The 70,432-nt window shown below is 33.6% G+C and overlaps 5 protein-coding genes across 8 annotated transcripts; 1 reads left to right on the forward strand and 4 right to left on the reverse strand.

Annotated features, from left to right (window-relative positions):
• The first annotated feature begins 20,327 nt into the window (after window positions 1–20,327).
• Window positions 20,328–23,231, forward strand: LOC122306515 (receptor-like protein 7). The gene has a single exon (XM_043118942.1). The coding sequence runs from the start codon at window positions 20,328–20,330 to the stop codon at window positions 23,229–23,231; it is 2,904 nt and encodes a 967-aa protein (XP_042974876.1).
• Window positions 23,232–26,624: 3,393 nt separating this feature from the next.
• Window positions 26,625–31,796, reverse strand: LOC122308417. The gene is made up of 3 exons (XM_043121733.1): window positions 31,116–31,796; window positions 28,660–28,844; window positions 26,625–27,300 (listed from the first exon to the last, which is right to left on the reverse strand). Exons 1-3 carry the CDS (start codon window positions 31,651–31,653, stop codon window positions 26,779–26,781), a joined length of 1,245 nt encoding a protein of 414 aa, XP_042977667.1. The 5' UTR covers window positions 31,654–31,796; the 3' UTR covers window positions 26,625–26,778.
• Window positions 31,797–33,244: 1,448 nt separating this feature from the next.
• On the reverse strand, window positions 33,245–40,777 carry LOC122308418 (putative clathrin assembly protein At5g35200). Of its 4 annotated transcripts, none has more exons than XM_043121737.1 (16): window positions 40,438–40,777; window positions 39,795–39,917; window positions 39,637–39,706; window positions 39,385–39,482; window positions 37,813–37,954; window positions 37,620–37,720; window positions 36,784–36,867; window positions 36,528–36,578; window positions 36,386–36,451; window positions 36,237–36,302; window positions 36,057–36,137; window positions 35,875–35,952; window positions 35,124–35,276; window positions 34,846–34,921; window positions 34,256–34,368; window positions 33,245–33,935 (listed from the first exon to the last, which is right to left on the reverse strand). In XM_043121737.1, the coding sequence occupies exons 2-16, from the start codon at window positions 39,891–39,893 to the stop codon at window positions 33,567–33,569; spliced, it is 1,647 nt and encodes a 548-aa protein (XP_042977671.1). In that variant the 5' UTR covers window positions 39,894–39,917; window positions 40,438–40,777; the 3' UTR covers window positions 33,245–33,566. The 4 variants fall into 4 exon arrangements, with proteins under 4 accessions (XP_042977671.1, XP_042977670.1, XP_042977669.1 ...); XM_043121736.1 differs by having other exon boundaries at window positions 39,795–39,925; window positions 40,438–40,776; XM_043121735.1 differs by having other exon boundaries at window positions 40,432–40,776.
• A 2,349-nt stretch (window positions 40,778–43,126) lies between these two features.
• LOC122308420 (heptahelical transmembrane protein 1-like) lies at window positions 43,127–46,176 on the reverse strand. Its single transcript, XM_043121738.1, has 5 exons — window positions 46,030–46,176; window positions 45,342–45,918; window positions 45,079–45,171; window positions 44,169–44,223; window positions 43,127–44,047 (listed from the first exon to the last, which is right to left on the reverse strand). Exons 2-5 carry the CDS (start codon window positions 45,638–45,640, stop codon window positions 43,367–43,369), a joined length of 1,128 nt encoding a protein of 375 aa, XP_042977672.1. The 5' UTR covers window positions 45,641–45,918; window positions 46,030–46,176; the 3' UTR covers window positions 43,127–43,366.
• A 2,144-nt stretch (window positions 46,177–48,320) lies between these two features.
• LOC122308421 (probable sucrose-phosphate synthase 1) lies at window positions 48,321–55,940 on the reverse strand. The gene is made up of 14 exons (XM_043121740.1): window positions 55,591–55,940; window positions 55,396–55,485; window positions 54,164–54,405; window positions 53,805–53,868; window positions 52,980–53,678; window positions 52,344–52,460; window positions 52,048–52,179; window positions 51,749–51,925; window positions 51,276–51,329; window positions 51,124–51,186; window positions 50,057–51,016; window positions 49,727–49,854; window positions 48,696–48,967; window positions 48,321–48,458 (listed from the first exon to the last, which is right to left on the reverse strand). The coding sequence occupies exons 1-14, from the start codon at window positions 55,771–55,773 to the stop codon at window positions 48,439–48,441; spliced, it is 3,201 nt and encodes a 1,066-aa protein (XP_042977674.1). The 5' UTR covers window positions 55,774–55,940; the 3' UTR covers window positions 48,321–48,438.
• Window positions 55,941–70,432: the final 14,492 nt, after the last annotated feature.

The raw sequence follows: 70,432 nt of genomic DNA on the forward strand, positions 1-70,432 counted from the left end.
ACAAGAGGGAGGTGAATTGAGTTGTATTTAAAAAAATAACAATTATAAATCAAATACACAACATAAAATATAAACAAAATACGAAACAGTAATAAATATAAAGAGTAAGGGTAAGAGAGAAGCAAACTCAGTATGTTAACGAAGTTCGGCCCCACTGCCTACGTCCTCACCTCAAGTTATCCCTTGAGAATCCTCAAATTCACTATTCAACCTCCTTCAGGTGGAGATAGAAACCTATTACACTTTTGAACAACACCACTACAAAATATCCGTGTAGAACACCCTCTACACTTGCAATCACCTATACGTGGTAATTTAACTATTCCCTGTGTAGAACACTTTCTACACACACAAGGGTTATACACACCCTTTTACTGATACAATAGCTGATAGTGAGTAGGTTATCAGAAAACACTACTCAATAAGTGAAATAAGAACAATACAGCGCAAATTATATTTCTCTCAAAATGAACAAGGATTAAGGCTCAATGCTTAGAGAAGAGTTAATAAAAGTTTTGAATGAATGTTGTATGCTCTGGATGTTGTAAATATGAAGCTCTCAAATGATCTATTTATAGGCATATGAGACTTCATATTCAAATTTAAAAAGATTCACATGTTAAAGACAACATCATTCACTTTTTCAAAAAATTCAAATAAAAGGTTCTTTTTTAATTGTCAAAAACAATATCATTCATTTTTCAAATATTTCAAACCTAATTTTTTACTTTTTGCATATGACAAAAAGAGCACACTTTACTTTTCAAATTTTTCAAACAAAATCATCTACCTTTTGCATAAGTCAAAAAAAGCATCAATCACTTTTGAAAATATTCAAATAAAACATGCATATGTGAAAGATGACAATCAATCAACTTTAATATTTTCAAAGTTCAACAATTTAATCAAGGTATGCACATGTGAAAGATGACAATCAATCATTTTTCAAAATTTTCAAATTTAATTTTCAAAATATTCATGCACATGTGAAAAATGTATTTTAATGCTTTATGATAAAATATTAATTTTGAGTCTTAATCCTAATTTTGAATTTTTAAGAGATTTACAACATTACTCTATAATGTTAATGTGAACTTATTCCCTTCTTGCTCATACTTGTTTTCTTGATGTGCTTGACTCCATTGTGTAAACAACTTGAGCTTGAGACTCCTTTATTCTTTGAATTCATTTGTTATCATCAAAATCTATGTATAGATATATAATTACACAAAACTTGAAATCTTGGGTTCAACAAAATTGATGAAGAAAAAGTTGAAAAGATTGAAGAGGAAGACGATGAGAATGCAAAATCCGGTACCTCAATAAGGTGATAAAGAGTCCTGTTACAGAAAATGGAAAGAAGAAAAAGTGAAACTCACAAATAAAAGAGAAGCTAGATTCTGTAGAGGAAGAAATTTGTAATGGCAATCGATTAAGCACTGATGATTTGACTAAGTCTAATGGATTTCAACATAATAGAAGCAGATGAAAAAGCAAATATAAGAAAAGAAATCGAGGAGGTCATCAGATATGCATAGCAATGAGTCGTTGTTTTAGAAGACGGCATGAACGACAAGGAGAAGATGGGGACAGAGGCTAGGTTTTGATGTAGATGTGAAAGTGAAAGTTAAATAGGCGGGTTCCAAATGACAGCCCGACGTCCATTGGATCCGAAAGAAGTCGAGACCGACTTTTAATGTGAATCGATTTTTTTGGGTTGGGTTTAATCGGATTGGACGGGTTGTTCGGCCTAGCGGGCTTTTTGCACAGGCCTAATACACATGACACTATAACAAAAAATAAAATTTTGAGACGAAATATTTTAGAACAAAATGAAAATCATCCCAAAATTTTGTGTCGATTATTTATGTAAATTTTTAATCCTTTTTTTTCTTTTTTGCACTCTTATATTGAGCAGACACCTCATCATTTTAATTTGTTTTATTGACCTATCTATCCTAACACGTTACATCCTAAAAAGTCATTTCATTATATTATCTTTATTACTATAAAAAATTTGAAAAAAACACACTCAAATTTTTTATATTACGATTTTTTTTAAAAAGACTGGAGACGAAAAGTTTCCAATTCCTACAATTTATGTAAATTCAATAGAGGAAAAAATAACTTTTCATCCTGCAGTAGTAAATAATTTCCAATGATATATCTTCTTGCTTTACCACCACTTTTCATCAAACTAAGTTGCATTAAATATATATTAAAAAAATATGATCATTATATATATGTCAAAAATCTTGTTTGGGCCCACACAAGAACTTTAATAGAATTTTCCATTCCTTTTTCCAAGGATACTACTTTGGAAAAGTTTCTTGAATGGGCCGTAATTGGATTTGCTCTGATTATAAATTATTCCTTGTGAGAGAGATTTTTAAAACTGACTTATTTGGTAATCTTCCTGTGTTATTTCTTCCATCTATAAGTATTAAATTATTGAAAAAAAAAACCGATCAAAATTAAAAAGATTGTTAATATTATATATGAACGCTTTGACAGATATCAGATTTTGTTTCTTATCTGAAGTCGTAAGTTTCCGTTCTTTCCCGCGACATATTATGAAGTTTTCCAAGTATTTTCCTCTTCTTGTAGCAAGGCAGGTTAATGATAATTTTCTTGTTTAATTTTTTGGTCTTGGAAGACACATTATTGTTCATTATTCCAAGTCTCCCATGATCTCTTTAAAAGCGTGTTGAATTGAGTCTTTTTCTCTTCTTATGTAATGATGGCAGGAGCAATATTTGAGGAGCATTATATATATATATATAGGATTTCCCTTGCTTTGCGAAGTAGAAGTAATGTCATTAACTATCAACGATCCGTACCCTTGTTTAATTTTAAAAAATTCTACACTCACCGGCAAATGGGTCCCGATTATTTTATTTTTTATTGTTTACATAATAATTAAAGAAGTATTTTTTAATGATATTGTGATTTTTTTAAAATATTTAAAAATATAAAAAAAATGAAAAATAAAATAAAATAAAATTTTGTTCTTCTCAAACGGTGGATGAAGCACGGCTCTTCAATTTTTCGGTGAGATCACTTCATATCATGAAATGTATGCATGTATGCATGCCCAAATGTATAGTCTTTTATCTTTTCAGTTAGGATATATAGTCTAGTAGGGGAATTATATATATAAAAAGAGATTTTGATATCACGATTAGAATTAAAAAGATTTTTAAAATGATCGAACGTGTTTGACTAATATCGAAGTTTGTTCCTTGTCGTGAGTTGTAAGTTTCCTTTCTTTTCCGCAACATGAAGTTATCAGTTTCCAAGTCGTTCCGTCTTCTTGTCCACAGACTGTTGATAATTTCGTCGTTTATTTGGTCTTTGGAAGAGATATTGAAATCTCTTTGTTAGTTATTGCAAGTCTCCCATGATATATATCTTAAAAAACGCGTTCAAGACTTTTCCTCTTCTTATGCAATGATGGCAGGTGGCCATGGAGGAGCAAGTGGAATTCAAAAGATGCTTTGCATGTATTTTCCTTTTTACATTTTTATAGCCTGCTTTTCAAAGACTTGGGGCATTGGGTCACTTCACCAGAACATCTAAAGAGGAATTAATGTATTACTAGCAAAGTCATATTTCAATTTGTTAAGAACGTGACTGCCAAAACAAGAGTTCTCTATCATCTCGCACTAGGGTTGTAATCGATCGCGCCAAATTAAGAGTCTTTAATTAGATTGTCAAGCTCAATTGGATCCAAAAAATGCAAGTTTAATCCCGAAATTTTTATCATATTTTTTTTTAAACTCAATCTTGTACCCAAAACAAAGTCGGGCTCGATTCTAAAATGAAATATATATATTATAAATAAAAAACTGTCTCTTTTTATTTATTTTTATTTTATTATTTATATTTATTTTATAGATGAACATGAAGAGAGCACCGTATCTAAACCCGAATCACCATCCTAAGTCAGGAATAATTTCTTACTTCCATTATGCGAGTTTAGGTATTAATAATAGAATTTGTGTGGAAAGCCATGCATGGTCAAAACTAGGCAAATGCACTTTTTTTTATTTTTTTTTTCTTCTTTTTCTTTAATTATTTTTTTATACATTTTTAAATATTTTAAAAAAATAGAAAAAAAATTTACCAATTCATTAATATTCACTTTCTTAATAAAATTTTCAATTTCTTGTCTTTTTCTTTTTTTCAAGATATAAATTATTCCTTGCGGGATAAAAAAAGATTTAAAAACTTCCTTTTCTTTTTTTCAAGATATAAATTATTCCTTGCGGGATAAAAAAAAAAGATTTAAAAACTTACTTACGTGGTAATGATCTTGTAAGAAGATGCTTTTTCCATCCACCAGTATTAAATTGTTGAGAAAAAATCAAGATAATTAAATTAAAAATTAAAATGTACGTGTTGATTGATATCAGTAGTAAGTTTTCTTTCTTTTTCACAACAAATTAATTAAGAAGTTTCAGACTTATTGTTAATTAAAATAGAAAAAGGGTTCATCTTTCATACTTTTATCTATAAAGATTGAGTCATCTTCTTCTATGAAGGGTGAGATTGAATCTCTGTTTAGGTAAAAAGTACTATCTCTTGAACGTTTGTCTAAAGAAAGTATTAACAGTAATGAAGACTAGACCAATCACAAAAAGAAATAGTATACTGGTGAAGTTCCAAATGCATTATTTTGATTTATGATGTCATGCTTGATATTGTGACATCTTCGAATATATTCGATCATGGATGTAAGTTTTTTTATAAATGAATGATCACAATTTTTCTTAAAAAAAATTATTTTCCTTGACTCGCGTCATCTTGAATTGCAACGCAAACTATTGAATTCAAGGAATTACAAGTCAAAACAACTTTATAATCTTATATTGACCTAATAGTTTGTAACCATCTTAAAAAATATTTTAGGGTAACTGAACTAGCTTCACTTTTATCTTATTTCAATTTTAAATTCTACTTGGGTGAGGAATAATGATAACCATTTTTATTATTTTTTTACAATTATGTGTTAAAATAAAGATATTTATGAAAAATGATATTATTTTTATAAAGTATTTTATAAAAATATTTCGAATTTAAGATATAGTGGCTCAAACCCATTAAAATATAAAATTTCAGAAACTGACCCAACGTAAATAAACAAGAATTAGGCATAACGAGTAAAAAGTGAAATCGGAAAGGAAGAAATAATAAAGAGAAAAAAACTCCCTCACCTTATGAAATTCAAAAACAGCACCGAATTCACACCCAACTTCCTCCCATGCTTAAAAATAAAATATGAAAAAAAAAAAGGACACGCCAAGTATGGGGTTTTGGGTGGTAAAGAGTGGTTGCTCTATAGTAAATCCTCATCATCGAATCAAATCAAGACAGTTTTTAAATTCCCGAGCTTAATTCAACTCAAAAAATATAAGTACCAGATTTTTATCATATTATTATTCAAACTCAATCTTGTATCGAAAACAAAGTCAAGCTCGATCCAAAACGAGATATACTATAGATAAAAGTAATTATAATATTTAACTATGTAAGACTATATATATGTTACTAGCATTTTATATAATATATCCATTACAAATTTACAATTATATCTAACTAATAATTATAGTAATGTTGTAGTTGACTTGTAATGTATGTTTCGGATTAAAGTTGTAATATTTGTTATTAATGAATGAATTATGTTTTATAAAATTAAAAAAAAAGTAATTGTAGTAATTATAATAGTATTAGGCTGAATGTGTGGATGATAAAATGGTCATGATTAAGAGAGTAATGAATAATATTATTAATCTTAAATTTGTATTTAATCCTCAGTTTTATTTAATCTTGTAAGAAGCGTAACATGTAAATTAAGTACTTGACATTCCCACGTGTCGTTAATATTTTTTTTTTTTTAATGTTTTGAAACACACGTCGTTAATTTTGAGTGACCGACCGGAAGTAATGGTTTGGGATTAGGAAAATCCCTGCAAATGGTTGTGGTATGAGATACAGAGAATATTCTTTTAATAAATAATTGTAATTTTGTTAATCATGTAGTTCCTTATAAGATTAAGATGCAACTAGTACTCTTTATTATTGTTTAAGACAGATGTTGTTCTTTTTTTATTTTTTTTTAATGTTTGGTGTGGTACGTACTAGAGACAGTTTTCTATTTGTTTTGTTACTGGAGATCAAGAGCTCTTTATTTTGTTGTGTTAAAGGTTGTGAAAAATGATTGCGTCTATGATTACAATATTTATTATTACACTGATTTTATTATAGATCGAGGGTAAGATTTTTTTTTTTTTTACAATCTTCCTGTAGATAAGTGCTAAAATCATAAAAAAAAATTATAAAATTAAACTTATAAATTGATATAATTTTATATAATATGTTAGATCTATTTTACAATAAAAATAACTTTATAATCTAATATATCGTGTCAAGATATGTTAGTTTGTAGATTGATTTTTATAGAATTTTGTTGTAGCTAGTTAAAATATTTTTCAATTAATATATTTTGATATTTTGTCATAGATCATCGTAAAAATTATTGATACTATTTTGTTTATATATATATATATATATATATATATATATATATATATAAACTCAAAAGAAACGTTGGAATGTCATTGTTAATTAATTAATACAAGTCTCCCATTATCTCTTCTAAAACACATTATTGTTATAAAACTTAATAAAAAGGAGAGAGGGTGTCAAGAGATTGAGAGAGAGCGAGAGAGGTTAACTTATTGATCTATTATCAAAACATATATTTTTTAAAAAATTCAACGATATATATAGGCGTACAAAAGGGACTATGCTAGCTCACTATGCTAGCACTATGCACTATGCATTTGACGACTAGATAAATGTGGTCATACAATTAAAGATAGTTTATAACACTTCCCCTTTGGATGACCATATTTAAAGAATATGCCTCGTTAAAACCTTGCCAAGGAAAAACCCTGTGGGAAAAAAACCAATGGCGAAAGAAAAAGAGTACATTATTCATATGTATCGCCAAGTGCTTTAGGATTGCCTCATTAAAACCTTGCAAAGGAAAACCCAGTGGGATAAAACCTTAGCGAAGGAAAAAGAGTACAATCAGCACAAGTCTTCAAGACATTACTTCCCCTGAAAAGTGTATGATAACATGTCTTCAAACCTCCGCATTCCAATGTTCTGCATAATCTTCTTAAATGTTGCAGTTGGTAATGCTTTAGTGAATAAATCTGCCAGATTTTTACTTGACCGTACCTTCTTGATATCAATTTCAACTTTCTTCTCATGAATTGCAATGATCTTTTTGTGTGTATCTGAAAGATAACTCGCATTTGTACATCCAACTAAATGTGGACCTCATTTTTAATAAAAACGGTGGCCAGCCTTTTAAGATCAGACAAGCACCGCAGATTTTCAACTCCTCTGTAGGTGTCAAGCGTGCTTTCAGGTACTGCAGCTGTCAGGCGTGCTGTTAGGTGCTGCAGCTGTCAGGCGCCTCAGCTGTCAGGCGCCACAGAGCTATGAAGCTATATTCCATCTCTTTTCTCTTGCTTCACGAGAGATGTTGTATCATAATTTTCTCTATAAAAGAGATATTCAGCTCATCTTCATTCGCATCTCATCTTCTTCACTTTTCTGTAATCATACTGCAATTTTACTCTGCAATCTCTTTCTGCATTCTTATCCTGCAATCTCTCTCTACATTTTTACTCTGCAATGGCTCAGCGATCTTCTCATGGCCAATATATGAGGTACTCTGCACCTCGTTCATCAGCTGTTCCTGCTTCTACCACAGGTGCTATCATGCAATGTAATGATCTGACTCATAGGTCAGATAATGAAGCTATCTATGAGCTTGTGAGTCTCGGTACCCGATACTCATCATCCATTGTCGCATTTTCTCAGCGACTGCAATCCAGAACTTGTGGAGTTGACTATCTCCACGAGAATATTGCTATACTTCAGCGACTTCTTCTGAAGTCCAACATAAAGATAGAATCAATAAAGAAAGAGAATAGGAATTTAAAATCTTTGCTTAAATCTTCTTTTCGATTGCCCACCGCTTTAGATAGGGATGACATGCAGATTCTTGAAGAACAAGAGCATTTGAAGAATGAGGCAAAGTGCCTTAAATTTCTGTAATTCTTGCTTCAAGATAATAAAATAATATTTCATAAATATTCATATTTGTGTTTCTATCTTCTGGTAGATGTTCTTGTGCTTCATTTTATTTCTTCTTTAATAATGCACACTTCTTATCAAACCTATAATATGAATCTGAAATACTAATTGTATTTAAAAGATGGTATTTCATGACTAATAACATCATCCATCTTCCCCTTGAAGCCGTAAGGGTTTCAAATTTATATTTCAAATATGTGCAGTTTCATGAGCTCTTCTGGAGCCTCAATGACATTTAAATCATATATATAAACTGCAATAATAGCTTTTTTTCGTTTGGATTGCTTTAGATTATATAAGGATCTCTGAAACTTGATTAGAAGCTTCAGACATTTTCTATCCTTCAGGGATTTTCATATATATATCATGATCCAATGATCCATATAAATATGCAGTTAATCATGCATATCCAAACTCTCGGTAACTTTCAAGCTAATAAAAATCTCAATATGATTTCAACCATTTTAAAATCATATCAATATTGTTTCTTCGAGAAACTAACTTGTGATTTCTATATCACATTTTCATATTAAAAGTTTCAGACTTTTTTATATCATGTATATAAATATCCACTGGTATTTAACAAAAATCACCTCTTTAGGTGTTTGGACTTCAAGTCCATATTTATCACATTTTACTGAGTGATATCAATTCTGCAGGAATTGAGAAACTGACTCGTGATTTATATATCACATTTTTATTTCCTTTCTATAAATACTCACTGACATTCAACAAGCATCACCTCTTTAGGTGTTTGGACTATAAGTCCCGATGCATCATATTTTACTAGTGAATCAATTCTGTAGGAATTATTTCTTTCGAATATTGGCCAATATTTTACGTCGGTATTCTTCGACGGTTCTTGATTCACTTGCTACATATGTCAATTGCCATCTCATATGGAAATACGTTGTCAACAACGATTTTATTTCTATTCATAATTTCTCCATTATTCATGAAATGTAACGAGATCTCGTTATTTTCAGGTACCTGTCCCTCTTCAAGGGAAGACATTTTCATGATAAACCTCTTCAGGAGGCACTCTTCAGGAGATTTGTACTCTTCAAGAGTTTATATAGGAGAATTTTATACAGAAAATCTGGATGGACTTTATTGCTTGTTTCGTGGGTATGGCCTCTTCAGGAGCACCAATTATTTGTGTCTTTCTCTTTTTTGAGATGCTCTATCTTTTGTATCAATAAGTCTCACATGCCTTTAGACATGTCTTATGTTCATTAGACTGCTGAATTTCTTAATTGTCCTTCAGGGACTTCAATCCTCGCTGGGATTTTAGCAGCTCGAATATGAGACATTTTTATCTTATTGCATCCATAATTTAATTATCATATGAACTTCTGGTTCACATATGATAATCAAGATAACGTCGAATTATTTCATCTTATTTGCTTCTGGCAAATTTTTCTTTCCACTTCTGATGGTAAGACTTTATAGTAAAAGAATCTTCTGGTTCTTTCATGGATGTCCATATGAAAATCATTCGACTTATCGTAATTCATTTTAGATTATCAAGATAATCATGAAAAGATACAAATATTTTGAATCATATCACTTTTTGATGCATCATAATATTTGATTCAATAATTGTATAATATCATCTCAAAGAGAAAGCTTATAGCTTTTCCAATACGAGCTTCTGGCCCGAAAAGATATTCATTATCACGTCCAATCTCTCAGTTTCTTTAAATGAAACGCATCATTCTTTTCACTTCAGGAAATAGAATGATATAAATTCATTATCATTCACTTCAGGGAATGATATAGATCTAGTAAGACGTGACTAATGATTTTTATCAAAAGCTCATTATTTTACTTAGTCACTAAAAGACCAGATATAAATTTAGAATATATTGTGAACGTTTGCATTTCATATTGCTACTTCAAGAGCACATTCGATACGTTCATTCAAATATATATTCTTTCCACAATTTCAATTATGCAACTTCAAGTGCATAAATCATAATGAGCTTTTGGTACGAGTATCAATCATTTAAACTATGAGATGCTCAAAAGCTATTATTTTAGGGCGATCCTTCAGGGATGCTCCATTTCTATTCTCAGATAAATCATATCATCAATAAATAAAACTTGTATCTAAACTATGTAAATAAACATAGAGTTTATTAAGTAATAATAATGAATATAATCATAAATATTCATCTCAACAATAATATATTAAAAACTTACTTAAGTTCAGAATCATTAGAACCATACACACGCAGCGTACTGAATGATTCCTCACAGCCCCTTTTCCTTGTTGATCAGTCTGTCTCCATGCTTTCTATCTTAATACAAAATTTTATTTATAAACAAATAATCAAATAAGATAAAGAAAGCATATAGCAGGCTGCAGGAGTGTAGGCAGGCAGCAACCATCATAGGGCCAAAAAATCCACCCACCAACCTATTATATTTATTTTATTTTATTATAAAGATAGTTAGTCAGTTGCATGCTTTGAATTTGATCATAGTTCTATTTTTGTCATGTGCTCAGCAACCAAAAAAAATGAGAGAGATGTTGGTTCACATGCTCAAATTGCATGCATGGACCAAGCACTAGCACCAAAGCCACTTCCCTGGACAATGACAAAATGGTTGGTAAAGTGGGGTCATCTCCAGCAACCAGCATGCAACTCTTCTCCATTCTTTTTCTTTTCGGACCCGCAGTCTGTGGTCATGCAAGAGAACTTCCTATATTTTAAGATAATGTCTTCGATAATAAAAGTAGTTGGACAGCTTGCATCAATCTAGAACAACAACTTGCCACTCCCATGGGACCTACTTGTCCTCTTCATCTATCTTTCTTTTTACAAAAACCAAACGCTTTCCTAACTTTGAATTTTATTTTATTTTATTTTTTTTTAATAACAAGGGTTCCTGTCCCTTGCTCTCTCTTTCATTATTTTATTTTATGTTTTATTTTTAAAATATTGCCAACAAGCCCCACGCTTTTGACTTTTTGTTTTTTTTTTCTTTGAAATTACTTCCCTTTGCGATAGATTTACTATTGTGCTCCCTTCGGACATCATCAGGCTTAGATCTTGGCAGGTTCTTTATCGACCACACGATAGGGAACAACACCACGCAGCAGCAAACCATATCGACCAGCAAGAACACCTGCTTCCAGGTGACCCAATCCTGCGTGAACGGCCCTTTCTCGTTGATAGCGACTTGAGCGATGTTTGCCACGACCTGAAGCGGGATCACAATCGAAAACTCTACTAAAGCCACTAGGTACATCAGTATTACCCACTACAAAGCCATCTCTCTCTCTCTCTCTCTAGATATTCTTCTACTTCTGCAGATGAGCCCCGGCCTTCGGTCTTGCTTTTGGGTTTGGGTTTAGCTTAGGACAGAGTAGTTGGCGAGGAGACACGTGATGCGGTCCAGCATAACCGGTGCATCTGGAAAGAAGAACTGGACGGGCCAAGATGGTTCGGAGCTGGGTCTCCGTGGTCGAGTAGCCGGAGATGGCATAGATGCTAGATCTGTCGGTTTGATCCTTAATCTTTGAAATCAACGACCAAGATCGGCTCATGCTCATCCTCCCGTTTCTCGTTCACGGTCTCGCAGATATAAATCGTGGATCTCTCTAGACAGAGATCTAAGAATCGAAGGTCACCATTAAGTGCACGAACTTTTGAAAATCTAAGAGTATGCCGATGGCTTGCAGGTGTTTGGTGTGGCATACGCACCACTACAATAGTATTCCAGCTGGCCAAAGAGAGATGAGTGCTGGAGTAGGTAGAGTTGGCCTGGTAGGTGGCTTGGTAGGCTGTGGAAAAATGCATCGTGCTGATAACGTGTTATAAAACTTAATAAAAAGGAGAGAGAGTGTCAAGAGATTAAGAGAGAGCGAGAGAGGTTAACTTATTGATCTATTATCAAAACATATATTTCTTAAAGAATTCAACGATATATATAGGCGTACAAAGGGGAATATACTAGCTCACTATGCTCGTACTATGCACTATGCATTTAATGACTAGATAAATGTGGTCATACAATTAAAGATAGTTTATAACAGTTATGAAATTTCCAAGTCTCCCATTATTTTTGTCTTTCGGCCGCAATCCATTGCATTACGAGGTGAACTATGGACCACAAGTTTTGCCTGCATTCCATCCTCTAATGGACCCACGCGCAGTGAGCTATCGGACGTCGATTAGTGATTAGTCTAATCTCGTCCGCTGACCTTCGTACGTCCTTCCAACACTTGTTCTACTCTTTGCCGTATCCCCCCTAAATCACTATATTTCTAAAATGGCACTGTGCATTTTTATTTTTTATGTTATTTATTTATGAATAGGTCCTGCCATTAATAAAATAATAATAATAATAATAATAATAGGACCTAGAATAGTTTATATTGAGTAATTTGTGATATTGAAGAACATGGTCTTAGTATACTGTATTTCTGATTTTCAAAGGGAAAAAAAAATGAACACATTTCAACCACAATATCTGAGTTTAATCTCCTATTTCTATACTCAAGTCACTAAACTGAAACTTAGATGATCATTTGTGTACCTGAAATATTTAAGGTTGTCGAGCTTTCTAATCTAATCAATATATATGCTCCTAGAGGGATAACAGAAGCAACGTGATTATGCCCGGAGAAAAAATTCCCTTACACTACCAAATACTTAAAAAGATAAATCTATTTATAAGCTTATTTAATGACACCAAAGTTCCAAACACACCGTTGATATTGAAGCCTATATACTACTACATTAGTTTACATGTAAATAAAAAACAAAAAAATAAAAATAAAAATTTGGAGTGCTGCACATGATCCACCACTTTTCATCAAATTAAGTTGCATTGAATATATATTAAAAAATATGATCATTATATATATGTCAAAAACCCACACAAGAACTTCAATAGAATTTTCCATTCCTTTTTTCAAGGATACTACTTTGGAAAAGTTTCTTGAATGTAATTAGATTTGCTCTGATTATAAATTATTCCTTGTGAGAGAGAGATTTCTAAAACTGACTTATTTGGTAATCATCCTGTGTTATTTCTTCTATCTACAAGTATTAAAATATTGAAAAAAAAAAGGATCAAAATTAAAAAGATTTTTAATATTATATATGAACGCTTTGACAGATATCAGATTTTGTTTCTTATCTGAAGTTGTAAGTTTCCTTTCTTTCCCACGACATATTATGAAGTTTTCCAAGTATTTTCCTCTTCTCGTAGCAAGGCTGGTTAATGATAATTTTCTTATTTAATTTTTTGGTCTTGGAAGAGACATTATTGTTCATTATTCCAAGTCTCCCATGATCTCTTTAAAAGCGCGTTGAATTGAGTCTTTTCCTCTTCTTATGTAATGGGGGCAGGAGCAATATTTGAGGAGCATTATATATATATATATATATATATATATATATAGGATTTCACTTGCTTTGTGAAGTAGAAGTAATGTCTTTAAGTATCAACAAACCATATCCTTGTTTAATTTTGAAAAATTCTACACTCACCGACAAATGGGTCCCGATACTTTTATTTTTTATTTTTATTTAATAATTAAAAAAATATTTTTAAATAATGTTGTGATTTTTTAAAAATATTTAAGAATATAAAATAATAAAAAATAAAATAAAATAAAATTTTGTTCTTCTTGAGACCAAGCTCGTGCTACACTCTTTAATTTTTCCGTGAGATCACTTCATATCATGAAATGTATATATGTATGCATGCCCAAATATATAGTCTTTTATCTTTTCAGTTAGGATAGTCTAGTAGGAGAATTATATATATAAAAAGAGATTTTGATATCACGATTGGAATTAAAAAGATTTTTAAAATGATCGAACGTGTTTGACTGATATCAAAGTTTGTTCCTTGTCGTGAGTGGTAAGTTTCCTTTCTTTTCCGCAACAAGTTATCAAGTTTCCAAAGTCTTTCCTCTTCTTGTCCGCAGACTGTTGATAATTTTGTCGTTTATTTGGTCTTGAAAGAGACATTAAAATCTCTTTGTTGGTTATTGCAAGTCTCCCATGAGATATATCTTAAAAAACGCGTTAAAGTCTTTTTCTCTTCTTTTGCAATAATGACGGGTGGCCATGGAGGAGCAAGTGGAATTCAAAAGATGCTTTGCACGTATTTTCCATTTTACTTTTTTATAAGCTGCTTTTCAAAGTCTTGGGCATTGGGTCACTTCACTAGAACATCTAAAGAGGAATTAATGTATTGCTAGCAAGGACAATACTTTATCTATAGAAGGTGGCCATCGAATGCGGCCACCGATTGTATTTTTATTTTTTTAATATATATTTTTTTATTTAGTGATTAAGAAAATATTTTTAAATAATATTGTGATTTTTATTTATTTTTAAAAAATATTTAAATATATTAAAAATATATATATAAAAAATGAAAAAAAAAAGAAATCTTGTTTTGCCTTTTCGGTGGCCACATTCGGTGGCATTCTTCTGTGGACGTGGCAACGTCCTTATTTCTTTCGATTTTTGCCTTTAATTTTTTTTTATCGGTGGCCACATTGCCACCTTCTGTAGATAAAGTATTATCCAAGAAATAAAGCAAAAAGTTCGATCTCTCTGCAAAGCCTCTCAAAATGAGAAACTTGCCGAGCCAAGCCGAGCTAGCCGAGCTTAGGTTGAGTTCAACGACGAGATGTTCCACAAAAAGAAACGAAGTTTGTAGATTATCAGAAGTTCTACAGCTATTGTGATAGGAACCAAACATTTCATTTTGTAGTGATAAATAAGAGACTCATATTACAAAAGATTTGTAAGAAACTTATTTATATTAATCTTCAAATCGTAGAATTGATTTGTTCTGGATTTGTTCTGTCTCTCTAGTATTAAACCAAGGGCCCCAAATCTGTTTTTGGCCTAAGTGCCTCCTCTTCCTCCTCCTCCTCTCTCTCATTTCCCTCCTCCCTCCATCCACCTACCATGTCTATCAAGGTGGTTCTTTTTGTTTAATTTTAATTGCTTCCTAATTCAAGATTGAAAAATATATATCTATAACTTTTTGGCAACTTCTGAGAGACAGTCATGGCACAAGCAAACTGCTAGGCCACAAATCATTCAGAGGAAAGTAACAATTTTGTGAAAATCACAGCGTGTGGTCCTCACACCCCCCACATCTATGTGTGATCCTCATGCGCCTCTCACATCTATGGGTGGTCATCATGCACGACTCCTTCCAGCAGCTCTTCTTGCCACACTCGCCAGATCACCGGACTCGCCACTACCAGATCTTTTATATCTAACTTCTATGGATGAAAAGAGACAAGCGTATTTCCTTCACATGCCGTCATAGTTTTTGAAGTCTATCAAAGTTGGTCCAAACTATAATCCGTCTTTTTTGTATCTATTTTACTACTTTACTTTTTTATTTCCTTATTATTAATTAAAATAGAAAAAGAGTTCATCTTTCAGACTTTTTTCTTTAAAGGTTGAGTCATCTCCTTTTATGAAAGGTGAGGTTGAGTATCTGTTTAGGTAAAGAGTACTATCTCTTGAACGTTTGTCTAAAAAAAGTATCAACAATAATGAAGATTAGACCAATCACAAAAGGAAATAGTATACTGGTGAAGCTCCAAATGCATTATTTTGATTTATGATGTCATGCTTAATATTGTGACATCTTTGAATGTATTTGATTATGGATGTAAGTTTTTTTTATGAATAAATGATCACAATTTTCCTTAAAAAAAATTATTTTCCTTGACTCGCGTCATCTTGAATTGCAACACCTAATTAGAAACTATTGAATTCAAGGAATTACAAGTCAAAACAACTTTATAATCTTATATTGACCTAATAGTTTTTAACCATCTTAAAAAATATCTTAGGGTAACTGAACTAGCTTCACTTTATCTTATTTCAATTTTAAATTCTACTTGGGTGAGGAATAATAATAACCATTTTTATTATTTTTTTACAATTATGTGTTAAAATAAAGATATTTATGAAAAATGATATTATTTTTATAAATTATTTTATAAAAATATTTCGAATTTAAGATATAGTTGTATAAGAATTATAAAACATTATTGTAGTGTACCGTTTTCTTTTGTGAAGTTTTCATCATTGGTTTGCACCAAAATCTAGAACGAAATCTTTTAATATGGAGAGGAAGGGAAAGAAGTTATCGGTAAGATCTCTGTTTTATTTCTTTTATGTTATTTATTTATGAATACGTCCTGCCATTAATAATAATAATAATAATAATAATAATAATAATAATAATAATAATAATAATAATGGGAACTAGAATAGTTTATCTCAATTTATGATCAATCTCTTGTCTCTTGCACGTTGATTATCTCAATTTCTTTAGATACATTCCAAATTGGCTCTTTATCCTTATTCAACTAACTTATTTGAACCTTTCGGAGAATGCATTTAGCGATATTTCTGGCCTCACCAAATTAGCATGTTCTACTAATACTCTTCCACATTTATAAATTTTATTTTCGAGTTCTCTCAACTTAACAAAGTTTCCGTATTTCTTATGAAACTAGAAAAAATTAGTGAAGCTAGATCTATCCATAACAATCTTCAAGGCAAAATACCCAATTAATATGTGTAATGCAAGTAAAGAAGCAATAATATTTTCTCTCAACTTTCTCACAAGCTTTGAAGATTCTTGAGATGTTCTAACATTTACTAATTTTAAAAATATTAGACCTTAGTGTTAAGATATAAAATAAATAATAAAATCTACATCTTTCCATTAACATAAGTTTTTGGAAGTAGTAATGATTTCACATGGTATCAAAGAAATCACCACTAATCCCAAAAACTTAAGCTAATGAGAAGATGTAGATTTTATTATCTTAACACTTGAAAACAATAGGTTTCAAGTATTACTCGGTTCCTCCAATTCTACCATCTATTTGATATTTATTTCTCTCTCTACTTCATCAAAAGTGTTAAAGGATTCTCTGACTTATTCTTCCATATCCAAATCTACAAAGGTTACACCTTGACATTAACAAGCTTAAAGGATTGCTTCCAATTCATCCAATTCTACCATCTATATGGAATATATATATATATATATATATATATATATATATATATATATATATATATATATATATTATAACAAGTTTATCACGGGCTTTGGGAATTTTGAGATGTTCTACAATGATCATTCTCGATTCCTCTAGTTTTATCATCTATTTGGTGTTTATATCTTTCTAACATCTTTTACACGAAATTTGAAAATTCAGGAGACAATTCTTCCCAAACCTAATCTACAAGAGTTTGACTTGAGAATAATAGCTTGCAAAGACCTCTCTCTCCCAATTCCATCACCATCTATTTGACTACACATTCTCATTTTTTCCAACAATACTCTCTTCGGTCATATTCCATTATGAATGTTGGAGACCTCGACAGAAATAGAATTATTGGGCCTTTATCAAAACAAGTTGTTTGCAAAAATATCCCACAACTAACCCAAATTACTTTCTTGACAACTTGTTCAACAATCTTCTCATAGGTCCCCCACTGCATTGAAATCAATTTGAGACAATTTCCAAACAATTCATTTGATGGTAATCTAGGTGTTAGGGACAAAATTGACTGGGTCCAACCTATTAAAAATCTATTCCTAATAATAAAAGAAAAGATAAAATCAAGAGATAAGACAATAAAAAGATAAGGCAAGAAAAAGATAAACTAAAAGCAATTGACTTGGACTCTTAATAGGAGAAGGTTTTGATGTAGAAGCACCCATTGCTCCCTTTAAAAGGCCTAATAAGAGGAGTATGATAATTCCTTATAAAGTCCAGGATGAGTTTGTTCTTAAATCATGTGAGACTACTCAATACGCCCCCTCACGTGTGGGCCGGTATTTGCGGTACCATCATCGTAGATAGGTCGCAGGAGCTCATCATTGATCATAGGTTAGTCTGCTCTGATACCATGTAGAAGCACCCATTTCTCCCTTTAAAAGGCCTAATAAGAGGAGTATGATAACTCCTTATAAAGTCCAGGATGAGTTTGTTCTTAAATCATGTGAGACTACTCAATATTTGAAAGGTAAATTGTACTCAATCACTCTAAGAAAATAGTTCTCTATATAAGAAGGAGATCTCCATAAATCTGAAAAACTCTAGACAAGCTATCTACGTACAAACTCACCACAAATTTGTTTCTCGCTTTATTAATTTTTATTTGATTATATTTATATTTAATTTTTGAATGAACGTAAAGAGAATTCTATCAAAGACCGAATCACGCCAAGAATAATTCCTTATTATAGCTGCGGAGAGAGAGAGACACCAAGCTTTTTGCTTTGTTTCTTTCGGGTTTTCACCTTTAACTTTGACTTTTCAGATTGAAAAGAGAGAAATGGCCGTTCTACGATTCCTTTCTGAGTGTGGCCGACAATTTAATTGTTGTGACTTTTGACAATTGGTGTGTGAACTTGGGATCTTTGAATAGGAATTCTTACAGCTCCACGTGAACAACGACATTTTAAGACAAAAAAATGTAATGGCTCAAATCCATTAAAATATAAAATTTCAGAAACTAACCCAACGCAAATAAACAAGAATTAGGCATAACGAGTAAAAAGCGAAACCGGAAAGGTAATCAAAGAGAGAAAAACTCCCTCGCCTTTTGAAATTAAAAAACAGAGCCGAATTCACCCCCAACTTCCTCCCATGTTAAAAATGTTGGCCACCTACAAAAAAGCACAGCCACTCATCTTAGGCATTAACACTAGGATTTGTGTGGAAGGCCATGCATTGCCGAAACTATGCCGATAGGTCGATGTACTTCCAACGTTGGGATCAGCCGCGGATGTGGTTTCATAATAGGACTTGTTATTGGATAAGGGGTGACGGCAAAGCATGATTGGTTTAATTAATTTGTAAAGACTTTAGGATAGAATTAAGTGGCAACAATTAACTCGAGAATGGATAATTATATATGCATGGTACTATATTTAAGCCCAAACATTAAAAATGGTTTGCAAAATCTAAAGATTGTTTTTAAAAAAAGGAGAAATTTAAAATGAATAACAATAAATAAATCTTTTAAAACCTTAAAAAATATCTATAAATTACGAAAATAAAAAAGTTAAAATACTAAAGATTAAAAAAAATGAAAGATTATTAGAAAGGGGAAAGAAAAATCTATCCCTCGCTTTCACTTGTTCCAACAAAAGGAAAAACCTCCTCAAATAAAGTGTGGCTTAGGCCGTTAATATTCAATTTCTTAACTATTAAGTAAAAATAAATAAATAAAAAAACAATTGGTCACTTCTATTAGTTCAACTAGCATTTTTTTTTCAAAAATAAAAAAACGAAAGATTAGAAAGGGAAAAGATTTATCCCTCACCTCCACTTGCTCCAACAAGGAAAAATCTCTCCAAATAAAGTGGCTGAAGCTGTTATTATACGTGAACTTGTGACCGTAAGTGGCAAAGAGATTATATTTTGAATTTAACTAGTTTAGTAAATTGTCTATTTCTCTGCAAACCAAGAAGTGAGTACATCCAAACTATATATATTAGCTTTTTGTTTTCCAGTTTGGCTCTCACGTCCACAACAATTTTATTAATACAATTTTTAATTCATTTTTCACGGATACTACTTTGGAAATGTTGATCTTCATTTATGGGTACTTGTCTTTTTTTTGGTATAAATTATTCCTTGTTGGAAAAAAAATAATTTTAAACTGACTTGTGCTGTAATTATTCCATCCACAGGTATTAAATTCTGTAATTATTCCATCCACAGGTATTAAATTGTTGAGAAAAAAAAAAAAAAGACAACCAATGAGGAACACATATAAAAGCAAGTCTTCTCCAAGTCTCCTCCTCTTCTAAAAGAAACGTTGGAATATCATTGTTAATTAATTAATGCAAGTCTCCCATATGGTCTCTACCATCTAAAACGCATTATCAACTTTCCAAGTCTTCTCCTCTTCTAAAACGTGTTGATCGATATCAAACTATGTTCCTTGACATCAGTCGTAAGTTTCCTTTTTTTTTTTTACAACAAATTAATTATGAAGTTTCCTACCCATTCCACTAGCATCTTTGCTTGAGCACTACTTACTATATAAAGAAGGGCTCTTCGCTTCTTCTTCTCTCAGTATCTCAACACTATAAACCATTATTAGTCTAAAACCATGCCTACATGTTTGCGCTTTCTCTTCTCTGATCTCTTAGTGTTGTTCCTTCTTTTACTCACGGCCTCTTTGTCTTCTCCGCAGCCACTTTGTCATCAAGATGAGAGCTTAGCTCTTATGCAATTCAAGGATAGCTTTATCATAGACAATGATACTTGTATGACTTGGTCTAGCTATCCCAAGACTGCATCATGGAGTGTAGAAGCAAAGGGTGGTAGATCAGATTGTTGTTCATGGGAGGGGGTTGAGTGCAACCACCACACAGGTCATGTTATTGGCCTTGACCTTAGTGCCAGCTGTCTCAATGGTTCTATCAACTCCAACAGCAGCCTCTTCCGCCTTTCTCATCTTCGGAGCCTTAATCTTGCTTACAATAACTTCAATTACTCTAAAATCCCATCTACAGTTGGCAATCTTTCAAGGCTAACATATCTTAATTTCAGTGAGTCTTATGTTTCAGGAAAAGTACCTTTCGAAGTTTCATACCTCTCCAAGTTGTCATCGCTGGATTTTTCATCCAATTATGATTTAGTTATTGGAAGTCTAACAAGGTTAGTCCAAAACCTAACCCGCCTCGAAGAGATTCTTCTTAGTTACGTCAACATATCGTCCAGAGTACCTAAGAGCTTGGCAAATTTGTCTTCCTTGAGGACTCTAGAGCTAGAAGGTTGTGGATTGTATGGGGAGTTCCCAATTCAAATTTTTCAGCTACCAGAACTACAGAACCTTGATATAAGATCCAATGAAAATCTCACTGGTCAGTTGCCTGAATTTCATTCCAGCACTGTCCTTCAAACTTTGCAACTTTCTCAGACAAGTTTCTCTGCTAAACTACCGACTTCAATTGGAAACCTTAATTCCTTAGAGGGCTTATGTATTGATTATTGCAATTTCTCTGGATCCATCCCAAACTCCATCTGGAACCTTACCCAACTCACTAATCTGCACCTCTCAGGGAACTCGTTCGACGATTTGTCATGCCTCACCAAAGCCAATTCTAATGACACTCTTCCACACTTACAATATTTACATTTGTCTTCTCTCAACTTAACAAAGTTCCCAAATTTCCTACGAAACCAGAACAAACTTGAGACGCTAATTCTATCACAAAACAATATTCATGGTATAATACCCAAATGGGTGTTTAATGCAAGTAAAGAAAGCCTTCAAGGTTTATTTCTTTATAACAACTTTCTCACCGGCTTTGAAAATTCTCAAGATGTTCTTCACTTGCCAAATCTACAAGAAGTGGACCTCACAAATAACAGGCTACAAGGAACATTCTCGATTTCTCTGGTTGCACCATCTATTCGAAGTTTATATCTTTCTAACAACTTTCTCACCGGCTTTGAAAATTCTCGAGATGTTCTTCACTTGCCAAATCTACAAGAAGTGGACCTCACAAATAACAGGCTACAAGGAACATTCTCGATTTCTCTGGTTGCACCATCTATTCGAAGTTTATATCTTTCTAACAACTTTCTCACCGGCTTTGAAAATTCTCGAAATGTTCTTCACTTGCCAAATCTACATGATTTGGACCTCACAAATAACAGGCTACAAGAAACATTCTTGATTTCTCTGGTTGCACCATCTATTCGAGGTTTATATCTTTCTAACAACTTTCTCACCGGCTTTGAAAATTCTCGAGATGTTCTTCGCTTGCCAAATCTACAACACTTGGACCTTGAGAATAACAGACTCCGTGGATTCCTCCCGATTCCACCACCATCTATCAGAAGTTATCGAGTCAGGAATAATTCTTTTACAGGAGAAGTCTCACCATTGTTTTGCAATCTAAGTTCACTTTATGTGCTTGATTTTTCCTATAACAATTTGAGCGGCCAGCTGCATCCATGTTTCTGCAAGTTAAGTCAGACTTTGAAAGTACTCGCACTACGAGGCAATAACATCGGTGGAACCATCCCAGATGAATGGGCAAAGAGGTGCAGCTTAAGTATGATCGACTTGAGTCAAAACCAATTCCAAGGTCAGCTCCCAAGATCATTGGACAATTGTAAGGAGTTACGGTATCTTGATGTTGGTAACAATAAGATTCATGATACCTTTCCCTTATGGTTAGAAACTCTTCCTGTGCTGCAGATTTTAATTCTTCGCTCTAATGGATTTTACGGTGCAATAAGAAATATCCAAATCAATTGTACATTCTCCAACTTGCATATTATCGATCTATCCCACAACAATTTCTCTGGAGATTTGCCCGCAGAATGCTTCCAACAATGGAATGCCATGAAATTATTTGGAGCAAAAGAGTTGCAATACTTGGACTATTCTATTATCAGTTACTCGATTACACTAACAACTAGAAGCATAGAGTTGAAGTATGAGAGGATCCAAGATGAACTCAAAGTCATTGATTTATCATGCAACAGATTTGAAGGAGGAATTCCAGAAGTAGTGGGAAATCTAAAAGGACTTCACATTCTCAATTTCTCCAACAATGCTCTCTTCGGTCATATCCCATCATCGTTGGCAAACTTGACAAATCTAGAATCATTGGATCTTTCTCAAAATAATTTAATTGGAGAAATACCCCTACAACTCGCCCAACTCACTTTCCTGGCATTTTTTAAAGTGTTCAACAATCGTCTCACAGGTCCCATACCACATGGAAATCAATTTGATACGTTTCCGAACAGTTCATTCAATGGTAACCTAGGATTGTGTGGAAAACCGTTGTCAAAAGCATGTGGGGACTCACTGCCTACACCTGATCCAACGTTAATGTTTGAAGGAAATCAAGATGGAGTGTCTCCATTTGAATTTGGGTGGAAAGTAGTTGCTATCGGGTACGGGTGTGGATTTGTAGTAGGAATTGTTATTGGACAATGGGTGATTGCAAGGAAGCAAGATTGGTTTGTAAATACCTTTAGAAAGAAGTAGCAACAAACTCGAGAATGAATAATTAATATATTTAATATCTATATATATATATATATATATATGTGTGTGTGTGTGTGTATGCTGGTCTATGTTGTATTGTGGTTTTTATGTTCTTCATATTTTTGATGCCTAGGTTTGGGTTTTATTGATTTATCTATAACCCCCAGGTGTCCAATTTGTAACTACGGTTTTCCTCCGCCACAAGTGAGGGTTATCAATAAATTTGGAGTATAATCCTCTTCTTAAAAAAAAAATAAAAATGTATGCTAGCTTCTAAGATTGTTGTATATGCCCGTCGATGGGCACAATGGCCAAATAGAATAACTTAATGTCAATTGTTATAATAATTATCGAAATACAGTTCTAAATGTGATAATTTGATATATGTGTGTCTGTTTGTGAGAGAGATAGAGACAGAGACCATAATTCATTTATAAAATTAATTCATTTATATCATCAAAGAATGTCTCGTAATTAATGATGAAAAAGTATTGGTATTTAAGCCTATTTTTATAACTGTAACAAGTCCCACGACAAATAATATATTCACATGTCAAACTTGCAAGTAGCAAACTTCATATTAAAGTGTATTTAGAGATAAGAACCATAAACATCATCTTAGCTTGTTAACAAGTTCCATAGCCCACTAATCATACAACTTTTTTCATATTCATTTTGCTACTACAGAAACCTAATTCATGGTTCTCTACCATCACCAAGAATGGTAAGCCATTCAGAAATCATTTGGAACTTGTGTCCCAAGTTCTCTTTTATGAACAAGTTCGCCCTCTTCAGAAATCTCTAGAATGATGAGTTTTGATGTTCACATCTTACCAACTATAATTGATTAAAAAAAAAAAATTATACTTGTTTAACCAATTATGCAAACCTCATGAGGATGGCCTGTAATTTTGAAATAATATTTAAGTACTACAATTTACATGTATCCTTTCAAGCATTTCGACCCTCTTATTATAATGTGCAGAGAGCATGATCATTGAGAAAAACGCCATAATCGGGAAGAATGTTGTTATTGCAAACTCAGAGGTAGGATTGTTTACACCATTTAGAGTTGGTGATCAGGTGGACTCCAGGGATAATACTCTAGTTGTAACTCTTCATCCTAAATCAATGATCTTATGATAATGTAGCTTTTTCGAGCTTGCACTTTGTTTCTGTTTATGATGTGGAATTGCATGCCATATAAGAGGCTGATATATCTTCTGGAGAGGTTTAAACACTTTTAGTTGTTTTTGTTATATAACAAACTGTCTACATTCCATTGGCCATCAATTAGTGATTAGTCTATACTCGTGTGCTGACCTTTGGACCTGCGTCCAACATTTGTTCTACTCTCTTCTTTGCCATATCCCCGGCCCCTATATTTGGCTATATTTCTAAAAGGGCTCTCTGCGTTTTTATTTCTTTATGTTATTTATTTATTTATTATTTCTAAAATAGTATATTTCTAATGAATGCTCCTAGAGGGGTAATAGAAGCAACGTGATTAAGTTTGCAAAAAGATTTTAATTCTTCGCTCTAATAGATTTTACGGTGCAATAAAAAATATCCAAATCAATTGTACATTCTCCAACTTGCATATTATTGATCTATCCCACAACAATTTCTCTAGAGATTTGCCCGCAGAATACTTCCAATAGTGGAACGCCATGAAATTATTTGGTGCAAATGAGTTGCAATACTTGGATTACAATTCTTTGATTAGTTACTCGATTACACTAACAACCAGAGGCATAGAGTTGAAGTATGAGAGAATCCAAGATGAACTCATAGTCATTGATTTATCATGCAACAGATTTGAAGGTGAAATTCCAAAAGTAGTGGGAAATCTAAAAGGACTACACATCCTCAATTTCTCCAACAATGCTCTCTTTGGTTGTATCCCATCATCGTTGGCCAACTTGACAGATCTATAATCATTGGATCTTTCTCAAAATAAGTTGGTTGGGGAAATACCCCCACAACTCGCCCAACTCACTTTCCTGGCATTGATTAATGTGTTCAACAATTGTCTCAAAGGTCGCATACCACATGAAAATCAATTTGAGATATTTCTGAATAGTTCATTTAATGGTAACCCAGGATTGTGTGGAAGGCCATTGTCAAAAGCATGTGGAGATTCACTGCCTACACCTGATCCAACATTAACATTTGAAGGAAACCAAGATTTAGTGTCTCCATTTGAATTTGGGTGGAAATTAGTTGCGATCGGGTACGAGTGTGGATTTGTAATAGAAATTGTTATTGGATAATGGGTGATCACAAGGAAGCAAGATTGGTTTGTAAATACCTTTAGAAAGAAGTAGCAAGAAACTCAAGAATGAATAATTAATATATTTAATATGTAGATATATATATATATATATATATATATATATATATATGTCCGGATGTCTATTTTCAAGAATGTCAATCAAACAGATTTGGTTACAGGTTTGGTATTTCTTGTTCTTTTTTATGTATTGTTGAGAACTTTTAGGTATCTCTAATTAGCTCAAATACCTCAGTTTGGCTATTTTTCTTTTGAATATGTAACCCCCAGGTGTCAAGATGTAACCACAGTATTCCTCCGCCATAAACGAGGGCTATCAAATATTCGAGATACCATCATCTTCTCAAAAATTTAAAATATAATAATAATCATCAAATTACAGTTCTAGATGTGATAGTTTTATATATGTGTGTGTTTGAGAGAGAGAGACCTTAATTCATTTATAAAATTAATTTCATAACTGATGTTTATCATTTCATGAAAACTAGATGGTGATAATTTTAGCAAAAACCTATTTTCAAGCATGGTTTTTTGCACATCCAATATATCATCAAAGAATGTCTCATAATGATGAAAAGCTAATGGTATTTAAGCTTCTTCTTTTTTATAACTATAACAAGTCCCACAACAAATAATATATTCACACGTCAAACTTGCCAGTAGCAATTGTCATATTTAAAGTTTATTACGAGATAAGAACCATAAACAAGGCCATGTATGCTACATCATGTTCTTTCCACACGTTCAGCACTAGGCTACTCGCACCCTCCCACGTGTCACATCCACGACTGGGTGGGATGGCGTTTTAACCCCTCACCCTACCTCTACCCGTCAAATGAGCCAGCAAGATGCACACCCCACATTTCGGCCACAACTCAAAGTCATTTTAACAATTTTGTTCTTTTTTGTTTGTTTCACAGTTCTATGCACATGCAAACTAACAACAATGCAGCATGCGAAAGAAACAGGAATCATGAAGAAGTTTAGAACTTGACAACATCAATATTTAATTTATAATTTGGAACAGTCTCAATAACTCATTCACTCATTCAAGCGAAGTATAGAGTAAACCCAACGGCACAAAGTTTAAAGAACCTAAATATGGTCACTTCACAATAAATGGTTTTATAAATGAAGAATTGATTACCAACTTAACAAAGAACTTTACGATATTGATTGAAATTCATAAGTACAGACCCCCAAAGAAAAAGAAAATCAGAAGCTTTACAATAAATAAGGAACGAAATAAACTCTCTAATCGAAATCATCAACAGTAAGCCAGTCATTTGACTCCTCACCTTCTGAATCTTTATCTCGAGAATTTGATTTGCTTGCCTTTTGCTGGCCGCCACCAACCTGAGACTCTGGACTTCCCTTTAGTTGAACCCAATCATTGCATCCACCAGGTGAAGAAACCTTGGTTTCCTCAGCTAAGTTAAGACCTGATAGTCTATTAGAGAGATCATTATCATCATCCTCCAGATCACTAAATGAAATGTCATCCTCTTGTACAAGTTTTTTCTGGGCACAAACCGAAGTGCCTGTATTAATATGTTCTGCTTCCAACCACTTTTCAGTATTCTGTTCACCATCCATTTCTACTGCTGCACTTATAATCTCAGTTGAAACCTTCTCCTCAGATAGCATATTCTTGCCTTGTGGCTCACTGACCAGCTCGTTGCCATCTTGAGACAAATTATGAGTCTTTGTCTTGTCATTCTCCATCTGTGCATTCTTTTGTAGCTTCTGCAAAAGTACATCTCTCACCTCTACAATCTACAAAGATGAAACACATTTTAAGAAAGATGCATTCGTTTAAAAACATGAAAACTATGAAAACCAAGCATTCCTAAAAATGTAAATGAGAAATGAATACAATATTTTTATTTTATTTTTACTTCGCAGTTGAAAAGTAAATAAACATTCTTCAATAGCTTTCCAAAATCTTTTCTATGGAATATAATATCATCACTTTACATGGGATGCCCATAGACCAGTGTTTCTGGACAATACAAAAGTAAAACATTTTGAAAGTGAAGTTTTTCTTTAACTTCTTGCAAGTGCAAACTGTTTTTAAACAAAAAAAAAAAAGAGGCTAAGATGGAAGCCAAATATTGGGTAATAGTAGCTCTAAAAGTAGCAACTCATCTCATTCAGAGCAATACAGAAGTATGAAGGATGAAAAGTTTAAAGGCCAGTTCAAAGGAAACAGAAAGAATTATCACATATAAACAAGAAAAGGTGGCTATGGAGCCTTTTGATGTCTAGAAAAGACAAAAACATAGCAGATCTCTACTAAAATGTACAGAGTTTACTAGAATCTCAAACATATATAATTGTCGAGCATAATGGCACGTCAACAATCCCGGTAGTAACATAGCTGCTTCATTTCATTAAAAATTAGCGTACTCTGATTTCCCATGCTAGTTGGGCATACCAAGGCTTTCCACATTTTACGCTTTGGGTTATTGATTTCCACAACTTATGATTTTGGATTAGTGACAGGATGCTATATATTTGGAAGACATGCAATGAAGGCAACCCCCCAAGGGAAAGAAAAGGGGATTTAGACTTTAGAGACACTGAGAGAGAGTAGAAAAGAAAACCAATATAACAGCACTGGGTTGCATGATAATGGCTCATAACAGGTCATGCACACCGTGGGCCAATTTTTTCAGTGGTATGACAGTCACAACAGGCAATGCACCCTACAGGAGTATTAGCATCATTTGTAGCTAAAGCTAATACATGCATAAGACATATTCACAATCATATAGAAGATGCATATAACCCAACCCAAGAGAAGATGCCAGTCCTACTTGAGAACTTAAAACGTATTACCTTCTCTTTGGAAGAAGAAGAACTAATTTCTTAGCTGGCATATTGGTATAGCATGATGCAGGACAATATATTAAGAAAACGTCATAGTAAAAAGCAGAAATAACTGCACCTAAGTGGCATGGTGTTGAGCTGAAAGGTCGGATAAACAGTCCATGAGGTCATTTCCAGACCAAGAGCGGGAAGTGCTAGATGATTATTTGGTCAATCTACCTATTGTTTTGCCCATATTAAATTAATGCATGCGAACACAATTGAAAAGGAACAACAGACAATATAAGAGAACAAAAAGCTTGCCTTAGATGTTGACAGAAGCTCAAAATCATGTTCACTCAATCTTGGCAGCAATAATATGAAATAAACCATCCAAAATTGTTGTTCAGTCATACATGTCTGAAGTTTAGCTCTAAGAGAAGCCAAATTCTGGGCCAACCTCTCAACGGTAGAAGCATGTTCTCTCTGAGCATCAGACATGTTGAAATCTGCAACAAAATAAGTAAAACAGATTATGTTTACCATGAATCTCCATTGGTTTGTTCCATCATATATAACTGGAAAAACCCACTAGTTGTGGCAGTGCTCCCATTACATAAGAGATTCATGAAACTAAGGATTCATATGCAATATGCTAAAGATCCTCCAATGACCTATTAATGCATGATATTCTGCTTTCATTGACACAAATTTTTCATATTCTGCTTTCATTGACACATTTTTCATCAGCAATTAGCAAGTTTTCAATTGTTAGACCTTGCTGCATCAATAGGGCTGTAACAGGCATTCTTTGGCGTAGCTGAGTAGACTGGTGACCTTCTATCCAATATCCATGAAGAGGAGAATGTGTCATCTTGTTAATTGGTTCCATAGCCCACTAATCGTACAACTTTTTTCAGATTCATTTTGCTACTACAGAATCCCTTGAGGTTGGCTCAAGTGGTAAAGGCCTTGGGCTTGGTGGCATGCTCCCCCTAGGTCTAAGGTTCAAATCCCCTTGGGTGCAAACAATCTCTAAGGGCCATCAAACTGAGGGATTTTCCCCTTGAACTACCCAAGGTGCACTTGCAGGAAACCCCTTGCCAAGGGCCTATGCACCCCCGGGATTAGTCAGGACGCTGTTTCTGGACACCCGGTGCCAATCAAAGAAAAAACTTTGCTACTACAGAAACCTAGTTCATGGTTCTCTACCATCACCAAGAATGGTAAGCCATTCAGAAATCGTTTGGAACTTGTTTCAGTATTTGACTTAAATTTTGTATTTTCATTCAACTTTTGGAGGCAAAGTGGAGCCAGCATGGGGCCCTCCCAAGTTGGAGTTAGAACTTAAAGAGTTCAGGATTCCCCTAAATCAGGACCAACCTCGGGAGTAAACCCAAGATGCACAACCCATGTAGCTGATAATCTAAGGAAATTAGGGGAATCAAATCAGGATGTCTAGGCATAAATCTCATCAAACCTATCAATTGAACATTAGGACGTACCCTTATGGTTGCTCCTAAAAAAACTTTTTATTTTTATTTTTTTTACAAGTAAGAAGAATTTATTAATCCGCATAATTAGGCAAAGCCCAAGTACGCAGGAAGTATATAAGAGAAAAACCTAATTACAAGCTAAGCGCAAAAACAGCATAAAAGTCATTAAAGCTAATCCCATTCAATACAATGCCGAAGCCCAAAGTAACAATCTATGAAAGAAAAAATCTCTAAACCCTCCCATTGAACGTTCCCCCTATTATCAAAACAACAATCATTTCTCTCATTCCAAGTACACCACATTAGGCATAAAGGCACCATCTTCCAAACATGCGCAATTTGACGGTTGCCACCGAATTCCTTTCCAACATGACAATAAATCTGCCACCCTCCTTGGCATTACCCATGCAATATCAAGCCTAGTAAAAATTTCATCCCATAAACCCTTAACCACATCACAGTGAAGAAGAAGGTGGTCCACCGATGCTCCATTTCTTTTACACATAAAACACCAATCCATTATAATAATACCACACTTTTCTCAGCTTGTCGATGGTCAGAGTTTTCCCATGGGAAGCCAGCCAACCAAAGAAAGCAACCTTGAGAGGTACTTTGCTTCCCCAAATGCTCTTCCAAGGGAAATCAATTGAAGAATGAGTCGACATAACCTTATAAAAGGATCTGACCGAAAAATTCTTCTTCCCTGAATGAATCCAAATCAACCTATCCTCCCCTCCCCTCCAGCCTTTAAATTCAGTGCATATAACACGCTGTAAAATTCAGTGATCTCCCCCACCTCCCAATCCTGAACAGCTCTAATAAACCTCACAGACCACTCAAGAAAACCAGTAGAAATTTCCATATAATCAGCCACAGAGGCATCCTTATCCAATTCAATCCTAAAAAGACAAGGGAAGCATTCTTCAAAGCAACATCCCACAACATATATCATGCCAAAATCTGATACGTGTTACCCTTCCCACCTCAAATCTGAAATTTCTGAAAAGAACTTTTAATGTAGCGCGGACCTTAACGTCTTAAACCTAGCTTGGTCTTGACTAGTTTACTTGAAGTACTCTTTTTATCGGTATTTTTTTTCTTTTTTTAAAGATCGGAAGTTTACTTGAATTACTGACAATATATTAATAATCAGAATCAAAGCTGGAAAATTGTATGCATACAAGGAACGATCAACAATTCCAATCAAACTGAAAACAAAAAACAATAATTAAAACGTTTAAAACATTAGAATAAAAATGAATAGAAAGCTTAAATAAGCCTTACCGTTATCGAGTGGTAAAGGAAAGTCGGTCCATAGCTCGGGGCGCGTCGAAATCTCGCTCACAAAATCAAGGACTTCATCGGTGACCCCAGGTACACCATCATCAATACGATCTTCTTCGTTCTCTTTCGAAGCTTCATCATCCTTGAATTCGTTTTCCTCGAGCTGCAACAAGTTCGAAGCGAGCCTCGAGAACTCACTCATCGCTTTGTTACTGGACAGAAGCGAGAAGCCGCTCCTAAAGCTCCCGCCGATTTCGACGAGATCGTTCCGGATCCCGATGAGCGCGTGCGATTGCGATGACGACGAAGGATCGGAATAATCACTAGCGGCAGGAATGGCAGTGGTCGGAGAAGAAGGTGGTGGTGCCAGGTACTCGGCAACACCGCGAAATCGACGGCCGAGGGTTTGGCCGAGAACGGAAAGGTCGTCTTTGACACCACGTGGAGTGGTAGAGGGGCTGTGGTCCGGAGATGACGAGTGATGGGAATCGGAGGAGTCTGGGCCGTCTGATTGGAATGATTTGAACAGCCAAGACATTGCAGTCGCTCCGTTATCTTAAAACTGGAAACTTGAGAGAGAACATGTGGATTGGGAGCGATGGGGTGTGAAGAATTCGAGACAGAAATCAAAGGATGAGCGGCGGCAGGGCTTGTATTGATCAAGCTCCTTCTTTGATTTTTTTTTTTTCGATTTTCTGTTAAATATAATTATTATTTAATTATTAGTATTATTATTATTATTATTTCCCCTCTCTTTCTTTTTAGGAAAACTCATCCTAATTTCTTAAAGAATTATTAGTTATTTATCATTAATCTCTCAATCATTTAATACATATAATGAGTAACGATAGTATAAACATTATAATTACAACGATGTCAATAATATCATTCTTATTATATATAGTTATTTATTATTCTAGCATGTATTTGTAATTTTACCTATAAAATTTATTTTATCGATTCTTTTTAAATTTTTAATTTTTAATTTTTAATTTCTTAATTTTTAATATATTATTAACTGAAATTTAAGCTTTTATTATTATGAGCACAGATAATATTTTCCTTCTCGTATTTACACAACAAAGACAAAATGTAATGAAAAATTTTATTATATCTATTAATTTAATTTAATTTAATTTAAAAATTTGCAGACATATTAGTGCGAGACGACTTGCACTCATATTCTAATCATTTTACTTATAAATTAGCGTGAAGAATTAACAATTCATATTTTGCTAATACGGCAAGATTCTTGTAGCTGTTACGACAAAGGTCCCTTATCTTGCCATCAAAGGGAAGGGGGTACGAGGATTTCGGGAAGAGGAAAAGTGGACACATAGTATAAAGGAAAGTGACCACATTTGATGAGTGCCCTTCTACATCTAGCTGCCTATGATTAAACTTTGACTTTCAATCAAGCAATTCTATTTTGGTAATTTCTCCTTGACTCTGACAAAGGCATATCCTATCTGGATTCCTCCACCAAATTAAGAAGCCTCGGATACTTGGCCTCTTCTTAAGGTCAAGCACAGAGAAGATCCCATGATATGGCTTTTGTTCCTCATTTGTTTTACTGAAGTGGACTCCAGATGTGTTGATATTTTAATTGATTGATCTGACCAAAATATGCATTTAGGGGTACAAGATGAGGTATTCGAGTCATTTTAGTGTCAAATATAATATAAAATGACCAAAATACTTCATATTTTACATCAAATAGATCAAGTGAAATAGAGATGATCATATTCTCTTGACAAGACATGATAGCATATATTATGAGGGTGTGGATAAACAGAAAGATGACAAATTGTTGAGACAATTCGATCGAATTTTATTATGTGCAAGCTACCGCTATGAGAAAAGGCGAGAGAGGGTCCTGCCTCGATATGGCTTGATAATCATAAAACTGCAAGGGCTGCAGCAGCATTCATTCTTAAGCATCAATGTACAAGCTTGAATTAATTCATAACCAAAACTAGAGTTTCAAAACTGACCAAGAGCCACGCATTGAAATGTTTACTTGTTACATAAATGTAGTTTGGATGGCTGAGATTACAAATCATTCCTATCATCTATAGAAAACCTTAATAGAAGAAAGGAAGAAAGAGGGGAAGAAGGAAGAAAGGAAAAACAGAGAAATTAACAAGAATATATTTCCTGCTAAAGCATCAACCAGTATGCAGGTACTGAAAAAATACCTAAAATTAGTCTGTAACACATTATTACCAACCTTCATTGATATAAAATAATCAAATAATCCAAAGCCGGCACTCTTGACAAATTATTCAACAATGAATAGCACCCTAGCTAACTACTGCACAGACACAACATATGGTACACATCTGTCTATACTTTCATATTTTGCTTTCACAATATCCAAAAACCAGCTTCTCTCCCATTTTCTTTCCTCCTGTGTTTCCAAGTAAAGAATGTGTTCTTTGGACAAAGCATCTAGATAAAGCCTGTATATGGATTGTAGGCTTGAACAGGCATACCAGGGCCATAGGGGTGGACACTGGCTCCATATTGATTTCCAAAAGGATTTAAACCTGGTTGCTGTTGTGGGCCCATCATCATCATCTGCTGCTGCTGCTGCTGCTGCAACATAAAAGCCTGCTGCTGGTTGACCATTGCTGCCATCTGTACATTAGGTGGTGCAGCCACGGCATTGGAGGCAAAAAATGGATCTTGTGCTGTCTGATGCACCATGGCACCGGCCATTGGGACCGGCTCCCATGGGTTGTAGCTCACATTCTGGTTATTTCTTCGGATTGCATCATCGTAAAGGCTGTCTAGTGTAAGCTTGTCTAATCCTCCCGCCTAATTTCAATACCAGCAGAGTTCGAAAGCATTGTCAGTCATTATACTTAGCCAAAGGAGAAGCATCATTCGTTACTAAAACAGATACCAGTCATTAGTGAAAAGGCAAAAAAGAGATTGTTGTGTGCTTGTGTGAGTGAGTGAGAGAATTTTTCGTTTACTACAGTGATGCATTATAGAGAAAACTGTGACAACCACAAAATTTACCAAACCCATTAAATGTTTTCTTATAAGATAATCTTCATAAATCCATTAAATGTTAAACGAAGAAAACATAAGATCTTAAGGGAAATGGTGGGGAAAAGTAAAAGATCAAGTACCAATTTGCTAGCAGCTGTTGCACTCTCATTTGAGCTTGGAGCAGTAACAAGTGCCAACTCCCAGCCCGTAGTTCCATTTACATGATTTGGAGCCGTAGATACTGGTTGATCAGCTGCAACAACCACCACAACAAAACATGGAAGCTCACTCCACTCAATGAATAATTTCTTGAATCTCGATTTAACTTTATGTATAGTTTGGATAGTGAGATAAGATGAGAAGGTTTTAGATGAAAGTTGAAAGTTGAATAAAATATTATTATAATATTATTTTTTAATATTATTATTGTTTTGGGATTTGAAAAAGTTGAATTGTTTATTATATTTTGTGTGAGAATTTGATAAAGTTGTAATGATGAGATGAGATGAGATGAGATGAGACCGTTTCTATATCCAAATGGGGTAATCTAATAGGGCAAATTAAATATAACCAATTTCCTTTAAGTTTTGTATATGTTCTGAACATAAGAGCACCAAATCTTGGAACAGAACCAGGTCAAGTTGACTTTTATCTGGAACTAAATTCAGTTCTCAACCTGAGCCTTAGCTAGACACTACATTGGAATATTCAACAAAGAAAAATGCCTTACCAACTGGAACGATAGCCAAAGCCAGAGCATTCTTCTCATCTAATTCCGAAGCTTCTGGAGTAGGATCATTCAAACCCTAGAAACCGGGCGAAGGAAGGAAAAAAAAAAAAGGAAATTACCTTTAACAAACTGTCAACGACTCTACACATTTATGGTCATGCTTAAGTGGTAAAGGAGTGTTTAACCACAATGCAAATTTTTTTATTAAAATATGCACATAAGATTCAGATTAACTACAAAGTTATCAAGACAATAAGAAGCAAGATTTTGAGGATTACCAGCAAATCAGGTTCAGCTACAGGCAATTCTACTTTGACTGGCTCAGGCAGAGATGGGGGCGACGATGTTTGACGTTCCTCCTGCACCTCTGGGGCCTTATTATATTCTATGGCGAGGACTTCCTTAGGAGCAGAAATTTTATTGTCAAGCGGCTGCTTGGTCAAATTCAAAAATTTAGTAAGTAGTTATCGAACTATACTTATCGGTCAGAAAATTCTATTACTCAGAACAATGAAGATAAAATGATAATAACAATTTCTTTAATAGAGCAAGAGGAGAAAAAAAGGAAAATAAAGAATAGAAGGAAAGGAGAAGGAAAAAAATAAAGGTAAACTGAGACTCATGTCGCTTTTCACATTATACCTAGTTGTCTCCACATTCTATTGCACCGTCCTTTTACTTCAGAAAGATGGGACATCATATGAGATTGCATGTTTGCAGAACTAAACAAACTGTTCTAGTGAGAAAAGGCCAAATTTTAGTATTCATATAACTTATTGCTGATGTATTTGTAAGCTATTTTAGACATGTTATTATAGCTACCAATTGATGCGGGACAAAAATTGCAGTGGTCCTAATACAAATTGACGCAGGATCTTTAAGAAACTCGGCACTAGATCCTGTTTCTTGGTCAGTGATAGCTGATGTTCTTTTGCTTTCCTTTTTTAGGTATTAATACACATACAAATTTATTTCCTACATTTTCTTTGATCCAAGTCTAAGAAAGTTTAACAAAGACCAGTTCCATACTTGATCCTTGCGAAATGTTGAACCTCGTGGAGCTTCTCTCACATACTCTTCCATGGCTTGTAGAAACGACAAAGGTGGCTTCATTGGAAACAAATAGTGTATTTAATAAAGAATTATTAAAAAGAACAATAATAAACGCAAAGACAGATGCTCCAGAAGGCAACAAAACTTAGACACCCAACCTGCTCGATCTTAATAAACCTCTCTCCACGGCCAATATCAAGATCTTTACATACTTCATAAAATTCTGATAGTTGCCCAGCCTGAAAAATAAACATGCAAAAATTTCATGAAGTAAATTACTTCCCTTACAACCCTATGCAACATTCTATACTAGTGCAAATTTTCCCAGAAAATACTACCTGCTGCCCTGCCCTCCTGTATATTTCCAGAGCCTTCATAGCATCCAGGCGTTGCATCTCAAAGAACTGTCATAATTAAGAATATCATAAGGAAACCTTTTTACAGAATATCCAAATTTCTTATCGAACAAGCCAGGATCAGATCCAACCTTGTCAACCAAATTAACTGTACCATCACTTATAGCTTGATAAATTTTTATGCTTTCCAAAGCCACCTATTTGAATGAGAGAAAATCAAGTTAATTAAAGCCAAAACATAGGATAAGCAAAATGGTTACAATTTTCACCTACCATTGAAAGTGCTAACTGAATCGCAAAGTTATGAAGCGCTGCCCCTTGTGGCTGAACAATTTTAATCAACATCCACCATTAGAAGAATAAAAGATCATGCTAATTATTCCAGAAGTTCCAAAATGATGGTACCCAATATATTGGTAGAATTTGACTTAAAATTGACGGGCTGGCAACCATCATTTGCATTAAACAAACAGTCATCATTGTGTGGGGTACAAACCAATTGTCATAAATTAATTGAGCTATAAATTACCTGGCAACCAAGCACACGAAAAAGTAGCTGTTGTAATGCAGGCAATTGCTCAAGCAATTCAGTAGTGTCCAGATCTTTCGTCCTCTACATCAAATTTGCAGCTATTAGTTCTCCACAATTGTCACAAGATCACTAAACACAGTTTCACAAGTTAAATACCACGCATGGGAGGAAAATATGGAAATAGACTTCTGTGAAGATCCAATGGATTATGTGTATTAAACCCAAAGTTATGATGGAGAGTTACAGTAAGGAGGATAAAAGAACGAGCAACAACAGGTGAGATAACGTTCTGCTAGTAATAACTCTACTACTAGAACATGTCCATCAAGTAATTCCCGACTTAATGCCAGTGTGACCCTCCTGCTAATAAAATAAGAGGGGGAAAGAGTGCGTCAGAATTTCATCATTTTGAACCCACTCTTTTGAACAGGTGGGTCACATTCTTGATTAGCTTTATCAGAAATTAATCTATTAAAGCATACCAAGAATTCAAGCCCACTTTTTCATATGGAGCCTCACCAAGGCAGCACCTTTGGACCCACCCAAGGAGAGTAAACCCTGGAGATATGACCCCACCCACCAGAACCATGCATCAGGTAATACAGAGAAACTTCTAATGTAAAATCAAACCCAGGAAGTCTGAGTCTACAAATTATCCCAAGCCCACCCTTTGACCACTATGTTGCTGACAGATTTATCTCCACTTTGTCTTGTGTCAAAAATGCAATATCGAGATGAAAAGTAGTGATTGCTCTCCAAAAGAATAAATAGAAAATTAAAATGAAATCAAAAGCCAAAAAAAGAAGACCATAATAAACGGAAAAATGTCTTACTGGGCGATCTGTCTCAATGTCATACTTCAACACACGGAAGCATTCCAGCCTCTCCTCCAAAAATAAGGCATACATACGAACCCAAGCAGAATAATCCCATGCTGGGCAGCAGATTTAAACAATCTCGTAAATAAATAACTCAGTTTTTTACCAATGTTTTCACATAATAAAGAAAGTGAGAAAGGATTGGTACCGTTAGGACTAGAATCATCTTTGAAATGAGACATGTTAAGCATATGGCTTCTACTTCTTCCATAATTGATCAGTTCTTCATGAAATGTGGGGTCCACTTCCCTCAGAGCACGATGAATTACGATTAAAGTTTTCAAAGCAACCTAAACAACCAATTAGGTTAACAAAGCTTCAACAGCAAGCATACACAAACCAGTTTTGTTTGAACCAACAATTATTCAATATATGAAGGTAATTATCAAGTTAACCACAAAATTAAAAATATCAACCTCTCCATCCACTCATCTATCTTTTGTTTAAGGGAAAGTCTTGTTTGTTAAAGAAAAACTACCTGTCTCCAAAAATTGCAGTTCTTACGTTAAACTTGACTAGAATAATGGAAAATGGCTTTTGGCACCTCAAATAAAGGAGAAAACCTCTCAAAACTCACAATATTTTGGGACAGCCCAAACTATATATTAGACAAACAACATGGGACAGGAAAAGAAATATAAACAAAAGTCATCACCATTCTGAAGTGCTTAAATGTCCCAACTACTATAGTCTCATGAAGCTCAAATTTCAAATCTCCCAATCCAAATAAAAAAATTAATAATTTCAAAAAATGCCATTTGGAAACACGAGTATGGGTAATATAACATAAAAAAGAGGACCTACAGCAATGGGCAAGCATATTAACCACTCCCACAGTTCCTTGTTATTTCATAATTTGTTTAGTAATTGGCTTTTTCTTTAGTCAGCAGCAAACATTTGCTACCCAAAAGTTCTAGTCAAAAGCACAATTTCGTAGGATGAAAAGATCATGAATTTTCATGTCTAAAGTAGAGAGTTTTCTTAAGGTAGCAGAATGCATGTCATGCCCAAAAGTTCTAGTCATAATGTAACGCCCAATGAAAGGCCTAAACCACATGATCTATACTCCAAAATGATTAGTCAATAATACAATTACATTGGAAACTTATAAAGAGCAAGAACTTCTCATTCCCAAGCAATATGGGATCTCATACACCACCTACTCTTATCCTTATCATATGGGGTATCACAATTACCATTTGTAACGCCCCAATCGAAGGCCCAAACCACATGGCCTATACTCCAAAAAGACTAGTCAATGATACAATTGGAGCTCCACTAAAACCTTATAAAAAGTAAGAACTTCTCCTTCCCAAGCAATGTAGGATCCCATACACCACCTACCTTTATCATTATCATGTGGGATAGCACACATAACTTGTCTAAAGTAGCTTTCATTGGCCATACTTTTTCATTAGTGATGATCAAGACCAAGATCGTTGGAAATATAGGTAGAAAATTATATACATACATGAATAAAGTTTCCTAGGAACAGTTACTAACTTCTCGTGCATACAGGAATGCAGCAATATCCATTGAAGGGCATCTAAGTTAGTCTCCCAACTATGTCATCAAAACTGATGTTTATCAAATCACAAATTAAGTTTCAGCGACTAAGTATATAGAATGATATTTTAACGTTGGATTGCTTTGGATCAAGAAGGTTTATTGCTATGCTCATCCATTGCATGGTAACATATCATTGAGGTGATGCACATACTGCCCAATTATGTGTCCTGGATAACCGTCTGGCAAGAGCATGGATGCAATATGCAACATCAGCCCGAGGTCGTGTGGCTGAAATTGCAGAAAAAATAGCTGCAAAGGCAAACATGAACAAATTGCATCAGATCCCCATTCAACTTTATTCTACCTGTAGATCACCAATAGTACAGGTGCATAATTTAACAAAGATAAACTAGATAGACCCATGCATCCTATCTTAAATAGAGAACAAGGAAGAGCACCCCACCTCTAATGTGCTTTTCCTTCGCTGGGCGCTCAACATGATTTGTGGCTTTGACTATAGCAATATCCAATTCCTGCACAGGTTTATACCACACCAAGATAGTAGGGTAAATCCGCCTTTTAAAGAACCATCAAAATGGGCTGTATGTAAATGAAGTATACCTTGTAATCACTGTTGACTTTAGCCAAGGAAACCGTGGTGGTGTCCTTGAGGGCCCCAAGTGCTTTTCTCAAGCTGTTTTGCGTGCCTACTCCAGACATTCTCTTTCTCTCTCTCACTCAAACCTGATATTCTACAATAAATCCTAACAAGTTAATCTGGGCTCAACTCCCCAAAAACCAAATCTAAGGACTAATGACATCAAACTCCAGAGTTTAATACCCCCAACTTTGTTAATTCGAAAATGGGGTTTTTCTCTGTATTCAGATCCAACCCAGATTGATTTTCATCGGTGACCGCATGATGGATACATTGAGCAGAAAAATTCAATAAGTTATCTGAGTTAGAGATGATAAACTCTAATTTCAATAATAAAGAAAAAAGCTTTCAAATTTGTGGATGAAAACAAAACATAAATTCAGAAGCATGAGCGCATGTATAGAACAAGAACTGAGGCGACTACAAACAAACAGAAGCATCACCCATAATCATAAAGATCTGACAAGAACGGAACAGCAAAAGGAGGAAGCAAACTAGGCAACAACTCAAAATCAAGTCAATGGTTTAAGCACGGAAATAAAAGAACATATAATATAGAACAACAGAGAGACATATAGAGATCAGGGAGCTCGAGTTTACCTGTACCTGAGCAAACCCGAGAGGAAAGGGTAAGGCGAGGGAAAAAAAAATTCACACAGAGAGAGGGAGAGAGAGAGTTGAATAATGGTATGTATGTCTGCAACCAGAAAATGAGTTCGGTTTTGGTTGGTCGTCCGCATATAAAATACGACTACTGATGCTTTTTCAACATGTTTTTCCTTTTATTTTGTTGGCTTTACATTTATTTAATGTTATTTCTCCGTCTCCTAGTCCCCGTCCGTGTCGGACAATACGGAAATGTAAGAACTTTGCACCGCCACCACCACTTCGGAGTTAAAAAAACGAGACTTTGATTTTCTTTTCGTTTCTGCAGTGGCTTTGCTCTTACTCTATTCTCCCCTTTAAATTCGCCACCTGCCTGCCTTTCCATTCTCAATTTCAGAATTTAAATAAAAACTACAAAGATCTCTCTTTTGATAACTTTTTTATTTTCAAAAGCATAATTTTGAAAAATTTATGCATTCTATATTTATACTTGGAATACTTAATTAATGAGTGCTCAAAAAATCATCTCCATCTGAATATATATTATTTATTTTTATTTGCTAAAATTGGATAAACAATGAAAGTAATCAGTTAAACTAGAAAGATGTTTTGATGAATTATTTTAGATAGCTTTAGGAACACTCGTTGGAATTGAGTACAGTTGATGGATGTAAACTTGTGTTCGAACAAGGCGAAGAAAAGGAAGTTGCTTAATAAAAGCGAGAGATCAGAGTAAACTGACAGTCTTGGAGATGTACGTTTGAGTGTGACCTTTGCTTGCTTTGTTTTTGATAAAAACTACAGCAATCTGACCTTACCATCCCCAGCAGACACAAACTACAATTTCTTGAGTTTCATCGATTGAATTGGATGGCCCCCCCTACTAGACCCTACTTAAATGATAGCCTCGTGCATTTTTCAAAAAATAAAATAAGTTTTGTTATATACAAATACAGTCGTACATTAATCTGTGTACCAATATTGATTTATTCATATTTAAAATTTAAATTAACACTGTTTTTAATAAAATCTACTTTTTGACCAATCACATCATATTGATGCATAAATTAGTACACAATTATGCTTGCAACTATATTTTTCTAAATAAAATAGATAAGTTCAATTGCAATTACGAAAAAGTTTAATTATAAATTTCAAATAGACAAATCTGTAAATGCTATATTCAAATAATTAATACCACATAAGTGAATTTCACGGGTTATATTGCATACAAGTGGAAATGATAAGATTAAAATGACTGATATAGCTACAAAGAGATTACATAAAAGTAATTCTATAAAAAAACGTAGTTTCATGTGATTCATTAGATCTATTTTATAATAAAATTAATAACTTTACAATCTGTCGAAGTCTAAGAAACTATTTCAATTTGTGAAATTACGTTTGTATAATTCATTTGTGATTAAAGTATTTTCTTTAAAATTAATACTTGGCATGACGTTATTATATCATGTTAGTTATATATTTGGATTGGCTTCTTTATAATCAAGACCCAATTAATTAACTTGACATGAATTCCAAGGACGGATCAACATGAATTGTCACACCTATAATTACCCACAATTTACGATAATGTTAGAAGTTTTTTTTTTTAATATATCAAAGCTAGATCCAGGGTACGTATTTTATCGAAGGCATGACACATCACATGAGCCATACGATGTGCATGCACCAGGTGGACACATGAAACCTTTAACGCGCGTGCCACCAACAGTTTAAGCCATGCGAATGATGACACACTTCCAAATCTATGTGCCATGCATCCCATTAAAGGACGATTGTGTCCTTTCCTTTTAAATTAAGGGTTTGATTAGAAATATAATTATTTTTAGATATTCTTAGACTATAGTTTTATTACTATTTACAAATTATTTATTATTATTTTATTACCATTCTTACTACTATTTACAGATCATCTCATTTGAAATATTCTTAATATCTAAACAGAGCCAAGAGGAAAATATAAATCGAGATATGACTATCTTTCATAATTATTTTATAATTTTATTTTAAATAGAGCATGTTTTTATAAAATTAATGAAATTATAAGAATATCATTATCTTATAAAAATACTGATCTCCATTTAAGGAGGGTTGTAATTAAGGAGGGTTGTAAAATAATTGAAAAAAAAATAGGTTTATATATATATATATCTTTCATGATCTATAAGCCAGCCAAGATCGATCCGAGCCATGACATTATAATGTCGTTTAGATAGAGAGTTGAGATGAAATAAAAGTTAAATATAATATTTTTTTTAATATTATTATTATTTTAAGATATAAAAAAATCGAATTGTTTATTATATTTTTTATAAAAATTTATTAAAATTATAATAGTAAAATGAAACAGTACTTCTTTATCCAGGTCGGCCTATACATAATTAATATGCTGTTATTATTGCTCAACATCTGATCCAATTACCAATTATTCCTCTTGTTGTACTCGAAAAAGTGTTTTAATTATTAAGAGAAGGGAGATTTTCAACCAATTTCTTAATCAATCTGATTTCATTCAACACATGACATGCATGCATGAAATCTCATTAAGAAAGGGAAAAACAAGAGATTTAGTAACACCATAATTTCATTATTATATGTACAATGAACAAACTCATTCACAATTGGATGATATATACACACACACACGAGCCAGTTGCACTAATAATCAAAGAAAATGGCAGTCTGAATTTCCTTGTGCATGTGAACCCTAGCCTTTTCTATGTTTTCCTTTTTCTTGGATGTAGTCTCTTATACAACATGCAGCACCTAATTCATACTTCAACGTACGTGCGCATCAATAATGTCCCTATATTTCTATATATATGAATCAATTAGGATGCACGCATGGTACTACATATATATATCAACACATGCAAAACAGATGCTACATATTATATATTAATCTTTATCCACAAGTGATGGTGTCTTGCGAATCCAGTATTAGAAGCGAGGCACCATAGTGTGCTAATGCACCCATGACCACCAAAACATGAAATATTTGATGGCTATGCCCTGCCAAATCGAACCACCCCGGCTTCCACCTCTCCGGAATTCGGCTAACATAAAACAAGGCCCCGGTCAGATAGGATACGGCCATGGCTGACTCGTATGCAAGGGTGGCATTGCGTTGGGGATTTCTCCAGTTCACAACAACTGCATGGATTGCAGGGATGATTCCAAACAACCCCATGGATGAGAACAACAAGGCTCGAAAACCACGGCATTTGCTGCTAGAAAGTGCCGGCGAAAGCAGCGTGGCAATGGTGAATATGCCCATTGCCGTTATGCCCCCGAGGTAGACAAATTGCCAGTGAGGGTCACATTGAAATATGTAGTAGATTGGAGGGAAAAACGAGGTGATTATCATGATGGTGATCCCAACATAGTCTACTCGTAATAGGAGGACATTAACGGGGTGAGAATGGCAGGAAAAGAGATGGCAGATGCTGCTCGAGAGAAGGCAAAACATAGAGCCACTCAAGAAGACAAAGAATGGCCACCGTGTGCCTAACTCATCATGAGTACGCCTGGTAATATCCATTACCGGAGATGTTGCTTGCTTCATATCTATGTGTTTTGAACTATCCTGCAAGATTTTGATCATATTAATGCTTTAGTTTTGTCAAATCAACCAAAAATGAATAGAATTAATATTGAAACTGCTTTGATCTGGTAATATATATAGATCAAAGAAGATGACAGCTTACCGTCAAATCTTTGAAAAAATGAGAAACATTTGTTTCTGCAGTAATATGTATAGACCTGCAAGAACAGAAGGGAAGGGAAGGGAATGATCAGGGTCGTGTCATTCCAACTTGATATGTATAGGGATTAACTAAGTTAATCTACCATTGCTGCGCAATAGCATTTATGATTAATAATTAAGTTTTTTTCTGGTTTACTCATTACCGGATCCTACCAATTAAGCCTAAATCCATTTCTGAAAAGGTAAACTACTAAAATGGTATAAAAATATAGTGCAATGCATTATCATTCTCAAGCCATTGATTGAGATTTGCCTTAGAATCCTGAGTATCTATTTAATTAAGTATAAACCCATGCCAATGCATTAGGCATATAATCATGATGAGTCGTGCTAAACCCGACAAATTCTGCCGGTAAGCCAAAAGGCCTTTTTTTTCATTAATTTTTTTATACCCTTAAATATTTTTTAAAAAAAATTACAACATTATTTAAAAATATTTATTTAATCACTAAGTAAAAAAAATGTATCGGGCCATCCTCGGGACGACTAGCATTAATTATTCAATCATAATTAACACAAGAGAACCTTAATTGGATAATAATTAAGTACCCATTATCCAATCTAGTGAACAAAACATTAGTTCCACTTAACATAATTAGTCAGATTAGTGATCTGTGCGACAGTACTTATAATCTTTTTACAAGGAAAAACAAACTAAGGGTAGAAAAACTTAGGGATGTTCCCCTCGAAGGTCCAATGGCACCATTTTCGATCTAAAAAATCGGATCTTCCTATTTAAATCTAGCTTTCATGTACAATATTAGAGAAAGAAACCAATGTAGAACAAAAGCAAAATCAGTTAAAGTAGTACTTTTTCCAAAAATAAGAACAATTTCAACAAATATTTTAACCTGGTAAAGAAGCCAAGAAGATCAGCAACCTGAGGCACTTCCATCAAATTTGCCACGGTCAATCCCAAAAACAAAACAAACCCAATTAAATGCCTGCAAGTACGTTACTAGAAAGTAAGCAAGCGAAGTAAGCTATTATAAGCAAAACCCATCAAAATCAAAATCAAGTTGATCATAAAATCAAAAATACTGAAAAATCAAAATGTGAATCGAATCGATTTCGAAGTTTTTGAAGATAAGAAACTCGCTTAATTTTGACGTACGTCCAAACGTTGAGTGTTTCGTTATGCCAACGAAATATGCTGAAGAGGGCTTCCTTAAGAGGCCAGTTGGCTCTATAGTAATGGAGAATGAATTCGTTGTCTTTCATGTAATCCGGCAACTCCCAGAACGACACCAGAGTGAACCGCTTCGATTTTTCAGTACGGTCCAGTACATGATCCTTCTCCTTCTTCCTCTTTGTGTCATGATGATAAAGAGATGATGTTTGGTGGTGGGCTTGATCCATTGATTCTTTTCCTTTTCTCTTCTTCCAAACAGCTCCTAATTTGCTGTAACTCATTCGATCCTAGCAGTACATGCAATACTCACCAGAACGATCGAGTACTGAATTGGACCATGGCAGATCCTTTCAACACCCTTTAAGATTATAATCCCAAAAACAAGCCCTCTCTAGTCTCTCTCTAGTTAAAAGAACGCACAACTACCAACTGCCAAACATAAAGACTCTCTGGCTGTGTGTTGGGTTGGCCAAGGTACAGCAGCAGCCCTAGCTAGCTACCATGGGTGGTTGGTATGTTGCTGGATATTAATTGATGATGTCTTCGATCGTGTGGTCACCTGCAACGACACATGGAAAAACAGATTAATTAATTAGTGAACCTGATGACCATAATAACCTGATGATGCCAAAACCACAACTTTGATCCATCGATCATGCTGAGACCCTACTTTCAAAAGTTACAACTCACAACAGCTGCTGCTACCGTACGTACGTATCATGTGCCTTGTTTTTCTGCATTTTTGGCTCCATATATCTATCTATATATATATATATATAGGTGATGCGTGAAGAATGCATGCAGTACTATTGGGGTTGCTTACATTCTTCATGGAAGCAACTTACATGTGTGTATGATTAAGTAACCGATGATCGATCCCCTTAATTTTGGTGATTGTTGGGTTACGCCAAGTTATTTACCAAAGAGGCAATTGAATTCTGATCGTTAGGTGCAGATGGGCAGTATTGAGCCAATTTCTTGTAGAAATGATACGCCAGATGGATTGATTTGACTATTTCTGATTAATAAAACGACTCTTTTCCCACCTAAATAGATGGAGATGTCAGGAAAAAGGACACGAATTGGTTAACTTTTGCATGATCCACACGTAAATTGTGACACTTAACTTGGTTGATTCATTAAGTTCCAGAAAATTGGCAATTCAAAGCAATTAATCCAATTACGTCTTAGATTGATTGATGTTTTTTTCTTGTTTACGGTTAAATTTCATTCTTTTTTCTAGAAATATTAAAAGCAACATAAATGCCTCTTTTTATAATCCACACAGGATGTCAAGAAATAGCTAATGTCCGACTAATTTCATAGGTGCACAAGGCAAAAAATTTCCTCCAAATGTAATTTGGATAATTCAAGAAAAAAATCTACTGGCCGATAATGCTTAAACATTTTTTTCACTAAAGAAAAATGACTTTGTTATAATCATAAAGAGTTTACTGTTTTTGAAATAATAACATAATCTTTATCCCAATTAATAAAAAGAAAAAGATATAACACTAAGATACCAACAGGCTAGATTCCATTTAATTACACAGATGAGATGAGATGAGATATTATTTTGAATAGTAATAAATAAAAAAATTGTTATAATATAATTTTTTAATATTAATTTTGTATTGAAATTTAAAAAAATTAAATTATTTATTATATTTTATATGAAGATTTAAAAAAATTATAATAATGAGTTAAGATGAGATGAGATTTTCTATTTCGGCTAACCAAGCGGGCCTAAGTGTTTGCTTTCAAATCTTGTCTTCCTCTTAAGTTGGGGATCAGTTCAGCGATTTCTCATCTGATTTCCTATCTATCTTCCAATTAAATAGCATTGATAATTGGTTGGTAGGCACTACAATTTATTCCTTTAGTTGTCTAGCTGTCCAAATTGAATAATAAATATAAATACAGTATCAAACTCCAAAGACAGCGCAGGTCAAAAAGCGCCTAAACAGTTCAAATTCCCTGCACAGTGTTGCACTCCTGTCATGCTAAATGGACCCTTCTTTAATAATTTCTTACAAAACATGGACATGCTTTCTCAACATGTTCATATTTCGAAATTGGAAAGCCCAAGCTCATATATTGAATTTACATGCGTTTCTTGTGTTTGCCATCGATGTGTGTATAAGATTGTAATTGAATCAGGTTCGATCAAGCTTATATATAGCTTGTCAAGCTCGATTAAATTGAAACCAACATCGAGTTCGACTAGATTCTTTGGTCTTTGAGCTCGATTTCAGCAGAAAATTTCGGATTTGAATAATGCTAGATGCTCGACTAAAACTTGAACAAAGTAATCTCACTCGAGTACATGGTTCAACTTGAATCATTTATGTTTTTTTTTTTTTTAATTTATATTTTGAGAGATAAGACACTAAAATAAAGTTTAATCAACAACAAATTTTATTAATTATTCAAAATAAACAATCAACCAAAATTAAAAATACCAATGCAAATACACTTTTTTTCTTTTTTTTCTTTTTTCCTTAAGCCCCGTTTGGATAATGAAAGTGTTTCATTTCATAATTACAACTTTCTAAATTCCCACAAAATATAATAAACAATTCTAACTTTTTTCAAATTCCGAATAATATTTCATTCAACTTTCATCTAAAACCATATCATCTCATCTCACTATCCAAATCGCACCTAAATATCCTTGCTACTCATGTACACATCATACTGTATATAATGATAACAACTACTATAATATGCATATATATAGTATACGTATGTTTTTTATTCTAATTTCACTAAACTTTATAAATATACATATACATATATATACACAACGTATTTTAAGCAGACGTTCTAATTTCTAATGATTTCCTGCTTTGGATAATTTCTAAATTCAAATGGTACTCAACTAGTCCTGACTCCAGCTGACCTGTATCTTCACTCCCGGAGAAACATATACGCACATGTAGAACAAATGAAATCGGCGACTAGAAAGCAACGAAGTAGCTCTTTTTCTTTTATTCCCATTTTGTAGACTAATGCCGTGTTTTGCAGAGAGAGAGAGGGAGAGAGGTGTCATCCCAGAAGCTCAGCAACCATATACATGTTACAAGTTACAACAGCCAGCTATACATGCAAACGGGAGACAAGTAGGCTTCTTATTCAGAAACACACATACCACTGAAAGTTTTAGATTGTAATACGAGGACATGTAAAGGTAAGCATGAAAGAGAACGTTAAAGAATAAGGGAATTCTTATGAGGAAGTTGTAAAAAACAGCAACTGCTGCCACCCTCTTACAGGCTCGCAAGAAATGAGGGCCTTCCATTGACAGGTAATGAGGATACGCTTGCAACTACTAACCTTTGAGAAGACCTAGTTTTTCCAAGGCAGCCCGGATATCATCATCGCTACCACACTCTTCAATTGTCTGAACAAGGCTGTCGGATGGCAAGACATCCGAAAGTGGGTAGCTTCTGTTACCATGAAGTTGAGAAACGTCATTGCTACAAGTTCCCTTTAATATTACACTTTTGTGAAGCCCACCAAGCAATCCTTCGTAATCCGTGTCCCCACATTCTCCAACAAAAACAACCATCTTTGAAAGCTCCACACCCCACCGAACGTATAGATACCTGAAGAAAATTCCAGGCTTGGATATATTATGCAAGGAAGTTTCAAGCTTGTGATAGCGTGCAAGGAAGTCTGGGGCTTTGATACCAAGGAATAGGAAAAACCGTTAGAAGTTCAAACCTCAGCCTTCTTATGAAACATGCAATGGGCCAGTTCCACCACTCAATAGGTGGCCCCAAAGATCTTTAAACTTCGTCGATTCAACCATGAAGGAACAGCTCATGGTTGCCAATTTACTAATTCACAATTTTTCCTATCAAGTAAATGAAAGCAGTTCTGGAATTCTAAACAAGTACACACACACACACACACATATATATATATTGTCTAACACCGATATGATTTACCAAAAGAATTGTAGATGGACCTTTACTCCAAAATCTATTTCTTTTCATACCAAAGCAAGAAGTCACAACTGCCATGCATTATTCGTGAACTTTTCACAATCCATTTATTGGCATGAAAATTAATTAGATCTTGTAGTTATGAGTTTTTCAACCATGGACAAGAGAATACACTTTGTTTAAAGCAAGACAGTGGGGGAGTTCAACCATCAGATCTCACCCATGAGATACGATGATCAATGCCATTGGGCCAAGGGCCACTGGAAATATTAGAAGGCACTTAACCAACTCAAGTCATGATTCTTCAAGATCTAGAATTGTATGATTTCAGAGAGGAAAAAACAGAGTTGCAAAATATTTAATCTACATTGTAAAAAATAATTAAGCTACTAATAAAATAATAAAAAAATAATATACCTAAGGGCTTGGGAACGAGATGCCAGAACAGGAATCACATTAAGCCTGGTCCCATTTTGACCACAAATAACATGGCAACGCAGAGCCTGAATTCTCAGCCACTTCCTAAGCTCCTTCACAGGAGGTAGCTGCAAAGATAATATCAAAAGAAATCAAAGATGATTCTCATTATGTAACCTCAACAGTAGTGCACCTCATACATGTGAAACCACTCGAAATTTTAAAAATAATAGAAAAAATAAAAAAATAAATTCAATCTCCATTCCAGTAAAGACAATATCACCTGTTTAACCCACAATTCCCAGCTAAAAGCAAAACAAAAAAAATTACCATTCCGGGCATTTGCACTTTAAAAGCATAACAGTAATTTGTTGAAAGTTGTTCAGCGGTAGTAACCAGCGGTGTCTCATTCCCAGTATTCTTATCAGTTATAGATGCGGCCCAACGAACCAAAGCCTTCCTCAATCCTTCTGCACCCCAACGGTATTCGATATGTGAGTGGTAATATAAGTCAACGACGAAGGGTCCATCCTCTGGGTTAAGAGATGAATAGTAGAGATCACTGCCACTGTTGCAAATGAAAGCATCAAAATCATTAGGATTCAAGCCCCCCAAGACCAAGATTTCATATATCTCAGATATGGTCAAGGATGTTGACAGTATGAACCCTATAGAGCCTTCACTCCTCCCCTGTTCCGCAGCTTTAAAAACCTTTCTGACGGTTTCGAGTAGACCTGTATCACTATCACCATCCACAGCAATGACAAAGAGATATTTCCTCCTCCTCAATGCTGGAAACCTCCCAGCACTACTATTTTGATCTGCTTTCTCTGTGGACCCAGCCTTTCGCGCATCCTTTGAAATGCCCTTTGACCATGTCAGAACAGCAGTCTCTAATTTACTACCCCTATCAGCAGCATTTCCTTCAGATTCTGAAGAAATATCATTTCCACCAGCTCCACTCTTTTCCCCATCGAATGAAAATTTTAAGTTCAAAGATAGATCCTTTAAAGAGAGATCCTGCATATCTCTCAAGGAATCTCCTTGTGACTCTGATTCTGAATTTTCATCTTCATCATCATTTCTTTGCCACTGTGGATACCTTGCTTTGCAACTTGCTATTCGAGATAGGTATGTCTTGCAATGCTCTGGCCACGAAAATAGATGAATATTTTTTAAACCATTCTGCTGGCATCTTGCCCAAAGCTGTTTATCTGCAACAAGCTTTAAAAGAGCATCTGCAATGGACTGCTGATCATGGGGATCCACTAGAAGACCATTGTCAAGTACCTGTGAACCTCCAATCAGTTTAACGGCACTGGTTGAACCTCCTCCATTTCTGTTTTACATAATAGACATACAATCTACTACCAAATACAACCAACTAGTAGGCTTACCCGATGTATATCAACAGGACCTCCATTTTTGGTGGCAACAATAGGCAAACCATAAGCTGATGCCTGTGGCAAAAGACGAGCAGGAGTTATACTGGTTTTGTATTTTGACTAGTCTGAGAAAGATTAAATCTTCTCAAGTACAAAACAAGAACCTCTAGTAGCGTAAGCCCAAATGGCTCCATGAAAGCTGGATTAATGAAAACCCCCTGCATTCAAATCGGAATGAAAACTCCAATAAAAATTACTGCAAATACGCATCTCCACAAGTGCAATAAAAACATCCATTATCATCAGAGCACTAATTAATTAAAAAAATAAAAAAAACTGGAAAACAGCGGTCATATCAAATTCTAATATCACTAGATACCAAAATAACCACAGTTGGGAAAAATCAACAGTTATAGTTCCAGATATCTTTAAAAAAATGTAGAGTGCAGTCCTTGTAGGACTTCATGACTTTGGCAAAAATGAACCATGTAAGAAAACATATATAGTCAGCTGACTGCACACTGCACAGCTTCAAAGGTGGACTATATCAACATGCCATTTTTCCTAATTAAAGCCTAAGGTGAAACCATCTCTCATCTCAATCTAATACAACTGATATATGAACTAGAAGGACCACCTTTGTCTTTGCTGCCAGACGATATATGTCAGGAACTTCAGACTGTTTGTGGTGTTTGGGGTATGCCACTTGCCCATAGAGATCATGTTTGTCAATAAGCTTAAGCACCGAGAGAAGAACAGAAGAATTTGTGCTTGACATTTCATCAATTCCATCTCGGTTACCCATAATAAGCGTCTGCATAGTACAGAGAGAGAAAAGGTACAGGACACAAAACAAGGTACATATCAATTTTAAAAATTCAGCACAATGAATAATATTTCTTCACCAAACAAGTGTCATGAGGTGATCCAACATACAAGGTTAGCAAGCTCCCTTAGTGGACGGCATTCACCAAATGCTTTGACCAAAGTTGTGATGTTCTTTTTGGGATCTGCTCTAGCAAGGGCAAGTATCATAGGCTTGCGAGGGTTGGTAAAGAAGCGCATTATCTGTAAAATATTGAGTTTAAGAATGGCACAAATTCACCAACCGAATAGACCATGAAAACATAACATCTAGTCTTAAGAACATTTAACGGATCAGGATATCTTCAAGCATCTATTGGCTTCCATCTAGGACACATCAAAGTAATAACAAAAGGAGTCATTTGAACCTCGGACCAGATATGTGGATCTGGAGATGCAGGATGATCCTCAGTTCCTTCTATCTCCCCATCCATATCACCACATTGAGGAATAATATGATGGAACTCCATTCCAGGAGGAATTACCTGCAAAGATGTACAAAATGATAAAATATACTAACGTATAAGAAGGAAATTTACCTAAGAAATGTCAGCATAACATGGCAGCAATAGGACCACATTTACGTATATGACATTTTAACTATTACTTTGAATCAGGATGGTAAACAAAACGCTGACTGTCTTCCAAACTCAATTTGAGCAAGCATCTCAATCCTCCCTAAGGGCCTTGTAATGACCAGAAAATGAAGCCATCTAGAGCCGTCACGGTTGTCCAAGCTACGTTCACATGTCGTACACAAATTAAAGCTTCCTTTTTTTTCTTGAGGTGAAGCAAGAAAAAAGAATACCACGTCTTTGCATCCTCTAATATAAACATGGGGCAATTTACTCAGGATTCTCTTTTTCTTTTAACTCAGTCAAAGAAACCATAGCTCAGGATCTATGAATGGCAGCTTCATAGCAGGAAACTCTAACATGTCTTAACATTTAATCAAGAAAAATCAACTACTGCTTCCACAACGATATAAGACTCCCATTACTTACCTCCATGCGAGGCATGAACCTGCCATAACAGCTAACATTACGCTTGATCCTTGCCCGTAATTTACGCTGCAGCACTGGATCAAAACCATCATACAAACGCCATTGCTCCTCTATCTCCTGTCTAGTGCTGGTTATGACTATTTCAGAGGCATCAAGGGATAACTCCTCAGCCTCTATCCGACGCATAATTTTGTATGTCGTGTTTATCTCATCCTTGGATTGGCGGCCTTGCTTTAAAAGTTGTTCCAACTTGTCTCGGCCAAGTGAGTGGCCGGTAAAAAGCATTGGTACATTCAAAGCACCAGATAGAAGAGCAACAGAGTCACCTGCATCTGCATAATGCCCGTGGATGGCAACAGGCCAGATTGGATGCCCACCACCTATTTGCTCACCCAAAACTTTGGACATCTGTATTATGTGATTAAGTGCACCATCAACGAATTCTGGGATGTATGGCCACAGAAGTTCCTTGGGAATATATTTATCTTTTGGACCAAATGGTATTCGAATAATATAGGCACCACTGCTCTCTCCCATGTCATCCATGTAACCTTCTGAGTTTCTTGGAGTTAGCATCTCCGTGGGTTCACCATAACTCCAATCTACTTCTGGTGAAGATACTTGTCTAGTCAACAAATCAACTCGATACACCCCTGGCATTGAGCCCAAGGCCCTTGCAAGTTCCACAACATACTTAACCTAAAAGAACAAAAACCAAGATCATTCAGAAATCAACATAAGCTGATGTATTAATGTATACAATGCAACTGCAAATATATGATCAGGAGCGCATTGGCAACTGATATTGCAACATCTAAAGATTACCTGACCACCAGTATCAGAATCACGACCAAGCTCCATATTTTCACCCCGTATAAGACCATGAAGGCTGCACAGATATTAGTTGTTACAAAAATAACTAAAAAACATCATGCGTACAACAGAGATATCAAAAAGTTTGTACACCTCAACATTGAGTATTATAATTATATCAATTATCATTACAGCATGTGTATGCTTAGTTTCTCTTCAGCAGCAACCCAATTGATGCTTAAGAATAGTTAAGGTACATAAAACAGAAGTTGTAAGCAATATTTTTAATACAATGTAATAGAGCAACACCAGGTATTCCATTCACAATCCTGTTGCAGGCCAAATGTAATGAATTAAAGTTCAGTTCATGCCTTACTAGTACTATGTACAAGTTTTTTCCTTTCTGTTGAGCAGCCCATGTCTCCATTGCATCAACAGAGCTGATTCTTGGCAATCTGGGTCTGTTGCTCTCACCATGAGCTGATATGTCACTAACTACATCTCCTTTCTCTCCCTCTGATAAGTCTTCAGACATATCAGCAGCTACTTCTCTGCGGCCCCGTTCCCGTTCAAGACGGCGTTTAGCCATCCTTTGGGCTTCTTCTCCCTCATGCTACAATAAGAAAACAATAGATAGGACCGGTACATGATGTCTTCTTCAAATATATACAAGCCCCGTGTAAGTTCTTAAAAAAAAAAAAAAAAAGAGTGCACCCCACCAGAAAAACTCACTTTTTCTTTGTGGGGTCCACATTTTTACAAAAAACTAGTAAAATTGGGGCTTATACCTAGCATTACTCATCTAAGAAATAGTTTGAAAAGCCATAGTTGAGAACGAGTTCAAGGTTCCCTGCCACCCACCATCTTTAACATAAGACATCCCAACTTCTTGTCATTATAGATTCAAGTTGTAAAAGATTGGCAGAGTAATAATTTGTAAGACAACTAGGATTAAAACTAGGCACTCCTTCCAAAGACTACAATTAATACCAACAGAATTCCTTTTTTCTTTTTCTTTTTTTATAGGTAAAAGTAAAATTTTATTGATATAAGTGGCATTACCCAACAGAATTCAAATGTCATGGATTGCCAATACTTTGCATTCTGCAATACCACTCAAAATAAAAAGTACGAGATTTCAAATTCTCCAACAAAATTTGGAAAAGAGTACCAAGTTCTTCAAAAAATAGTATCAGTATCTGTACCGGTCAGTGGTCAGCAATTTGAAATTCCAAATGGAGAAAATAAATCCATTGAAATAATGTTTTAGAAAAAAAAGAACGAAATAACGGTGAATCAGAATCCCTTCTGATATCAGAATCAACCGGCCAATCAGAACCATACCAGTGCACAAACTTTTACATCAAACTCTGCACAGACTAATTATGCGTACTAAATGAACAAATATACACAAATGCACAAAGTCCATCAAGCACCTTCACCTGTACTTCACATATACCAAAAATATTTCATTTCAATAAAACAAACGATCACTTCGATTCGGGTAAATCCAATGACAAGAAGCAAGCAACTAAAGCCAGTAATCCAAATAAATGAAAAGATAGTAATCAAATTATTTTCTTAGAAGAAAAAAAAAAGGAACCTGCTTTTTCTGGCGAGCCAGGTTCCAAATCCTCCAGCTCAGATTTTCCAATCTAGTGTTCCTCTCCTGCGGACTCCTCGTCGCCGCAGCCTACATCACACGCCTCATGGTGAATTGTATATTAAGGGCCACGTAGAAATAGTCACCGAGACAGAGAGAGAGAGAATCATATGAGGTAAAGAGATGTGCACCGACCCGAACCCAGGAGCGGTGGAGATCGGTCTCATCGAAGCCGGTGATGACCTCCTCAACGAAGTAGCGGGTGGGGCTGAAGTGGCCTCGCTCTCTGAGCAGCAGAGAGGACTTGGCGCTGTCTAGGCCAGGACCCACGTCCAGGATTGCTTCCAGGTAGCTATTTATCCAATCATTCCCGGCCATTCTGCACCCTTTTCCCTCTGGACCTCCCGGCGAATTCCTCTGCTCAGCTGTACGGGACAGCCAAAAAAACAGACACACACAGACGGGAAGAAAACAAAGTCGGCTTCGGAGTTTTGTTGGTTTTACCTGAATGCTGTGGCTGATATACCCTTTACGACACTGTGATCCAACGATGGATACAAAAAAATTTAGAATCAGATTGCTGAAACCATCTAATTTAGACAAAAATAAAAAAATAAAATTTATCAGATCTCTATGGATGAAAGATTTACACGTGTAAAATCGCAAATAAAGAAAATCTGTTGAACAAAAATTATAAAAAAAATATCTTATAAGTCGGCAGTAAACCATCATTTAGATATTATAATTATAAGCAAAATTACAATAGGTTACGTTTAGATATTGAGCTAAGTTGAGTTTAATTTTTTATTAGTGGTAGTGAGTTGAGTTAATAGAGTGAATTATATGAGGTCATCTAATATGAGTTTAAATATATTTAAATGTTAAGATGAGTTTAGAGATATTTATGAAAAATTAAAAAAAGTTGTGGGTCCTATGTATAAAAAGATGTTGAGTTAAATAAGATTGTGAATCTTACATATAAAAAGATTTTGAGTTAAAATAAATTTAATAATTTGAAAGTTGAGTATTTAAATATTAGACTCAACATAAAATTAAAATGAACTGAGTTGATCTCAGTTAAATTTAACAAACAAACGAGCGCTTATCTCCGTTTCTTTTTTTTTTTATTTTTTATTTTGAATAACCCTTATCTCCATTTCAAACCATGGTATCATAGGACCCAAATAAATAAGATCAAAAAATAATATTACAACTATTTCACAACCATTTTTTTTTAAATTATAATTATTTTACAACTCATTTTATAAATAATTAATAGTTATGCAGCTTTATTACAAATAACTTCAATTTGACATAATTACCTTTCCTTTGAAAGAGTTGTAAAAGAATGGTAAGTTCATCAATATTCTACCAAAGTTTTATTAATAATTTTAGTTGTAACATTGACTAATCTTAAGGATTTTAATGAATGAGAAATTCTACTTTCATTTTATTGAAAACATATTTTTTTCTAAATCTTGAAAATATGAATACTCGGCTGTTTGGAAGTGAAGTTTCCATGTCCATGGAATCATGGATGATTCTTTTATCTTTTTACCAGGAAATATCTAATATAATAGTAACGATGAATATCTTAAAACTGGAATGCTAAAGTAACATATGGGGATCTTGACGGGGGATTTTGATAGTAATTTTTTTTATTTAATGATTAATGAAGTAATTTTTAATGATATTATGAATTTTTTTAAATAATTAAAAATATTTAAAAAATACATGAAAATAAAATAAAAATTAAACTGTCAGCATCCCCATGTGCGCCTGTAGAGGCACTCATCTTAAAAATGGCATTTCACAAGTTGTTCTCTCTTCCGAACAACATCACAAATATTCATGGGGAAAAAATCAGCATCACAGTTCTTAAACTATTTTATACAGATAATTCCACCTTTTTCTACAAAATTTCAACTCCAAGATACACGTACACCACCCCATATTCGGATATTCCTTTTACTTTCACTTTTCTGGAATGGGATATCCTTATTCTAGATCTCTTTTATGATATTTTTATAAAAAAATAAAAATAAATAAATAAATAAGAGAAAAATATTTTTTTAAAAAAATTTTATAAAAATAAATTTATAAACTGACATAATTTAATATATTATAAAGTCATATAAATTTATAAATTTATTTTTATAAAATATCGAAAACTTCGAAAGGAATATACTAAAAGATATGATGACTTTGCTTACAAACTTGAATAAATGTATATAGGCAGTTATTATAATTGAATAGCATTGATTATACACCAAAAATCAAAGGTAATTTACTAGAAATCAAGGATACCAAATAAAGTCTTATACCTTTTTATAATTGTCGGCAGAGAATTGACAAATTCATTGTAGTTTACTGAAAATATCATGAACAAATACATCTCAACTGCCTAATGGGTCGGGTCAAACCCAATCATGGTGCTACTTTATATTTACAAGGACCATCCTTCTATGACGAATATTCCTTCTTTCTTTCTTTTTTTAATTATGAATATTCCTTCCTTTTTTTTAATGATGAATATTCCTTCTTATATATACCATTTAGAAGGAAAATGTGACATCCATAAGATAGCTGCAAAATTATTAATAGAGGCATAAAACCGAACTGGATTTTTTTTCGGTCCAGTCTAAAATCTAGAAATCGGGTGAATTCAAACGGTTATTAATCCGGATTGGACCCGAGTGGGTAGACCCGGAGTCGGTTCCAAGTCCGATTTTTAACCCAATTATCCCTAATCGAATACTTTTTAAAATACATGAATTTTGTTGCAAAATAATGTTGTCGTTTGCAAATTATAATTAAACCCTTGAGAAGTCTTCTTGTCACTCTCTCTCTCTCTCATCTACAGTCTCCTCTTTCCCCCTTGAAACGACAAAACCCTAGCATCCCTAAACGAGATCCATCACAGCTAGTGACTACTAGTGGCCGCCATCCTTTAAAGTCATTTAAGCCCTCTCTCTCTCTCTCTCTCTCTCTCTCTCTCTCTCTCTCTCTCTCTCTCATTGTTCTTCAAACTACAAGTTACTATTTTGAAATTGATCTTCTACAGCTTTCCAGGTCTGATCACTTTGTTCTCATGCTCCCTTTTGAAGTCCGATTGAGTGATCTCTTGAGGAACCCTAGATTTCTTATTTGAGCTTGAAAGAGAAATCCTACTTGCAAGGCGATTTATTGTCATTTATTGTGATTTGTATTTGTGATTTTTTATCCTTCTACTTTTGGGTTCCTTGTCATTTGTTGTGATTTGCCATATATTCTCTCGTTTGCTTTTACTTCTTCATACCCTTTATGTAAGGAGGACTAAAAAGGCTTTAGAGATCATAGATTGATGATTTTCTTGAATTTAAAAATGGGCTATGGTTTTGGGTTTGTCCACATATTGTTATGGTTTCATAGTTTGTGATGATGATGATACATGACTAAAGCTCACATTACTTTTGTTTATATTAATTTAATCATCCAATAATTAAGCACATAGGACCAATGACCTTACTTGAAAATAGATTCTTTTCTTTTCTTATGCCCTCTTTCCACATCTCCAATGATCAATGCCCATTTTGTCAAGCTTTGAAATCAAATTACCAGAGTTCTAGCGAGTTCCATTTCCCTACACCACAGTGTTGAGAATGACTACTTCAAGGATATAGTTTAGTGACTGCTTGGAGAGAATGAATATTTCCTTTTCCTTTCTTGTTTTGCTTTCTCTTTTTCTTTTTTGTGGATGGTTCATAAAACATAAACTAGGGTTGATTGTGTGCCTAATATTTCCATTTTGTCAAATCCAAAAACATGTCATGATAATGGATGCAGCATCATGCATCATGTGTTTGATTTTTCAAAAATGAATAATTCCTGCCTAAGACTTGCTATGAATAATCTAATGTCGTAACAAACATTTTTTCATGCCCTATGAAACCTTTTTTTTCTTTAACAAAAAGAAACAAAATCTCATAAATCTGTAGGGTTATCTTCTTTGAATATGGAGATATTTATGTTTTATGATACTATAACACCCCTTCCCATAGGTCACAAATGTTACGAACATTCATAACATAATGCCCAGTAAAGAGATTCGAAGTTATGAAATTACCTCATTTATTGAATCATTAACTAATTTAACATAACAATCTTTGATAACCTAAAGCTAAAACATAATGAAAAGCATAAGCTAGTTCTATATGGTGATCACTTATTCAAATATTATAATCATAAACTAAATATTTATGGAAATAACACTTATTCCAATCTAGGTCTGTGAACTAATCTACTCCTAACTCTCCAGCTCTACATCCTCGCAACCAACATCTGAGACATTAAAACGTAAAGACAAAAAACAAATGAGTGGAACACTCAATAATAGCATATCATAATATAAACTTAACTTGGCTTAACATTAGGCTTGATTTATAAAATTTTAATGTACCATAACATATGCAGAATTAACAACATTGTAGAATTTCATGTAACATGATGCATGAAAGACTCACTCCTTACATTTTCTAACAATCATATATGACTTATTCATTTTTTCTTTTACTTATTAGTGGTCATCATTACATCTGTGAATCAATCCAATTATCGTTGACCACATATACTTATCGTGACCTAAGGTGAACCACGCTTGGATCCGTGATACCATATAACTATCATATCATGTAGTGATACACGCTTGGTTTCATGTTATCACTTAACACATGATAAACTACGCTTGAGTCTATGGCATCATCTAACGTATCATAACATGTAGTGAAACATACGTGAGTCCATGTATTACTTAGCATATGGTAAATCATGCTTGAGTTCGTGACATCACATATCATAACCTGTGGTGAAATACGCTTGGGTCCATGTCACTTCAAAACATCAAATCCTTCATGTAATAGACCGTACATGAGTCTGTGGCTTGCACACCCATCCATAACATAAAGCTAATTTAAAGTTTACTCGTCAGCCATGTGTTTTCTTAATATCGTATGTAATGCATGAGACCATATTTGATTTCATGAACTTTTCCTAGCATGGCATACTCTTGTGCATGGCATACTATTATACATGGTCTATTGATGTGAGTTTTACACCGCATAGCATAACATATGCATGGCATACATGATTTGAATATTACATAGCATACATGATCTAAACATTACATGAACATTACATGGCATACATGATCTAAGTATTATATGGACATTAAATGGCATACATGATGATTTTCATAATATCTCATCCATCCAGCAATCCATACCAGCATAACATCACAAGCATATCATCGTAATTCATTGAAATTCATGAAAAGGGGTCAAATCTTGACTTGGCTCGAAGCGTAGGTGAACATCAGATTTTTCATGCACAAGCAGAATAATTACAGCACATATATAATTATGATCATGCTACTTACCTCTTAGTATTGCTTCTTGATTCCTACTTCGCTCGTCACCTATACTAGATACTAGACATCACTAACGTTTCTAGAAAACGTGTTGTAGCATTTAACTACTTAAAAATCATACCATAGAGATCGTTTAATAAATATTCGGTTATACTAAGATTAATAGATAGTAATATTTTTTAAAGCTCATAACATATTCCTTGATTTTCTATTTAAATATAACATAATAATTTTATTAAAAATTCCAAATAAATAGACAATTGGAATATTAACTAAAATAATAGGCTCAATAGTATACTTTAATTTCCTTATAACTTACCGTTGTAACATGGTTTATAAAAGAACTTAATAACATAATTTAAATTTTTAAGTACGTTCCGAAAAAATAAGGTTTTTGGGCTCATATAACCAAGTCCAAACTAATTTTAAACACAAGTCTTATTTAAAACTATGTCTAGTCACAGCAAAACCCAGCTTAATAAAAAAGGACATTTTGGAAAAACATCATTAATGGGCATGGGCCTTTTGGAAAGGCTGAAAACAACATCAAAATGAAAGAAATATAGAGGCTATGGAAGATGAGCATCATGCGACATGGGGATTTGAGACTCACCGAGAGAGAATGAGAGGTGCGATGGTGGAGGTGAGTCGAGTTCGATGGTGGCAACAGGAGGATCCCTCTGAATATGGAGGTGCGACACACATAGAGAGAGAGAGAGAGAGAGAGAGAGAGAGAGAGAGAGAGAGAGAGAGAATGTCAAACCAAGAAACAGCAAGGTAGAAGGAGGGAGAGGTCAACGTGGCTTACCGAGGGAGGAGGGTTACACCCCTACACGCTGCTCAGAAACTATCAATCCAGCCACCTGAACTCAGTCAGCATCATGCGACTGCGTTCATGAAATACAGAGGCTGTGGAAGATGAGCATCATGTGACATGGGGATTTGCGACTCACCGAGAGTGAATGAGAGGTGCGGTGGTGGAGGTGAGTCAAGTTCGACAGTGGCAGTTGGAGGATCCCTCTAAATATGAAGATGCGACACACACACACACACACACACACATATATATATATATATAGAGAGAGAGAGAGAGAGAGAGAGAGAGAGAGAGAGAGAGAGAGAGAGAGAATGTCAAACCAAGAAGCAGCAAGGCAGAGGAAGGGAGAGGTCAACGTGGCTTACCGAGGGAGGAGGAATGCTTGACTGAGTTCAAGTGGCTGGATCGATAGTTTCTGAGCAGCGTGTAGGGGTGTAACCGATCTTGTCCGGTCCAATTTTGGATAAAATTTATGACCAAACTGGTATGCACAAGTTTTACATTTTTAAAAATCAAGTACACACTTGTTACCTCTCCTAAACCGGTACATCCGATTTTATTGGTTTCGATCCAGTTTGGTCTGATTTTCTGGTTTTAATAAAATGCAAATTTGTAAAAAAAAAAAAAAATATGTTTATAAAAAGAAACATATTTATACATACATGCATGCATACACAGTTGATAATATTAAATGATGATCATATATAGCAATGTTGATGGGAAGCTCAATTACTACTTCCATATATACATACATATCTACACACACACATATACATGCACGCATGCGTGTGAAAAACCAATTAAAAATAGAGAAACATGCAATTATATATTGAGTCTTCTTATTAGCAGTAAAGGCGGAGACGTATCTAGCTGGTCCTAGATCTTAGCTTTGGTTTTGAATCAAAGCAAAAGCCACAAACTAATCCATATTGATCTAGGAAAGCTTTTATTTTATTTTTATTTTTATTGTCACGGTACTGATCTTTAAAAGGATTATTCCTTACAATTTAAAGGTATTCATAAACAGATCAAAGTTAGGGTAGTTTAAAATGAAAGAAGGTTCATGCATCTGCCATGAAATTGATCAATGGTGGTGAGTCTAGTGACTAATCAGAATTAAACATTAATGTGTGTATATGGTAACAATATGGGATAAACATTTTACTAAACTTGCATAATCTACTAACATAAATTAAAGGAAAGAATCTTTGACATTCTCATGTTCTTATAGACACGGCAAGATGGGAGGTGCAACAACGCTGTTTCTTGTGTTTCTAAGGGAGCAACAGCAAGAGGGTGGGGACTCAGGCGAAGGAAGCAATGACAAGATGTGCAACGGCGTGAGATAGAGACAAAAGGGCAAAGAGGCAGAGGCCAGAGAGTGAGGAAGAGAGGGGCTATGGTGTGGAATGAGGATTCAAGAAGAGAGGGGCTAGGGTTTATAAGCTGGAGTCTTGGAGAGGAAATGGCACTGTTTCTTGATGGTTTGGGGTTTTTTTTTTTAATTATTATTGAAATGACCATTAAAAAAAAAATTCTGATGGTTTGGAAAATTTATCATTATAAATATTTGTAACACATTTAATACTATTACTGTATAGTAAATTAGTATACTAATACACTAATGTATTTATCAAAATTATTACTAATACTATAGTGTTAATATATAATAACTCTTACTAATACTCTTAAAATTATTACTAAACTCTTATACTAGTACTATATATTATACTATTATAATGTTACTACTATATGTAGTGATATTAATACTATAAGTCTATATGCAGACTATATAGTTGTACATTAAAGAATATAATAATATATTGATACTGAATATATATAGTTATAAACTATAGTGATTTAGTTATAGTGATTAGTATTATAGCTTAACTATATAATAGTATTAATATTAGATTATTAGTATAACTATATATTGATATTTGTTATAGGGATTTAGTATAACTATATTAGTATAAGTATAACTATAGTATATATTAGACTATTAGTATTAGTATATATATTAGTATTAGTTATAGCTATATAATATATTAAACTATATAATAGTATTAATATTAAGGTATTAGTATAGCCATATATTAGTTTTAGTTATAGTGATTTAGTATAACTATAGTCTGTATTAGACTATTAGTATTAGTATATATATTAGTATTAGTTATAGTCATTTAGTATAAATATATTAGTATAAATATAATTATAGTCTATATTAGACTATTAGTATTAGTATATATTAGTATTAGTTATAGTGAATTTAATTTATTATAATTATATTATCGATAGACTATAGTAATAGTTTATTAGTATTAGTATACTAATACTAAATTACTAATAGTATTAGTATTACTATATCATTATTTTATATATAATTATTTAGCATAGTAATTTATATACTAATTTATATATAGACTTAAAGTATATTACTATTAATATCAAGCCATAAAATGTAAATTATAATTAATATACATTATATACTAATGTATAGTAGTATTACTAATTTACTAATGTATTATGTACTTATTATCAAAAATAATATATTGAGAATTTATTAGGCCATAAAAATTTGGTAATAATATTTGAGTGATTTTCTTTTTTTTTCGGTAAATAATAATTTAGTAATCTTATTTACAACTTTGTATATAAATTCAAATCTTTTAATATTTAGGATTTCTTTTTTCAATTTTAAACTGATTTTAAGTGATAAAAAAAATATTGATGTGATTTATCAATTTCAATATAAAGTTTTACAATTTCAGTTTATGTTTAAATTAATTTATATTCTTATATATATTATATATAAAAATTATATATAGTATAAAAAATATTATATATCATATTAAAAAAATAATTTAAAATATATATTATATAGAATAGTCCAATCCGAGCCTAAAAAGCCGAGAACTGAAATCAGAATTGGTTTAAGCCTGTTTTGCCATTACGGAAACCAGTTCTGGACTGGACTGGTCCAAAACCAAATCGGTTTGACCGATTCGGGCTGGTCCTGTCCGATTTTCCTTTTTTTTTTTTTTTACACCCTTAGCAGCATGGGTGGTGCTCAGATGTCCTCTAAGGTCGACAATGGCTAGGTAAAAAATAGGGCCATTTATTATTTAGAGTAGAGAGAGAGAGAGAGAATAATAGGGGGTTTAAGGGGTTGACGCACATCTTGAGTGGAGGGAAGACTTACTTGCGACATCTTCTATAGTGATTTCCGCCGAGGAGAGGACCTCAATTTTTTAAGAGGAGGCCTACAGGGCTATGCTATGTAGAAAAATTAGAATTTCTTTGGGGAAGGTTTATGGCTACAAAGATGTTGCTGGTTGATGGATGAATGTTGTGGGTTTGATGAAGAGGAAAAGAGAGGATTTTATAAGAGGGCTTTTGATGTGAGAGTTGACTTCTAATTAGAAAACTATTCAAACTGGGAAATCAATTGGGAGGGATAAATGGGCATGAATAGAGGAAAATCCCAATCAAAATCACCACTAGAAAAAAATCAAGTGAATATATAGAGAATGGGCCTGTTTGGCTACTATACAAAGAATGGCATTGTCTTAAAGCTTTCAAAAAAATGAAAGAAAGAAGTTCAGCAACATATGTAATTATGCAACATAATGTTTATCCCGTTGGCATTGTCATTCTGATGTGTATGCAAAAAAATTGATCTAAGTATAGTTAGGATCATCTCATATAGCCAAAAATCCCATATGCATATGCATGGTGTTTTGTGTGTTTGTTTGGATATATATTTGTTTTACTGTTGATTTGATTTTTATTATTTTTTTATTATTTTTTATGTTTAAAATATATAAAAAGTAATTTTAGTGGTAGTATTAGTAGTTGATCTCATATTTCATTGGACATGGAGGAAAACACTAGTCGTTTAGTGCATTTCTTCACGAATACCACAAATCCCACACCATCCCTTCTCCTCAAGGCAAAAAGACCCAAGAAAGCTACCAACCAATCTATGATATAAGATCATTTTACAACGATTGAGCCTATTGATTCTATTGAATCTAAATCTCAATGCAACTATTTCTTAAAACTTTATAAATGCCATTATAAAAATGGCACTTCATCAATGTCACACCACCTAAAATTTGCTTATCAAAACTCTCCCATTAGAGAGAAAAAAATCTTGGAAATGATTAATCATCCATCACACTCTAGAGTTAGGATGGATGGTAACGAATCTAGTTTTCAAGGATTATAAAAATATAATCCTAGAAAATTAAGGGCAATAATTGCTAAGTTTTTTATCCAATGTAAATTGTCATTCAAGATTATTAAAAAGAGTATATTAGTTTCTATAATGAAGAGAAACAAAAGTTGGAGGATTTGTTAAGCGGTTAAAGAATATGTTTGACCACCGATATATGGACATTGGTGCAAAACAAGAATTATATGTGTTATGTATCATTATATTAATCGAATTTGGGTATTGAACAAGAAAATCATAATGTTTTATCATATTCCTAATCATTGAAGTGAGATTATTGCTTGAATGTTAGATTCTTACATAATAGATAGGAAGATTTACCGTATTTGTACGATCACTGTAAATAATGCATCCTCTAATGATATTACTATTGATCATGTAAGGAGGAGTATAAGAGATAAGGTGTTAACAATATTTAGGGGCAAGTTTATACGCATGTGATGTGCTGCAAATATTTTAAATCTTATTGAATGTGATGGTTTAGAAATTATACATGATGCAGTAAATAATATTAGAGAGGTAATAAGATTTATGAGGTCTTCACTAGTAAGACTTAATATGTTTAAAACATGCGCAAACAGACTGAACATTAAGTGTGGAAAAATTATGTGTTTAGATGTTTCTAATAAATGGAACTCAACATACCTAATGATGAGTGTTGCTAAAAAATATGAAAAGTTTGGTACTAATGGGAATGAAGGATGCAAAGCTTTTAGCGCCTTTATATAACGATTGGCAAAGGGCTCGATTTTTATTAAGTTTCTAAAAGTTTTTTTTTATGATGTCACCTTGAAAATCTTAGATTCATTGTAAATGACCTCAAATACGCTATTTCAGCAACTTTGTACAATTGAATACACTTTGAATAAAATGTGTTTGAGTAAAGATGGCGTGTTGATGAGCATGACGTCTAATATGAAGTTTAAATTTGATAAATATTGGGAGAATATGGATAGGACGAACATGGTTGATTATGTAGCTTTTGTCATTGACTCTCAATATAAGATTACAGTTTTGGCATATTGGTTAAAACTCTGCAGAGTGAATGAATGTGAGAATAGAATTGAAGCCAAAATGAGATTGCTCATGAATCATTTGATTGAGCAATATCACAAGTTTCATAGGCTAGATAGTGGAAGATCAAATATGGCCCATAGAAGTTCCTCAAATATTATTGATGACAACCCAAACTGTGAAGATTTTGATACAGCTTTATAACAATACCTTGAGAAGAAAAACAGTTCGGTATTCAGTTCGAGTGTAGAAAGGTATTTGTCGGATGTGATTGAACTAAAAACATCCAACTTTGAGATTTTGACTTGTAGAAGAGGAACTTGTTTAGATATCCTATCCTTGCGGAGATTGTGCTTAATGTATTGATCATTCCTATTTCTACCGTTGCATCCAAGTTCGCATTCAACATCGGTAAACGTGTATTGGACCTATATCGAAGCTCATTAGTGCCGAAGACTCTTCAATTATAATATTTTGTTAATTAAGAATCGATGAGTTCAATAATGCCTCACCGTTGCTACAGATCTTCTACAGCTTGGCCTTGCAAACTTGCAAAGTTCATCCTTTTTGTTTGTTTCGGGTAGATGTTACAAGATCCTTTTAGTTTTAGTTTAACTAGTTGGATTGATCTGTTTGGTGAGTTTCTCAAAAAATGGAGATTAATTTCCTCTGCAGATTCCTTTATTTGTTTTCAGCACAGCAGTGATAGATAAATTTGGAAGATGAACACTGTTATGGTTAGATTAGACATATATAAATAAATCTCTTAATCAATTCTCAACGTAATTGACCAAAGAATTTTGACTAATCTGCAAATATGTTAATGCAGGCTTCTGCAATTGGGCAATGCTTTGGCAGTGAGAGCATGAATCTCTTTGTTAGTTATTTATTGTTTAAGGGGACTAGAGGAAGCCGATAGAGACTTATGAACATAATCAATCTTTCGATGATGGCTTGAGTCATGGGCGGCATTTTTAATGTGTGTCATTTTCATAATCTTATTTGTCTTTTAGAATTTTCACATTTGTTGGTTGTAAATTGATATTTTTCATTATAACGTAAACAACAATGTAATATGTAGTATGCATTTATTGTGTGTGTTGATGTATTATTATTTATTTTGTATTATAAAAATTTGACTATGATAATAATAAACATAAAGGCCAATAAACAATAAAAAATAAAGCCTTTTGAATTGTTAAATAGATTTTTTATTTAAAAAAGCCTTTTCAAGTGTTAAAAAGATTTTTTTTTAAATCAAATTTGGGTATTAAATGCAGATATCGGAGTTTTAAAAAAAGTACTAGAAAAATATTTTCAACAAAAAATAATAATAAACTCAGATATCTAGGTTTACGTCAGGTTTTTTCTGAATTTATCCAAGCTGATAACTGCCAGATTTTTAAAACATGGATACAGATTCAATTATGGTCGGATATTTGAATCGATCTACAACTCTAATTATTAAATTATTTTAGAGTGAGGATGGCATGATACATATTAAATTATTCAATCATCTAATAATTATTTTAAATTAATTAATGAAAATATATATCTACGTGGATCCCTGAATATATTATGTAGAATAGCTATTTTAATTTCACTGCAAAGATCACTTTTATCTTCCTTGTTTTTTTTTTGACTGAACTTTTATCTTTTCAAATTGCTATTCATTTAATAACTTGTCTTACTTCATCACCTTTTATTTTATAGTCATATCATAGTCATGAATTAAATAATAATCTCAATAATTTAAAGATCATATTATAAAATGAATAATAAGTTTATTTTTTTTCCAAATTATATAATGAGGAAGATCTAGAGGGAAAGCACATGGGATTTCATCTACAATATTAAAGTTCAACATATATATATATATATATATATATATATATATATATATATATATATATATATATAATGGCTTTCCCTTTCAGGTGGCATTATTCTATAAAGTGATACATGCATTCAATGACACGCAAAAGATTGTAACTATAAAAAAAAAGCTTTTATTGATTAAAATGTTGCATTTAAAAAAAATAAAAAATTATGGGATGCTTTTGGACGGTCCATATATATGAATTATTTATTATGATAACATATGAAATATTTAAAGAGATATGGTACTCATCATCTTATATTATATATTTTAAAATTATTTTTTATTTTTTTATTATTTTATTTTTATTAAACTAATTGAATTATTCTACTTATCATCCATACACTACGTACTTATTATAGAAAAAATTAAAAAATAAAATAAAATAAAATAGGTATAATATGTGGGAATGATCAATATAATTATTCATATTTCAATGCATCTGTCTACAAGCAACAACATTCATTAAACATGTGGCATGTGATGATTAACATGATTAGTTGGAAATAATTTCAAATAATTATTGTTCTATATGTCTAGACGATTATTATGGATTATACACTAAGCATGCATAATTCTCATTCGCTATTAATCTGAATTAATGGTTTTTTATTTTATTTATTTTTTATCTGGATTAAGTTGTAATGCATAATTCTCATTACAACTTTTCCATACTTTCAAATAAAAAATAAAGAACAATTCAACTTTTTCAAATCTCAAAATAAAAATAATATTAAAAAAATTATATTCTAACAATATTTTAATTTTATAATATTTTTTATTCAATTTTTTCTCTCTCATTTCTCAAAACCTAATAAATACTTAATTTAAACTGTCTCATTACTATTCACAATCCATCTTACTACTATTTACAAAATTCTCATCTCATTTCAATCCTCCAAAGAAAAATTCTACATGTTGTCACTTTTACATACTCATTTGCATACTCTATTAATGTGATTAGTTGCATCACTTATTTTAATATAAAATAACTATTTTAGTCAATCATATTGATAGAATACGTAAAAAGTATGCAAAAATAATTATACATTAGATTAAAACTCTTGATTCATTGATTATGTATATATAATATCTCCTCTCAAGAAGATTTTGTGCTTGATCTTCTTGTATATATCATTTTTGTGCTTTGGTGTTTATCATTTTTCTTAGGGTAACAAGCCCAATCCAACCGAGGCAAAGCCTAGCCAATCTAAGCTTGAGCCCACACATTTGATGTATAATCCAAACCCAACAGAGATCACTTAGAATGGGTTTGACAATTTTACAGAAGACAGATTTTGATTTGTAATATAGATTCTTAAAATAAAGAGTAATGCTACGTACAGTTATTTTTGTACATTCTCTGCGCACTCCACTGATATGATTGGCTGAATTAATTTTTTTTTAATACATAACCAATCATATCACTGGAGTGCACAAAAGAATCCGCAAAAATGACTGCACATAGAATTTTCCTAAAATAAATATCTTTTAAATAAAAATGTCATATTAAGAGGAATAAAATATATTCTATACACTGATTTTTAATAGAAGTACTCTAATATTTAATTGATATATATATTTATAATTTTATGAAAAATTTTACTTATTATTTCTATACACCACATATCATATACTATATTTTTTTTTCTTATTAAATATGTGGTGTATGGATTATGAGTAGAA

Source organism: Carya illinoinensis, chromosome 4 (genome assembly GCF_018687715.1).
Source record: "Carya illinoinensis cultivar Pawnee chromosome 4, C.illinoinensisPawnee_v1, whole genome shotgun sequence".
NCBI classification, from domain to species: Eukaryota; Viridiplantae; Streptophyta; class Magnoliopsida; order Fagales; family Juglandaceae; genus Carya; species Carya illinoinensis.

Bases quoted from the DNA above. Each gene is read 5' to 3' on its own strand.
- LOC122308417 (XM_043121733.1), bottom strand. From the start codon at position 31,653: ATGTCTTGGCTGTTCAAATCATTCCAATCAGACGGCCCAGACTCCTCC. The intron at 28,845-31,115 runs GTAAGGCTTATT...ATTTTGTTGCAG, and splicing joins TCCTTTACCACTCGATAACG to ATTTCAACATGTCTGATGCT. The intron at 27,301-28,659 runs GCAAGCTTTTTG...TCATCTTTGTAG, and splicing joins AGCTTCTGTCAACATCTAAG to ATTGTAGAGGTGAGAGATGT.
- LOC122306515 (XM_043118942.1), top strand. From the start codon at position 20,328: ATGCCTACATGTTTGCGCTTTCTCTTCTCTGATCTCTTAGTGTTGTTC.
- LOC122308420 (XM_043121738.1), bottom strand. From the start codon at position 45,640: ATGAGTTACAGCAAATTAGGAGCTGTTTGGAAGAAGAGAAAAGGAAAA. The intron at 45,172-45,341 runs GTACGTCAAAAT...ACGTACTTGCAG, and splicing joins GAAACACTCAACGTTTGGAC to GCATTTAATTGGGTTTGTTT. The intron at 44,048-44,168 runs GTAAGCTGTCAT...AAAATCTTGCAG, and splicing joins ATTTTTTCAAAGATTTGACG to GATAGTTCAAAACACATAGA.
- LOC122308418 (XM_043121737.1), bottom strand. From the start codon at position 39,893: ATGTCTGGAGTAGGCACGCAAAACAGCTTGAGAAAAGCACTTGGGGCC. The intron at 39,707-39,794 runs GTATACTTCATT...AAACCTGTGCAG, and splicing joins AAGTCAACAGTGATTACAAG to GAATTGGATATTGCTATAGT. The intron at 36,868-37,619 runs GTAAGACATTTT...AATTTGATGTAG, and splicing joins ACATTGAGACAGATCGCCCA to AGGACGAAAGATCTGGACAC.
- LOC122308421 (XM_043121740.1), bottom strand. From the start codon at position 55,773: ATGGCCGGGAATGATTGGATAAATAGCTACCTGGAAGCAATCCTGGAC. The intron at 51,926-52,047 runs GTATGTTGGATC...TGTACTATGCAG, and splicing joins TAAGGGAGCTTGCTAACCTT to ACGCTTATTATGGGTAACCG. The intron at 51,017-51,123 runs GTAAGCCTACTA...GGAGGTTCACAG, and splicing joins GTCCTGTTGATATACATCGG to GTACTTGACAATGGTCTTCT.